The following is a 62238-nucleotide window of genomic DNA, read 5'->3' as shown; positions in this document are numbered from 1 at the left end:
AGCATCCCCTGTCGAAACTCACCTCGGCGCTCCACCACTCGTAAACCTTCTATCAGTCGATCAATCTCATTCATTCATTCAGTCAGTCAGTCAACCAGTTTGTCTGTCAGGCAATCGGTCAGTCTGTCAGACAGTCAATCCATCATTCATTCAGTCAGTCAGTTAACCAGTTTGTCTGTCAGGCAATCGGTCAGTCTGTCAGACAGTCAATCCATCATTCATTCAGTCAGTCAGTTAACCAGCTATATAGTCAGTCAGTATATCATGCGGTCAGGCAGTCAGTCAGTTAGTCAGTCAGTCAATTAGTCAACCAGTCAGTCAGTCAGTTAATCAAGCAGTCAGTCAGTCAGTCATTAGAGGAAACAAGAACAGTTTGGTGGTGAGGAAGGTGCTTGAAAAATAGTGTCAGTGGAATGCAGCACTTATATTTACCGGGATGATGTCAGCAAGGAGAGTCAATTAACAGTTTAACTGGAGCACACAAGTTTAGCAACTAGACGAATACAAATGAATAATAGATAAATTTACACATCATAGATAGACAACTATAATATAAGGGAAGTGCAATGTTCCAAGTACGACAATTTCGTATCGCTGGCGAGTCACACGAGCGTGAAGTTGCCAGCTCGTTACACTCAGCCTGTTATATTTGCCGATCTCCCACCCAAAACCTGTCTCTGGCGCCCAATAACGAGACTCAGATATAGTTATCACTAAAACCGTTGATTCCTGATGTGTTTTGGCAATGGTTAAGCGTCGAAAACCGGTACATGCACGAGGGCGAGATGATGAAGGCAAGTTATCCCAGCATCGTTTCCAGATTGTCGTACTCGGAGCATTACTTTTACCAGCTTCTCCCGCATAAATATCACCAGGAAACATGAATAATAAACCATTTCAACAATAACTACAAATAAATATCGTTATTGTGACCCAGGAAACAGTTTTGGGGATGGAAATTGGGAAACATGAGAAACTGAGTACGACAATCTGGCAACGTTGTACAATAATCCCAGCCATCAGCTGTTCAGTGTTTGTTTACCTCGCGCGGGGAGAGAGGAAGGGTTAGAAAATAATGTAGGAGTCAGACAAGGCTGTGTGATGTCCCCGACGCTTTTCAACATGTACCTCGAGGAGCTGATAGTGAGAATTAGGAAAGCCGGGAAAGGGGTAGAGATAGGAGGAGAGAAGTTAGGGTGCCTGGCTTACGCTGATGATGTAGTGTTGATGACGGAGAGGAAAGAGGAGATGGAGGAGATCCTGCACATAGCTCAGGCATATGGGAGGGAGTGGGACCTGAAATTTAGTGAAAGAAAATGTAAGGTTATGGAGTTTGGTAGTGGAGGCAGTAACCAATGGGTACTAGGAAACAACGTGCTGGAGGTAGTCGATAAATATATGTACCTAGGAATGGAGGTTAGCAAGGAAGGCATAGGAGGGGAGAAACAGAGGAAAGTGAATGAAGGGAAGGCAAGGAGGATGTCAGGGATGATAATAAATGGAGGCAATAGAGTAGTAAACAAATATGATGTAGGGCGAAGTCTGTGGAAAGGAGTAGGTGTACCATATTGCCTCTATGGATCAGAGATAACGCACTACAGAGAAGGGGACATCGCACAGCTAGAAAAGGTTCAGAACACAATAGGCCGGTGGGGATTAGGAGCCCCTAGGAGCACAGCGGTAGAGGCCGTCAGAGGAGATATGGGATGGAGTACATTCAAGGAAAGAATTGTAAAGGGCAAGTTAGGCTTCCTTAAGAAAATTGAAAAGAGTAGTCAGGAGAGATGGGCAAAGAAAATACTGCAAGAAAGTGGAAACAAGTCCACCTGGGGGAAAGAGTTAGAGAGGTGGAAAAGGAGAGAACACCTGAGGGAAGAGTGGAATGAAATGGAGATCAGGGATGTGAAGAAGGCAGTAGAAAGGAACGGACAAGTCAAATGGCAGGAAGGAATGAGTGGCAAGTCAACGCTAAAATGGTACAGCAGGAAACAGAAACCAGAGGGAGTACACTGGCATGTAGGAGACTGGGGGAGCAAGCTGTTGTTTAAAGCAAGAACAGGAACCCTGGAGGTAAACGGCAGGAACAGGGACGGGGGAAACCAGGACTGTAGCTGTAGGACGGGGCAGATGGAAACAGTAGAACACCTAATAGTGGAATGCAGCAACTATGAGAGGCAGAGAGGGGAGTTGGTGGCAGGAGTAGTGATGGTAATAGGCGGAGAGGAGTGGGCTAGGAGACTAGAGGAGGAAAACGGGGCGATCTGCACGGTGTTGGGGCTGTATGGAGACAAAAAGGAAACGGAAAGAAGAATGGTAAAGTTGGCAAAAGTGTTCCTCGCGCAGTGCTGGGAAAAAAGGGCACAAATGTCCGTATAAGTGAATATAAGTGGCTTTATTTCAGATTAGAAAATTACATAACGCTGAAAAGAAAGTTGTGTGAATAAGAAGGGAGGAACGAGAGGAGGAGGACCTAAGAAGCGATACAAAGCGTTACAGGTCAAAAGAAGAAGAAGAAGAAGAAGAAGGGACGCTGTGCTCCGTGCTTTCCCTTGTTATCCCTGCTATCCACGTGCCCCCCCTTGTTATCCTCGTGCTCCCGGCCTTGTAGCGGTGCCGTGGCGGGGCGTGTAGGCGTTGACATGTAAGCCCCGGTCGTCTACCCTCCGTGCCCTATGGGGGTCCGTGGACGGGGCAGGTAGTTTGGGTTAGGGTAGGAACGTTAGTATGCGATCACTGTGTTAGAGTCCGATCACTTTCAATTTTGGTTGAAAAAAAACTTCGGTAATAATTCAGGAGATGTGGGCTCTCGAATTTCCAGGCACAAACTATTTTTTTCTAGGTAAAATGTGGTGCTTTTTCAAGTGGAGATAGTCTTTTTTTCCGGAAACTATTAGGAAAGGGGCTATTTCAATTTTCTTGATCAAGTCACAATCCTAATATTTCCGGAAAAAAAACCATCTCCACATGAAAAAAACACCACAAATTACCCAGAAAAAAATAGTTTGTGCCTAACCTAACCTAACCTAACCTATCCTAACCTATCCTAACCTAACCTAACCTAACCTAACCTAACCTAACCTATCCTAACCTAACCTAACCTATCCTAACCTAACCTATCCTAACCTAACCTAACCTAACCTAACCTAACCTATCCTAACCTAACCTAACCTAACCTATCCTAACCTAACCTAACACTACTTACGTACTGCTTAACGGCAAACCAGCCCGAGGCCGTGGCACTGCTTCTGCGACAATCAGTCATGCGCGGTATGTGATAAAGGGAGGGTGTATGTCTCTCGGGGTCCAGGAATAATTTTTTTTTTATGTATTTTTATTTTTTATTTTTTATGGTTTCCGGAAGTGAACAGGGTCTACACTATATACTGATACAGAAATAATGCAGAAAACGTGAGTATTAACGGCGGTAGAGAGAGCCCATACCTCCTGAATATTATCCAAAACTTCTACTGAGAAAACTACAAAAGATATATTATCAGACAGACCACCAATATGTAAAGGAATAAAAGCTAAATATTGTGTGAAAAAATGAAGTAAATGGGATAAATAGTTTAGCTTCTACCATACTCGAAAGGTAAGATACTGTCTGTTTTCTCCCGATTCTTACGGCAACCCGTAAGGAAATAACATTTTTCATAAAATTATAAATGATATATCTTTACGTTTTCTCTTTAATATTATGATGTTATGGTGTTGTGGAATGTTGGAATAACACGAGGAACTTTTGAAATAGTTGTTCAAATAGCACATTGTCCTAGTAAAGAGCAGTGATCGAATACTAAATCAAAAATCCTCTGTGTGTTAGAATCCGATCACGAAATATTATCCTTCCAAAATGCGTCAATCTATGCGACATAACATTATTTTTAAGTTTGCATGTGTTACTGGATTCGTAATTTTCGTAGTTCCTTTATTATATAGTGTTCTGTGTTAGTATCCGATCAGTGATCGACCACAGTGGTCAATCAGTCGACCACAGTGGTCAATCAGTCGACCACAGTGGTCAATCAGTTGACCACAGTGGTCAATCAGTTGACCACAGTGGTCAATCAGTCGACCACAGTGGTCAATCAGTCGACCACAGTGGTCAATCAGTCGACCACAGTGGTCAATCAGTCGACCATAGTGGTCAATCAGTCGACCATAGTGGTCAATCAGTCGACCATAGTGGTCAATCAGTCGACCATAGTGGTCAATCAGTCGACCATAGTGGTCGACTGATCAACCACAGTGATAGATAACTTAATCACTTTGGTAACTGAATGTTATTTACTAAGACCGTGATTTTTTGCACAAATTTAATGTATTATGAACAAGTTACGTGTGTTGGACTACACAGAAGCCATTGGCGGGTCGTCGGTAGCTTATACGTACCGTACACCACTGCCCACCCCCTGCGGGCCCCCCATCACGCGCGCAGCTCAGTAAGCCATCATCAAGGTCACGGAAGGATGTGCGTGTGACTCGCATCCATCAGTCTGAGCAAGATGGCTACAAGAAAGAAAGCATCGTATTCTGGACTGACTTTCATACTCCTGTGCACACTGGTGTGCAAACTGATTCTTCCCAGGAATCTCGATTCCAGCAAGAACTTAAAGAAGCAGAGTGTGTGGAATCTATGTATAATACCATTCAGTCTTCTAAGCACTGCAGAGCAACAGCATGTGATTTTGGCCCTGACTGATAAAGTAAAAAGGTTTCTCTTACAAAAAAAAGCTGAAGTTAACTTCAGACTCCCATCAAAAGAGACATTCCTATCACCAAACATGAAGAACAAGCCCAAACAAGGATCAACTATCAGCGCTGCATTTAAGGGCTACAAGTGGTTCCCATCACCACGTAAAACACAAGGTCCTAAGTACAAAAAAACCATTAGAGACAAGACCTTTGCTCTTTCTTCATCAGCTGCAGTACAGTTACTTGAAAAGGAACGCAATGCTAAACAAGCTTTAGAGCTCAAGAAACGCAGTAAGGATTCAAAACTACCCAAGAAAGGCAAGTCTGCTCAGACATCTGAACCAGTGACTGCTTCAACATCAGTGAACACTCTAACTGAGGAAAATGAAGATTCTTCCAGTGATGAATCGCTAGAAGCCAGCATGGTACCGTTGGAAGACAGTGATGATGACTCAATTGGTTTAGAAACTATTGCCACTGAAAATGCACTGCAGTTCATAGATCTTCAACAGCAACCTGAGCAAGGATCGTGGGTTATGATTAAGTTACATGTCATTCATTCTACTTTCAAAAGTAGAAAGACTGTTACACATAAAGCTTGTCTTGGTAGAATAGAAAGAGTAGCAGAAGAGGGCCTTGAGGTACACTTTCTTAAGGAATTGGAAGCTAAGAAGGATCACTTTGTTTGGGGCAGTTCTGACGATTTTTCTTTCCCAGTGACACCAGATGAAGTTTGTGTTATTCAAAATAAATGTGTAACGGATGTGATTCAGGGTAGAACTGCTACAATTAAGGTTGAAAATGGAGTAGTAGCAGCTGGGAAGAGTTGTCTTGGAATAATATAATTTCATGCTTCAGTGATGTTCAATAGGAATTTTACTTTCATTTTAACTTCCAGAAACTATGTTTGATGAGTAGGCTAACTAATGTGGTTACTTTATTCTTAGGAACATGGTTAGTTCTGCTATTCTTAGGAACATGGTTATTTTAGGTATTCTCAAGAACATGATTCATTTGATTCAAGCTATTTTCAGAAACATGGTTACTGGTACCGGTACTTTAGTTATTCTCAGGAACATGGTTAGCCTACTTAACCTATTCTGAGGAACAAGGTTAAAATTGCTTAGTTTAGCCATATTATGTATTATCATCATTGCAAGCATATTAAAACATTATTTGCATTCTCATTCATCATGTGTTTTCTTTCTCCCAGAAATTTTTTTTTGATGTATTTCGTCACTAGGCCCCTAAGGGCAAAAGATAAATATAAATTTGAAATAAACTGCATTTTATTTTGATGACTCAATTTATATGTTTGGATTTTTAATGGCAAGTGATTGGAATTAGCTGGCAAGTGATTGGACTTAGCAGTAATACCATTATCTCCAATCACGTAGCAAATGTATGCATGTATGTAAAATTATGTTCCACAGAAATTTGGCATTGGTCTTAATATAAACATTAATAACTACTGAAGGATTTGAGAGGTAAACAAAATCAGTTTTGTACTAAGTTTGAGTTTAAATCTGTGATCAAAAGAAATACATGGCACTTCCTGATTGGATACTAACGCTCCTACCCTAACCCGTCCGCTGCGGTTGGCACGGGTTTGGATTTCACTGTTAGCCTAGTATCATTTATATATATAGTTTCATGTCTTTCTCTGTCTCTGTGGTGGATAGTGGAGTGTTTCCCATGTGGTATTGGTGTGCTGGATATCCTCTCCCAAGGTGCAGGACTACATTTTCTTCATTGAATTGTAGCAGCCACTTTTTGTTCCACTCCTGTAGCTTGATGAGGTCTTCTGCTAGGAAATGCACATTCAAGGGGACAAATATACTTTTCCCATTTCATTTCAACAGAGTAAATTTTAATGTAAGTGGAATTTTTCCATGTTGAGAATATGCTAACAGCTCCTCATTTTCATTTTCCATTTCCATCTTGCAGCACTCACGGTCAACGGCACTGCCCATACACTCAGTCCACCCTGGCGGGGACCTCACCAATGACCTCCATGAAAACAGGGTCCCAGACAAGCCAGTTGGTCTGAAGGGTGAGTGTTTCCCTCAGTGTTGTGATTTACATCCTCTGTCCCCTTCAAATTGTCCCTCCTACCTCCTACCTCCTTATCCATCACTTACATTCTTAATTCCCAACAAACAGTATAAACCTAATATATGTGTTGTGCATAGAATTTAGGATAACTTACAGGTACAATACATTTGTATAATTTTGTTTTCATGGTACAAAATATTCATGTTTGGAAGCCATGATAAAACCTACATAGTGATCATGATGGTGGAGTCACTGTGTTATCTGTAGTGTCTTGTGGTCCATTACTGCCGTGGCGCTGACTGACCACATCAGGGTGTGTTGGCAGCCCCCCGCACAGCACAATGTGCTGCTGTGCGGCTACACCATTGCCTGGGACCAAGGCGTGGCGGACATCTACTCCAAGATCGTGGACAGCAAGCAGCGCGGTTACATCATTGATAAGCTGGGTGTGTAAGATGATCATTTGTGACTAATTCTCCATTTTCTGGCCCAGTAGTATGCAGACCTGCAGTGTGATTCTCCACAAGACAGGGATTTTGAATTAGCCACTTCTACATTTGTGTTGAGCCAAGAGAAGGTAAAGATTTTGTTAGCCTGTCAAATGCGATTGGCACGGATTTGCCCTCACTGTTAGTCTGGTAACCTTTCTCTGCCACTCTGGTGGACAGTGGAGTGTTTCCCATGTGGTATTGGTGTGCTGGATATCCCCTCCCAAGGTGCAGGACTTTACATTTTTCTTCACTGAATTTTAGTAGAAACATTTTGATCCATTTCTATAGCTTGGTGAGGTCTTCTGGTAAGAAATCCACAGTCAATGGGTTAAATGATATCATAGTTAACCATTTATTGAGTCTGGAGTTAACATTACATTCACCCCTCCAAAAAAATGATGATGGAGTCCATAACAAGTTTTCATTTAAGCAAAGTAAAGTGAAGGTAGAGATCTTGCTAAGTAGATCATAGTTAAACATTTATTGAGTCTGTTAACATTTCACACACACACACACACACACACACACACACACACACACACACACACACACACAAACACACACAGAAAAGTATTTACACACCATCATAAAGTTAGCTCTCCATATTGTGAAGACCCTGGACCATGAGAGCAATTATTGAGGGAAAGAAGGTGGTATTCTAAGTTGCCATTTTCAGACTCATCATCGTTCAGGCTCATTCCTCTGTCTGCCCTGAACTCTCAGATATTTCCTGGGTGGTCATAATGTTAGTCAGGTTATTCATTGGTTATCCGTGGCCTGTTATCTGTCTTTCTACCTGTTATTCTACCTGTTGTCTGTTAGTCTATCTTATTTGTTATCTGTTCTGCCCAGTTTAGCCCCTTGACTGCGGATTTCCTAGCAGCAGACCTCGCCAAGCTACAGGAATGGAACAAAAAGTGTCCGTGGCTACAGTTCAGTGAAGAAAAGTGTAGTCCTGCACTTTGGGAGGGGATATCCAGCACACCAATACCACATGGGAAACACTCCACTATCCACCACAGACAGCGAGAGAAAGACCTGGGACTATGTTACCAGGCTACCAGTGAAGGCAAAATCCGTGCCAATCGCAGCGGACAGGTTAAGGGTCGTGAAAAAATTGTTGTATTGTTACGATTAGGTCCATAACAAGTTCTCCATCTCCTCAGAACCCAACATGGAGTTTGTGATAAGCCTGCGAGCCTTCAACAACGTGGGTGACGGGCAACCGGTGTACCAGCAAGTCCGCACCCAGCCAGAGGAGGAGGAGGTGGTGGCACCCACGCTGGACCCGGCGGTGTGGGTGAAGGCCGTGGTGCTGACGCCCTTCACCGTGGTGCTGCAGTGGGCGGACACCATGCTGAGCCAGAACCAGGTGATTTATTTATTTATTTATTTATTATTAATATTATTATATTTTTTTTCAAGGGAGGCAACTCAAGGTAAACAAATTAAACAACAATTAAAAGGCCACTAGATGCCGTTCCAAACACAAGCATGAAGAATGGGAGGTCAAAAGAGGTCAGTTTTGGGTAGTGTTGCTGGGCTGCTTCAGGGAGGGCAGTCATCAGCTGGAAAATATATGTTTTATCTCATGTTCTTTGTGCACTGTGTCACAGACTTGCCACTTGCATCAACACAGCAGCGGAAAAGTTAGTCATTCGTCAAGGAACTTATTCACCACTTACACATTCTTGTTTCCCTGCACACACTCCCTTATTCACCTCATATCCACCTCTCCACATCCTTATTCGTAACTTGCATCCTTCTCCCTCCTACAAACAGCCCCTCATTCACCTCATATCCTCCTCTACATATCCTTATCCATTACTTACCCATACTCCCGTCCCAGCAAACTCCCTTATTCACCTCACGTCCACCTCACACATCCTTATCCATAACTCATGCATCCTCTTTTTCCTGCAAACAGTCCCTTATACACCTCATATCCTCCCTCATACATCCTTATCCTTCACTTACACATCCTCTTTTTCCTGCAAGCACTCCCTCACACCCTTCCTATCCTCCTGTCATTCATGTCTCATTTCACAAGCCAGTCCTTCATCCAGTGACCTTTCTTATGTTTTCCCTCCGTCCTTGTACCTGACTCCCTGTTAATACTGACCTTTGACTCCTGCAGTACAACAGCTGCACCACCTTCTCGTCCTCATCCTCCAGCCGCTACGTCAACGCCACGGATGTGACCTGCCTCATTGACAGCCTCAAGCCATCAACAATGTGTGAGTTTGCTGTGAAGACCATCAGGGTGAGACCACAGTGCTGGAAGCCTTCGTTCTTCTTTCAGTAAATATTCACTCAGTCCTGCAACACTTCTCAAGGAAATCCTGCACAGCTGAATCCTTGCTGTGATGAGGCACAGAGAAATTATGACTCATAGGGTGAGCTATTATTAGTGTTTGAGATATTGATTTTTTCATTGACCTTTGCAAATACTTAAAATGAACCTTACATAATGGTATTAGAAACAGCACAGCAGGGTTGGCAATGATTTAATCAAATTGATTATATCAAATGATTAAATCATTGACTTTATTTTTTTCTGAGTAAAAGTATTCCATAGGTTAAATGATGTGCTCCAAAGATGATAAAGTAAAACAACCTATTCATGTGCAAGGATTCATTTATTCTCTTCAAAGTATAAAAAAAAGATTCCTACATTATTATATCCTCCTGCGCTAATGTTGCCAACTTGACATGTTTTTTACTAGGTAAAAAATCAGCCTCCTCTAGTCTTTACTAACTTGGCTGGCAATGTATCATAATAGCAACCAAGGTTTGCAACCAAACCGTAACAGAATAGAAGTAGATATTCTTCTGTATGGTAATAATATAATATTCTGTCATGAAAATGACAACTTCAGGCAACTCTATCTGTCCTAAACCTGCTCCTGTACCAACTACAAACAAGTACTGAACAAGTATGTATCTGGATCCTTGACTGTGCTCAGACTTACAGGCCTAAACTTAAACTTAAAGTAACCTATGGAAACTTTTGAATCACTCACCAGGATATATATATATATATATATATATATATCTATATATATATATATATATATATATATATATATATATATGTATATATATATATATATATATATATATATATATATCCTGGGGAGGCGGTGGCTGAGTCGTCAAAGTAACGGCCTCGTGTTCAGGAGGACGCGAGTTCAATCCCCGCCCGGTGCCACCAAGCTGGGATTTTTCAGCCGCCGCCGAGTGGCTTAAAACTACCCACATGCTGTCCAGAAGACCACCTATCAAACCGGACTCTAGATTCTAGGATCAAAGATGAGCTCTGGGAGGGCCGCATGAGCCAATGCAAGATGGCGCCACTATAAACACTCGCCTGCGCCAGAACGGGCTGGGCCGACCATCAGGACCTACCGGAAAGAAGCCTTGGACCGACCATCAGGATCCACCTGGAAGAAGCCTACCGGCGCAATAGGCTGCAATTTAAAAAAAAATATATATATATATATATATATATATATATATATATATATATATATATATATATATATATATATATATATATATATATATATATATATATATATATATATATATATATATATATATATATATATATATATATATATATATATATATATATATATATATATATATATATATATATATATATATATATATATATATATATATATATATATATATATATATATATATATATATATATATATATATATATATATATATATATATATATATATATATATATATATATATATATATATATATATATATATATATATATATATATATATATATATATATATATTATATATATAAAATGCATGATGGGGGAACTTTAAAGTTTTGGTGTGCCAAAATCACACTTTTTCTCACACTTGTCCCCATCAGGTTTGGTGTGAGTCCCCCTATAGCCTGGTGGCCTCCAACACCCTGCTGGTGGCCCGGCCGTCCTAGCCCTCCCTGGCCAGCCATCCACCACCACCTTCACCCGGCAGCCGTCCACCACCAGGTTCACCCGGCAGCCGCTGCAGCGGAACAATGGGAGGATCACAGGTGAGCTGATGGGTTACCAGGATGGCATCTTCAAATTATAAAAATAAAAAAGAGTCAGTGTGCCAAACCACAGTGATGTACTAGACTACATAGTTAAGGGAACACACCTTCACTGCCGTGGAAAAGACCTGGATATATAGTAAATAAACAGTGACTTAGGTCATGGTGGTGGGCAGCGTGGGCCAGGCAGGAAGCAAGAACCATACATCTTGTCAGCCACTATAAATACAATTTGCCTGAGCCACTACCGGGCTGGGGTCATCCAAGAGGCCCCTCCAAAGAGCCTACTGGAGCTATGGGCAGCACTTAACCCAGTAGCTGCAGGGATCATGTTTCTGAAAGGCCACTCTAAGCACTGCCTTGGGCCGACCATCAGGACCCACCGGGAAGAAGCCTACCGGCGCAATAGGCCGCGACGTAAAAAAAAGAGAGAGAGAGAGAGAGAAAATCATCACTCAGGCAAACCATTTTATAATATATATCAATGCATTTGTGATCAGTTTATGCATCATCTATTTTGGGGGCTTATATCATAACAAAAATTAGGCCCGTCGCTGCTACACGGTAAAGCCACAAATTTTGCCTGTCACTGGTACACGGTTAAAAAAAGATTATTGAGAGAGTAATTTTGTTTGTTCCAGGCTACGCGATATTCCTCACCACGGACCAAACTGTCAGTGACTGGGTGACGGGGAAGTGACGGGAGACTGGCTCCCCAGCAAACCATCCCCGGCGGCCCGCCGCAGGCTTTAGAGAGGCCGAGGGCGGCCAAGTGCGGGCAAGTCTTGCCTCTCAAAGCCCTGCGATGACCCGCTGGGGACTCTGTCTTAAAACTGAGGGGAACATAACGAGTTCGGTCCATTAAAATATTTCGGCTACCAAGACATTTCTGTGTCCTTACATCATAAATATATATCCCATTTCACATGTTATATGCAATTAAACTTTCTTGTGTTTGGTTGTAGATAAAAATGATAACTGTAAATGCGCCGAATGGTTGTTAGACAAACTCAACCGTACATTTTAGCATGGTAAATATTAGCACGCACTTATGTTCTTAAACGAATAAAAATATCGAGTGTTTTATTATACATTCTGGTGATTAACGAAACTATTTTTGATTCAACGATCATGTATTGAGAAAAAAAAAACAAGGTATGCGCTGCTGCCGTACTTTGTTGAGTAGTACCAATAATCTGTGGTATAAATCCTCGTGCCTAGAAAGGTAAAAATGTTTTTGAAGTTACATTTTACGTTTAGAATTATTGTTTGAACGTTTATGCAATGTTAAGTGAGCCAAGTGGAAAGACAAGACACTCTCATATCTGGTGTTTGGCACCACCGCATAGAGAAGCGCGGGAAAACTCACAGCAGCCCGCAGCCTCTCCTGCTTTGTCCTGCACGGTGCTTAGACTGTTCTTCGCTTCACATCATTCTTTTCTCCCTAAAAGGCAAGTATCCTGTAATATAGTTAATGTCGATGTAGCTTAGGCGCACAGTGGTAAATTTGCTGTTCGTGAGGCTTAGCTGGCACGTATATAGTGGTGCCATGGAGGGAGAGTTATCTTACTGGACGAAACGAAGGAGAATTCAGCAGCAGGTGTCAGTTCATTTAGAATCTTTGCGTAAAGCAAGAGAAATCCCAGATATTGAACGACCAGCACATGCAGAGTATAGTGGTTTTGCCCTACAGCACACTGAGAATTCCACAGTTTGTCATGATAGTGAAATAAATCAGAAAACTTGTGGGGCAGTCTGTGAGGAGGAACAGGTTCAGGAACGGGTAAGCTGGTATGAACATCACCCATTTCAACAACCGTGTTCATCGGGAAGTGATTCTGATGTTACAAATTCAGCTTATGAAACTAAAGGTCATGATTATTATCAAATGTCATCTAAGCTTGCTAAATGGGCTGTTGATTTCAAAATCTCACACAATGCCATCAACAGTCTCATGGAAATATTACTGAAGTATCATCCTAGTCTTCCAAAGGATGCAAGAACTCTGCTAAGTACTCCACGGTATTATGACATTAAGCAGGTTGCAGGAGGATCTTATCATTATTTTGGTGTGGAAGCCTTGCTTGTAAAAGTTTTGTCCCATAAGTTAACAACAAGAACACTGAAAGATGGTGAACATATAGTTCTTCAAATTAACATAGATGGTCTGCCTTTATTTAAGAGTTCAAACAGCCAGTTTTGGCCCATATTAGCAAGAGTTAGTCACCCAGTAGAGAGTGAACCATTCATCATTGCATTATATTGTGGCAGCCATAAACCAGGGAATGTTTCAGAATATCTGCTAGATTTTGTTACTGAGATGAATATTATCAATGAAAATGGCATAGTAATTGATGGTAAAAAACTTCAAGTTCAGGTATCATCCTTTGTTTGTGATGCACCTGCAAGATCATTCGTCAAACAAGTTAAAGGACATAATGCATACTATGGTTGTGAAAAATGCACCCAGAGAGGTGTGTGGAAGGGCAAAGTAACATTTCCATCCCTTGATGCCTCACTCCGCACTGATGATGACTTCAAAAGCTTGGCTGATGAAGAACATCATTATGCTAGATCACCTTTAATAGAGCTTGGAATTGGGATGGTTAGTCAGTTTCCTTATGATTATATGCACCTTGTGTGCTTAGGAGTGACAAGAAAACTTATTGGGCTGTGGATTAGAGGACCTGTGGGTAAGAACTGTAGAGTTGGAAGTAATGTAATACAAAGAATATCAGATGACTTACTAAAGTACTGGAAATTTCTGCCTTCAGAATTTCCCAGAAAATGCAGATCACTTGCAGAGGTAGACAGATGGAAAGCAACTGAATACCGGCAGTTTCTGCTATACAGTGGACCAATTGCATTAAAAGACAAATTGGCTGATGATAAATATCAAAACTTTTTAGATCTTTTTGTTGGCATTTACTGTCTTGCAAGTCCATTCTATTACACTACACATTGCCAATATGCCCATGAATTATTGTGTACCTTTGTGCAAGACTTTGGCAGGATATATGGTTCAGATATGTTAGTTTATAATGTTCATGGGCTGTCACATTTAGCTGGTGATGTTGCAAATTTTGGTCCATTGGATAGGTTCTCAGCCTTTCCATTTGAAAATTTCCTTGGAAAGTTGAAAGCCAAGCTGCGGAAACCCAACTTTCCCGTCCAACAAGTGATCTGTAGACTTCATGAGGAAATGAATGCTCTTTTGTCAACAGAACCCAAAAAGCATGTAGATGTAGAGGTACCCAAGCACATGCATAATAATGGACCATTGCCAGGATCTGATGATAATTTTCTCAGTTCAAGAAGGTCACTTACAAGAAACTCCAGTTCTCAATAGATTCTGGAGATAACTGTGTGAAGGTTGGGTCAAATATAGGTCTGATAAAGAACATTTTGGTTAGAAAGGATGGAGGTGAAGTGATGGTACTCTTTGAATCTTTTAGTAATATATCCACCTTCTTTACAAGCCCACTAAGTTCATCAGATTTGGGTGTTTACAAGGTATCACATCTTAGAGGAAGGCTTGATATTATTCCACTGTCAGAAATAATGTGCAAATATGTAATGCTGCCTTATAAGAATGATTTCTTTGTTGTAATTCCAGTGATTCACCAGTTTAATAGACCATGAGTGATGCAGAAGTTGGGGCTATGGTACTGGATGTGTTAGTGTCTGCTTTTTTCTTTATTTACTTAGGGTTGCATTTTGCTTTAAAGACACTTTCGTGGTTTTGTCTTGTTTTTTCCAACAGATGGGTGAAACATTTGTTTTGGTGGAATTCCTTAAGACAAATGATGTGGCTGTAATCCCTTCATCATGGCTAGTTAGCAAAGACAAAGCACTGTGGCCTCCATACCTTTCCTCAACACGAATAAACAATGCTGTCCGCAACAGAGATTCACCATGTACAGAATGGACGAAGTATTCTGTTAAAATCATGTATGAATCAGGTACAGTATATATACATTTTTGTTTCACAAAGGTTTTGCTATATTTTATTCAGAGATTGCTAAGAATAGGAGTAGTTACAGTAACTGGAATTACATAATTCCAGTTATGTACTTCATTTTCTGCTACTCTTACTAGCCATTTCTGGACTCATTTAATATTATCAGTCATACTTCACAGAACACTGCGGCATCCAGTCCACCCACTGTTGGTTCATCACCTGGGACCTGTGTGTGTCCTTGTCTGTTGTGTTCGTCATCTGGGATGTCTGTGGTTGTTTGTGTCTGTTGTGTCTAATTGTGCCTTTGTTGTGAGTACCCTGTTGTGTTGTATTCACTTATTTCAACACGTATCTGTGTCTTTTTCACTTCTTTCATTACATACTTTTTAGGAAAATTAGAAATAAACAAATTACCTATGAATATAGTATGTGCTTAATTCTTTCATTGTGGCAGATTTCTCAAAAACTTCATGAACTAACCTGGTACTAGCATAAGGCAAGTAAAAGGAATGATCCTGTATGGTAACCAATGATAATAAATGAGTAATATTTACTAAATTTATCCACAGATACATATGAGAGCAAGAGCAAGTTGTCAACCGCTATGTATCATTCTGACCTACTGACGGAGGATTCTGAGGATGATATCATTAGCCGTTGTTCAAAAAGGAAGAGGAGGTGGTGTGTTTCCATTCTTTTTTCTTCTATGAAAAAAAAAAAATCCTGTGAAGAGAGAGGGAGGGAGTGTGTATATTTACCTAGTTGGGATATGTGGGGAGGAAAGCTGAGCTCATGCTGTCCTGTCTCTGTATCTACATATGTGTTTGTGTGTGTGTGTGCTTGCATATACCTAGTTTACTTGTGCTCATACATATACATGTGAATGTTCCAGATTGCGTTTATTATATATTTCCATATCTTTTTCCAGATCTCCCAGCAGATACACTGACCATGAAAGTTCTGAAGAGGACTGCTTTAGTTCAAGGGCTAAGACAAAAGCTTCCAGCAGTATTAGGGATGTGGAGGTAAAATCCAAAGACCAGATTGCAAGACCAGTTCCACCTAGGCCATCTGTACCGAGCTGTATTGTGTCACAGCCACAGCTACCACCACCTGAGAGTCTGGATGTAAATGGTAATGCAGTTTCTTCTTTTGAAGTCACTTAACACTGTGATAGGGAAGTTGTTACATTTGACTTGAAATGCAGTTCAAGTATACTCCAGTTTTGGGCCGTAACTACTATTGTGCTGGTATTGTTATATGTTAATATCTTGGTATGACAGGTTATTATGTGCTCATAAGTGATATGTTCTAAAAAATTACAGCCGAGATGCAAGAATCTTTATGGTGTTGGAAGAACTACGTGCTATACTGCATTCCCACTCCACCAAGCTGAATACTCTCCTCAGACACCACAGTGTGCAAGAACAAGATCAAGCAGTACCAGAGGGCATTCACTTCCCTGTGAAGGATATGAATGAAATGGAAGCCCTAGAAAGCAAACTGATGGATCCTGACCTAGAGAAGAAAGTTGTAAGTTATGTGATCATTTACTATTGATGTTGCTGAAACCTTCAAATTTCAGTAGAAACAGGTGTAGGTTTTTGTAAATTAAAGTCAAACTTTTTATTTACTGATCATTTTTGACAAACCTGGCAACACTTGATATTAGAACCACAGTATCATTTTTGGCTAGCCTGAATTCAAAGAGAATGTGGCTGTACTGTTTTTCATGCATCCTTCACTTGTTTACTACTGCAACGTTACTGCTCTTTCAGATTGCAAGTCTGTATGTAATAGGTGGATCAGGTCTTCCAGACACAGTGAGGCGCATTCTGCGATACACTGTGAGCAACTCCTTGGCCATCCACTTCAATTGGTGTGGCAAAGGAATGAAACGGAGCTTTTGCACAATGAAGCTGAAGGATACAATAATTAGTAAGTGGCTTATGATGCAGTCACAGGCTAACAGTTATCTCACCTAGAACAAGTAAACAATGAAAGGGTCCATTGGTATACAAGACTGTAATGTAATGTGTTGTATTGTTTATCTTCATTTGGGTTACTACGTGACCAGACACAAATCCCTAAGGTAAAAGCAATGGCTAGAACTACCCTACATATCCTTGTCTGCCAAGTGTGATGGGAGAAAAAGTGTTTCCATGCAGTTACAAATATGCAGTAATGCTTAGTATACATTCCTATAGTATTTTTTTTCTGTGCTATGCATAGACTTAGTAAATTTGCTTGCTTTGATATTCAGTCATATTCTTAATTAACTCATCCACATAATTTTTTTCTGCATTGTATTTCCAGTCTAAAACAGAATATTAGGCAAAACAGTGTTACACCTAGTATACTCCAGATGTTCAGATTAGTACACATCACTTAACTCATGTGGTGCTTGATTGAATAGTCGAGAATTTAATTGTTTCTATTGGATAATCTGCTTTTGACATCTATTCATGTATTTTAATTTTGACTGTACATTAAAGTTTTGTGACTACAATACTAGCTTACCATGTAGCTATCAACTTTTAACCACTACCCCATATGAATTGAGTTACTCATGTCTAACTACTTACATTTCAGATTTGAGTATATTGAAGTTTACTGAGTTAAAGGCAGATTTCCTATTGACAGAAAGTGTCCACAAGAATGCAGAGCACAAGAGTGCAACAGCTGCCTCAATTGAAAAAGTAATGAAGGAGTGGTTTCGAACAGCCAGAGATCGAGATGGAGGCCGTCGGAGGAGAGATGTAAGAACTTGTGAGAGCAGTGATACTGCCTAGACTTTCTGGCATTGCATATTCAAAGTTCTCTCTCTTGCTCTCTCTTTGTGCATTAATGCATCATAAAATACTCAGTTTACTGGTACCATTCCAGGCTTTCATGCCACAGTGACACCACTCATTCCAGTCTCCCTCCATGTATCCTGAAGCTCTCATCCCACTTCTCCATTCACCTTAACATGCACCTGTGTCCCTTTGATGTGCTTTCACACCTCTTAATGATCTACCTGCTCCATATGCACACCTCCCGTCACATTCCACATAGCCCACAGTCAGTCCTGTTAGATGCATTTTCCTCATTTATAAATGCCTGTACCTTAATTTCATTCTTTTGGCTGTAATGTTTCATCTGTACATTAGTAGTTAATTGAAATGTTGTGGACAGCATTGCTGTAATGGAAGCCACTTTTTTTTTTTTTTTTTTCTGTAGGATGTAGGGATAGGATTATTATGATATTAATTATGTAAATACTCAGTTTAGGAATAGAGCTCAGGATAGCTAATGGTAATTTTGTACTTAACACTGATGCAAAGATTAGGCATTTGTTATTGCTTGTTTCAAGGGTGCTCGCAGTGTTTTCATGTTGCTGACTAATGATTAATACTTGTGGTGCTGAGAATTATATTGGTGCAAGAATACTAATTGTTCAGTTCTTAAAGAAATCTTTTTTTGTAGCTACACACAATGTATTACCAAAGTGTGTGTGTGTGTGTGTGTGTGTTGTAGCTGTTCAGTATTAAATTGTTTTAAGTTCTCTGACAGTTGATTCATAAACTATACTTTAAACAGAGTTAATCATTGGTAAGATTTAAAGTAAAGATGTGAAAGACTATATCCTCAGGCTGAAAATAGTAAATACATAAGTAATATCAGGTGCTATCACTAAGGCATAAAGAGTAAGAATGTGTACCATGATATTGTTGTAGTTGTAAGGAATGATGACAAGGGCCAGGAATCCCTCCCCTTACTATTATTATTTTTATTATTATTATTTTTTTTTTTTAACAAAAAATATTGATTGATTTACTTTTTAGGAGAATTATCTTATTTCATTTTCCACTGTCTTGCTTGGAAATTACCTTGCTGAACAGGATAAATTAAGTTCCTTGAAAAGTCTTAAATGTTGTGATTTTAGATTATTTTTCTTTAGTTTCTAAGGTAAAATTACAGCAATACAACTGTTAAATCTGGTAATGATAAAGTATAAGTGTCTTCTCTTGCTTACTAATGGCATCAACCCAATTGTAAACCCTATTGTGAAAGCTGAAGATCTTGTCAAAATAAACTTAAGTCCACTGAATGTATCTTTCATTTATTCATCAGGTGTATTCATGTAAAATACATTGGATTACTATATATAAATGGGCGGTTAATGGCAGGCATAACTATGTAGGCCCGCTGTTAGCGGGCCGACGTAGAACCTATGAGCATGGGTGACGGCGGCCCCACGTAATCTGCCGCTGTAGGGCCGCCGGTACAACATACGTTTAGCCTACGGAGGGCCGCCGTCTTCTGGTTTGCTGGGTCACCCTTACCGTCCATGGACTGACGCCTTCAAGGAAGTATTTGCACAAGATGCACACTCACAATGTCAAAGGTTTTGGTCCATTCTCCTCCGTGGAAAGCTTCACGACTTCCAGGTAAGGAAGTGTTAGTCTTAGGGAGCCGTCATTGCTGTGGTGCATCAGTCACTGTTCTCCCAGTTATGCACATGTTGTGTCCCACCACACTGTCCCTCATCATGGAGCACTCCCTCCCTGAGGCTGACTTGAGGCCCATTACCTGCATGCTGTGTGTTGTGGTGCATCAGTCACTGTTCTCCCAGTTATGCACATGTTGTGTCCCACCATACTGTCCCTCATCATGGAGCACTCCCTCCCTGAGGCTGACCTGAGGCCCATTACCTGCATGCTCTGTGAATGCCACCTCTGGCTCTGTGGGCATGTGGGTAAACCCTGCTTACCAGGTTGTTTCTGTAAGACACAATCCTTAGTAAAGAGTGTGCCCAGAAAGTTGGGTTAGAGCAGGTTGATGGATCCTGCTGGGAGGTACATGGTATGGGGAAGGTGCCTGCATGGGGACCTGCACAGAGGAACCCCCAAGAATGGTGTCATAGTTTGGGTGAGGCAGGCTGGCAGAGGCCCCCATTGATTGACTGATTGATTAAGCCAATGTTGAAAATATTATACATCTGCTCCTGTGTTCCAGCTGTTGACAAGAGCATCGGTGAGCCCCCTGGCTGGTAGGGCTGGGCACGATACGATTCCGGAATCGATTCCAGCGATTCCGCTTCAAGCTTCCAGGTATCGAGTGGTATGACTGGTATCGATACCTTGGCTTGACGATTCCACTAGCTTAATTTCTCCTGGCAATCTGGCAGACAATGGCATCGTGGAGGGAAAAACGGCATTTGATTGGTCGATACTCTGTGTCTGTGACGTCAGGCAAGTGTTGCCAGATGCGCGTGCCTCCGTCAGGCCCAGTACATAAATAAGGGTGGAGGAGCGACCCACGGCAGTCCAGCTAATGTTCTCAGAGGGGGGGTCCGTGTCGCGCTTCACCATCCATATGAACAAAATTATTTAATTTTTTTTATTACTATTTAACAATTCCTTGCTGTAGTGTAGCCTTTCCTCTCTCGAAAAATATAATTCATTCAACAGAACTCATATACTCGTGTTCACGGGAGAGGAACAAACACGTCACTGTCAACATCATTAGTCATGGCCTCTACTTCAAAGCGATCTAGAAAAGCTCCAGTATGGACATACATGGAGAAAACAGGGCCTGACATCACTGTGTGCCTTATTTGTAAGGATTCCTTGAAATATTGTGGAAATACTTCAAACATGACTAAACATATACGTACCAGACATCCGATTGAATTTGCGCAAATGCAGGAGGACACGACCCCTGTCGCTGCCTCACACATGTCTGATCCTGAAAGTGAGAGATTGCCCGGCACATCAACTGCAACATTGCAACCAACTTTGATGCAAACAATAGACAGGACTCAGTCTTACAGAAATGACTCTATCAAAAAGAATCAACTAGATCTTCTTTTGGTAAAAATGGTAGCTAAAGATCTTCAGCCATTGTCCATCACTGAAGATAAAGGATTTAAGGACTTCGTTCAGGGCCTGAATCCTCGCTATAAGCTACCTAGTCGCCGTGAATTGACGAGAACTCTTTTACCTAATATGTATGAACAAGAAGTAGCAAGAATCAGCAAGGAACTTGAAAATGTTGAGGACATTGCATTAACAACTGACATCTGGACTTCCAGACAAACACAAGGATTTATCACAGTCACGGCACACTTCATTTCTTCAGACTATAATATCAAATCAGCTGTTTTAGAGACTGCAAGGATGACAAAAAATCATACAGCAGAGAATATTGCAGAAGACCTTACAAGTATATGCAATAAATGGAACATTCTAAGTAAAATATGCTGTGTGATTACTGATAATGCTGCTAATATGACCTCAGCAATAAAATCACATATGAAATTGCGCAATATTCCATGCTTTGCGCACACACTCAATTTAGTAGTACAAGATTCACTGAAGAATACAAAAGATTTACAAATAGTAAAAGATAAAGTAAAGCAAATTGTGACCTTTTTCCACCATAGTGTCAAAGCAACTGATAAACTTAGCCAGCTTCAAGTACAACACAATGTTCCAGTTAAGAAGCTTATTCAAGATGTAGAGACAAGGTGGAACTCTACCTATCATATGCTGGAACGCTTCGTGCAGCAAAGTAATCTTGTCACCACTACGCTTTGCTTGCTCGGAAAAAATCATTTGTGCATTAGTAATGATGAGCTTAGCCTCATAAAAAAGGTCATACCTCTACTGGAATACTTTGATGAAGCAACCAAAGAATTATCAGCAGAAAAACTTACTTCACTCTCTAAAGTTATTCCAATTGTAAGAGGTCTGCAAGATTCCCTGCAAATGATTGATGATGACATGGATGGACTGACATTAAGAAATATTCCATTATCTGAAGAACTCAAAAAGCAGATGAGTCGGAGATTTGCTACAGTGGAAGGGATTTTCCTTGTTGGGGCAGCAACCATTCTAGACCCCAGATTTAAGAAGCTACCCTTCGCAGATGCTTCCAACATCAAGGCCATCGAAGAGCGTTTAAAAAACATACTACGCTCTAAGTATACAAATTATGCTTCAGAAAGTTCAACTGCGCCTTCTGTGCCGAGCCTCCCTGGCCCTGAATCAACAATAAAGTCAGGGAAAAAGTCTCTGTGGAATAGCTTTGATGCTAAAGCAGAAAAGACCTCACAAATAGTCTCAAATCCATCTGCTGAGGCAATAATGGAGTTGAGGCGATATTTTGAGGAGCCAAGAGTCATGAGAAGTGAAGATCCTCTCTCATGGTGGAAGAAAAAAGCACCCTTATTTCCAAACCTTTCTAAAATAGCAAAGGGAATCTTATGTGTACCAGCAACATCAGTCCCATCTGAGAGGCTTTTCTCCAAAGCAGGAGAATTAATATCTCAAAGGCGAAGCACTCTAAAAGAAAAAAATGTCAACATGATTCTATTTCTTAACAAGAACTTGAAATAAATCAATAAAAAAATGCTACTCCTGAATAAGGAGAGGACTGCTACTCCTGAATAAGGAGAGGACTGCTACTCCTGAATAAGGAGAGGACTGCTACTCCTGAATAAGGAGAGGACTGCTACTCCTGAATAAGGAGAGGACTGCTACTCCTGAATAAGGAGAGGACTGCTACTCCTGAATAAGGAGAGGACTGCTACTCCTGAATAAGGAGAGGACTGCTACTCCTGAATAAGGAGAGGACTGCTACTCCTGAATAAGGAGAGGACTGCTACTCCTGGATAAGGAGGGGACTGCTACTCCTGTATAAGGAGAGAACTTAAATTCTCATTTCATTAAGGAAATATATTATATGTATTTTTAGTGTATAAACATATTATATGTAGATTATATGTACTTGTATAAGTATATGTATTTTTCTTCGAGAGGATAATGTAAAATAAAGGAATATTTATTTACAAATGTAGCAACAAACATAGTCATACTTTAAGGAAATATATTATATGTATCTTTAATACAGAAGTCTATTATATGTATATTACATATATTTGTATATGTATTTTCTTCGACAGGATAAAATGAAGTAAAGGAATATTTATTTATGAATGTAGCAACAGTCATACTTTAGGGATGAAATATTTTTTTACCATTCCTTTGTTATATATATATATATATATATATATATATATATATATATATATATATATATATATATATATATATATATATATATATATATATATATATATATATATATATATATATATATATATATATATATATATATTTTCTTTAAAAGGAATCTCCTTTTATTCTGTGATACGGAACTGGGATTAGATATTGGCTGTGATTATACACTGAACTATTTTTGTAATATTGTAATTTATTGCAATCTTGCATATGCATTCCCATCTTAATGAATATCGAATACCTCAATCATTTGTTTTTGTTCCTCCTCCTTAAATAAGATCAGTGGTTTTTATATATATATATATATATATATATATATATATATATATATATATATATATATATATATATATATATATATATATATATATATATATATATATATATATATATGAGAGAGAGAGAGAGAGAGAGAGAGAGTGTGTGTGTGTGTGTGTGTGTGTAATTCACCTAGGCCCGATCACGAGTCGTCTCGCTCTCGCCAGCAGGTACCCTCTCGCCACGAGCAATGCTCATTATTGTCGATCTATGGGCACTGCCAAGCCCTCACACACCACACACCCCATCCCCCTTGCTTAAGGGGGGACAGTAACCACTCCTAGTAAGCGGAAAGAATTCGGCCTGAGCAGGACTCGAACCGCCGCCTGCTTGGCCGTGAAGCCTTGCAATGCGGCGCCCTAACCACTTACACCACGGAGTGGTGTGTGTGTGTGTGTGTGTGTGTGTGTGTGTGTGTGTGTGTGTGTGTGTGTAAAAAATAATATGGAATCGCTTCACACACTGCCACAATATCATGGGGAATCGTGATTGCAATGAGTCGATACCATAATCGTGAAACGCATGGAGTGATTCCAGAATCGATGGCGCAAGGAGGCGATACGAGATTCGTCAAGGACGTGAAGCGATACCGGAATCGATGGCGCAAGGAGACGATACCAGAATCGTTTGGCAACTCCCGGCCGCGCGGGAGGCAGAACGATGGAAGCGATTCCGGAATCGATACCAGCGATTCCAACAGCCTCTGGAATCGGAATCGGCGATTCTCAAAAAAGCGATTCTTGCCCACCCCTACTGGCTGGTGTGTGGAGCAAGAGGCCTGATTGTGCTAGTGATCGCTGGCGTGGCAGGAGCCATGACCAGCTGGGGGCCTTCTTGGCCACCACACTGTACTGCCGCGGGTCAAGGCGGAGCCCAGGCCAAGCATTGTGTAAGGTGGCAGGACAGTTTCTTGTTGGTGTGTTTCATCCCATGACTCATTTCAGCAATCCTTTACACTGACTGCAGGAACTTTCTATTCACTTTGTAATATGGAGAACAAGGCTGCAGGGCATAGTCCACAAAGACTTAAGTTTGCCAAGATTAGAGAAAGAAAAAAAAAAGGGTTAACTTGTTCATAGGAAATGTTCAAGATGGACTTTCATTTTGTGCTATACATAGTTGCAGGGTAACAAGTGACCTCTGTTTGTGATATCTGTGTCTCTTGGTGGAGCAGCTAACACGTGTTTCTAACTTGTGATTGCTTGCAGTGTGCTGGCTGGGAGCTATTTCTTTAAATGAATTCAAATATGCTTTGTTGAACTCAAACCTCATGCCTTTAACATCCATCCTGTTTTGAAGATTGCATGTGCCCTTCCATCTCCCTCTGGACAGCCCTGCGAGGTACAGCAGCAGCACTCAGTAGTATTTAGCAGCTAGTAAGATACATCACTTCCTTGCAGTGTTGGCGGCAGCTGCAGTGAGAGCAACAAGCCTGGCGTCCAGCCTCCAGACCTGTGGATCCATCACGGCCACTTGGAGCTGAAGAACTTTGACAAAGGTGAGCGCAGCAACTCCCCCAACCACGCCTCCATCATCCAGCACACAGGTGGGTGTCTTTGTCAGTCATTGAACAGTGTGCAGCTCATGGGAGTCCTGTCATTTGTGTGGTATTTTTTGTAATATTTGGTTGCTGGTGTTTTGTTGCCAGTCACTGCTGCGTTGTAGTGTGCCAGTGACGCCACACACAACCTTACACAACCCACAGACACTCCAGTATGAGAGTCATCACACATTACAGAGTTTCCATCTCTCTCTATCCAGACACTCCCTCCTTGCCTGCTCAAAGTTTCTCAAAGACCTTTCCCCCCTCTCCCTAACGTACTCTTGCACCCTATCCCTCCATTTCACTGGAGGTCGTCCTCTAGCATTCCCTCCCTCTATCTCACTCATATACACCCTTCTGGTCATCTTACTCTCCTTCATTCGCTCCATGTGGCCAAACCACTTTAAAGTCTGTCGCTTCACTTCTTCCACCACTCCACGCTTCTTCCCTTCACCCCTGTGACACATTCCAAAACTCTCGTACACACTTTCATTACTCATTCCATCCATTCTACTCACACCACAAGCACTTCTCAAATAACTCATTTCCACTGCCTGCACTCTAGACCTCTGACTTTCATTCCAGGCCCTCGTTTCACTTGCACATGTGAGGGTTGGTACTATTATTGTATTTCTCAAATCCCTCTTTACCTCCATGCTCACACTTCTGCCATTCATGATTTGTCTCAAAGACCCTACCACCCTTCTTCCTTGCAATGCCCTTTCTCTTGTCACTCTCTCTGCACCACCATGCTTACACATAACTGATCCAAGAGCCGCGGGTCACTCTTCTCAAATGCTCTGAAACCCAGTTCCAGGTTGACCCTGGGCTCATAGAGTCTATACTGTTCTGCACTGTGTCTCAGTGACATGGTGGTGTCCAAATGAAAATCCTGTAGTATATTTCTCAAATATCCAGGTTTACCAAGTGTCATTGCTTGATAAGTCAAGACAAATATTTTGTAGACTATGCGTGCCTTGATATGTAACCAATGCAAGTCTGTGAGTGCAGGTGTTATTCTCTCACCAGACCCTTTGTTAGCCTTGCAGCTCTGTTCATAACAAGTTGTAGTTTCTTCAGCAGATATTTAGGAAGGCCATAATAAAGTGAGTTACAATAATCCAGCTTTCTATTTACATGATTATATATAAGCATCTTCATAGTCTTATCATCCAGGTATTTCTTGACAAATGCAATATTTCTCAGATGGTAGCCTGCCGTTCTCACCACTTGATTGATCTGTTCTTTGAATGATAGAGTGCAGTCAAGTATCACACCTAAATCTTTGACTGACTTTTTTACAGTCCTAGTGTCATCTTTTATCCGAAGAGTGGAAACATCTAGCCTCCTGACATCCTTGTTCTTCCCCACAATCAAGCATTCAGTTTTATCCTCATTCAGCTTCAGTTGCTTAGAATTCATCCATTTCCCGACATCATCCATAATTCTGCTCAGCTTATCTTCAGTGTTTTCCACGTCACTCAGCGACAAATAGAACTGTGTATCATCAGCATACAGTTTAAAGTCAACTTCATGCCTTCTTAGCAAATGTGAAAGACCAATAGTATAAACACAGAATAAAATTGGACCCAGTACACTTCCCTGGGGGACTCCTCTTTGCAAAAGTTTATGAGTGGAGAACGATTTACCTATTTGCACACAGTAAGTTCTGTTCTCAAGGTAACTCCTCAGATAATCCAGCGCGCCACCCTCAATTCCAATAATCTTGCAATCCTGAAGCAATAGACTGTGCTCCACCGTGTCAAACGCAGCACTCAAGTCTAACAAAATCAGAACACCACACTTCCCTTCATCCATAAGCACAAGCAAGTTGTTTACCACCAAACAGAGAGTAGTTTCAGTTGAGTAAAGCCTCTTGTAGGCAGATTCATTATCCGGTAAAGCCTGCACCACTAGCAAATGCTCCATTAGCTGATTTAAGATCACATTTTCAAGTATCTTAGATAGAAACGTCAAGTTGGATACTGGTCTAAAGGAACTAAACACTGTGGGTCCAGTTTACCTTTAACGATAGGTTTCACGATCGCCGCTTTCTCACTCTCAGGGAAAGTCTTGTTTTCAATACTAGTGTTAACCATCACAGTCATAATATTTAAGAAATCACTAAAGTTTCCACTCTTAATGATGTCACTTATCGGCAAGGAATCACCATCACAGTACGTCAGGTTCACCTGTGTATGATAGTTTTCACCACAGCCACATCCACTTGTTGAAAGCTTGTTAACTTAATTTCAGGGACTGGAGTTTCCAAAGCGGGTCCACAGTAACCGTCGGCTTTGAAGTTCCGGATAGCTTCCTCACTTTCCTTATTAAAAAGTCAACAAACATGTTAGCCTAGGTAACTAATTTCCTAACCTAACCTAAACTAGCTAAACTAACCTAATCTAACCAAACTAACCTAGGCTAACCAAACTAACTTAACCTAATCTTTATATATCGCTGTCAGCATTATGAATACTTTTTGGAGTGTATATATGGGGTTAAAATTAATCTAAATAAGAAGCTCCTTCTGGTGAGAAGGGTAAGGCCTCTCACACTTGCGGGCGAGACCCGTGTCCGCGCTTATAATGCGTACGCGAGCCTTCCCGTGTATCCATTCAGACGGCGCGGGTGAAAACTGGCCGCCACCCGCATGGAGGTGGAAGGAGGCAGGAGAAAGACAGGAAAATGTCATGAAAGCCAGGGAAGGCACGGCCATCTGGAGGAAAGGAGAGACAAAAATACAGCTGGAGGAGGAAGGGAGATAAAGGAATAAAATTGATAAAATGAAAGACCAAAAATTAAGATAGCTGGCAGAGTAAAAAGAGAAAATGGGATAAAGGAGAGAAGGGAGCGGGAAGATGAGGAAGTAAACACAAGGGAGAAGAGCATCAAAATTCTTCCTACAAATAAAGTTAAAAATAAAAGTGAAACAGGAAAATGAACGCCGACTACCAAACTTTCCAACTTGCTATCAAGGCATAACACACAGGTCAGGTTAGATTAGTTAATATTTAGTGTTTTAGGTTGTTAGGTAAGGGCAGGCTATTTATTTGTATATTTTTGTTTGGTCCATAGTGCTGGTGGGCTTTCATGATGGGGCCTGTTGGCTGGCCCCAGCCTGTTAGTGGTGCTGGCAAGTGTTTTATAGTGGTGCCATCTTGCCTGGCCCATACTGTCCCCCTGGAGGAGCTCCACTTGATCCTCTTGGGAGAGTGTCCCCATAGTCTGGGTTGACAGGCGGGCACCAGGACAGCATGCGGGTAGTCTTGTGCAATGACTGAACAGTGTCAGCTTGTAGGGGAGGAACTTGATCCCAGGTCATCCAGCACACTGTGCCCACACTCTCCACCCAGCCACCGCCTCCCAGACTGAATTTGGTACAGCCATGCCTTGGTGTACGAGCTTAATTCCTTCCGGAATTTGACTCTTAAATCAAAACAAACGCAGACTGTTCTGCTGAAAACCCAAAGATCACACCCTAGAGCACAAACGTGAGCAGGCCTGAGCATGCAGGTGCCGCCTCTGTGAGCGTACAATGTGGACTGAGACCCCGCTCCCATTGTTTTCCGCTCTGGTCCTGCGGTGAACAAAGGGAACGTGTCCTCCACTCGTACAAACAGGATGCTCCTAAACCAGGTCACCACTCCTAAAGCAAGCCATTGTTTGTGATCTTTTTTTGCTAGTAAATCAAAACACTTATGTGTAGGGCACTTGAAAACCAAGGTGTTACTGTACTTACAGACAAACCTTGGGTATTGAACAGTCTTTTTGAACAAATTGGATCACAAACATAATGAACAATGCTCCAGTTTTCTCTCTCGGCCTGGGTTCAGGAACAAGCTAAACGGTAACAGCCTCAGGAATCTGTGAACGCCCACATTTGTGCTTTTTATCTTTTGGTTCTGTCAGTAAGCCGCCGTGACTTCTCTCTCTTTATTTTTACTCCTTCTTCCTATCCCTTACTTCTCTCCTCTTTCCTCCCTTGCTGCACATCACTTTATACTCTAGCTCATCCCTATACAGTCCAAACCCCTTATGCAAGAGTTAACCAGCATCTTCATTCTTTCATCCTTGTGTTGTCCAAACCCCTTATGCAAGAGTTAACCAGGATCTTTATTCTTTCATCCTTGTGCTGGTGAATTCCTGAACATCTTTCCTTGGCCTCTTTCACAAGGAGAGTACCAGGACACCTCTCCTCCCGAGATTGATATTTCTTTTGGCCTCTCTTTTGTTGGAGCAGCGTCTAGCGGGCTTGTTGTTGTTGTTTTTGTCCCTTGCTGTAAAAAAGATGAAAGCAGTTTGCCAGTGGCAGTGTTTCTGAGGCTATGACAAGCCAGACATTGGCATGAGGATTTGGCCAAGAAAATCCCAGACACTGGTAGAGAAGCCTTCATTTGGGGTCAGGCTTGTATCACATTGTGTGTCATGGGAAAGTTGGCTTCACTTTACAAACAGTTCACTTTAAGAACAACATTTAGGAGCCAATTGGGTAAAGGTTCCACTGAAGTATTTCTTTTCTGCCCACTTCACACTCTGTGGTGTTTTCTTCTTAAGTTCATATGAGTGTTTGTTTTGAGGCCTCATTGAGTTGTGCCAATGAACAATAACCATAGCACTGCACGGCTTCCTGTACATCAGGTGACCGGGGGGGGGGTGGGGGGTGACAGTGAGAGAAGAGGAGATGAGGAGGAGGAAAAGAGAGCAGCATGGAAGAGAGGAACGATTAAGAGAATAAAAATAAAAGTAAAATAATGACGGAAAAATGGAAGAAAAATTAATAGGAAAAAGAGAGAGAGAGAGAGAGAGAGAGAGAGAGAGAGAGAGAGAGACCAACTTTCTATACAACAAAGTGAGGTCATTCCTTGTTGATTTATACCATAGGGTGCTGGCCATCATGTGTTGAAAGATATCCTGAATTTAACCTAACTTAACAAAACCCAGTCACTATATAGGTCTTGACTCAGAAAACTCATCTATGCTTCCTTACTAATGAGACTTTCTATAAAACAAAGTGGGATCATTCTTTGTTGATTTATACCACAAGGTGCTGGCTATCATGTGTTTGAAGATACCCTGAATTTAACCTAACATAATTTAACAAAACCCAATCGCTACGCATCTTGACTCAGAAAACTCATCTATGCTTCCTTACTAATGAGACTTTCTACACAACAAAGTGGGGTTATTCCTGGTGGCAGTTTAACCCTTCTCCTCAACCATGGACTAAAAATACCACTCCTAAATACCTGACTGATCTCCTTCTTTGGCCCAACCATAAATTACCTTACCTTACCCTACCTTACCTTACCATACCCTACCTTACCTTACCTTACCCTACCTTACCCTACTTCTAATTTTATATTGATTTACATTACAGGAATTAGTAGTGATGTTAGTAAATTTGCAGATGATACCAAGATCGGTAGAGTAATTGAGTCGGATCAGGACGCTAGTATTCTCCAAGGTGAACTCAACAGATTATATGACTGGGCGGATAAATGGCAGATGGAGTTCAATGTAGGGAAGTGCAGTATTCTGAGTGTAGGTAGGAACAACCCCTCACACAACTATTGCTTAAATGACACTCTCATAAGTAGGTCTGGGTGCGAGAGGGATTTAGGGGTCTTAGTGAGCTCTGATCTCCGTCCAAGGGCACAATGCATTCAAGCTAGAAATCGAGCTAATAGGGTACTGGGATTTATTTCAAGGAGCGTAAGCAACAGAAGCCCCGAAGTCTTCCTCAAACTATATTTAGCATTAGTTAGACCTCATCTTGACTATGCGGTTCAGTTCTGGTCACCCTACTATAGAATGGATATCAAAATGTTAGAATCAGTGCAGAGGAGGATGACTAAGATGATTCAGGGGTTGAGAAACTTGGCATACGAGGAAAGACTCAAACAGTTAAACTTGCATTCTCTAGAAAGGCGAAGGGTGCGTGGAGACATGATCGAGGTTTATAAATGGATGAAGGGCTTTAATAAGGGAGACATTCATAAGGTTTTGTTGGTAAGAGAACCGGGTAGGACACGAAGTAACGGGTTTAAACTGGATAAATTCAGATTCAACAGGGACATAGGCAAAAATTGGTTTACTAACAGGGTGGTGGATGAGTGGAATAGGCTTAGCAGTCATGTGGTGAGTGCCAATACAATTGTCACATTCAAAAATAGACTAGATAAATTCATGGACAGCGATATTAGGTGGGGTTAGATACACGGGAGCTTAGGGTCAAAGGAGCTGCCTCGTACAGGCCTACCGGCCTCTTGCAGACTCCTGCGTTCTTATGTTCTTATGTTCTTATTATCTAACTTTGCCTTGCCACACCTTAACTTTCCTTAGTTTTTCCATACCTTACCTTACCTGACCTGACCCTGCCTTGCTTTACCTTACCTTACCCTACCTTACCTTACCTTACCTTACCTTGCCCTACCTTACCCTACTTCTAATTTTATATTGGTTTACATTATCTAACTTTGCCTTACCACACCTTAACTTTCCTTAGTTTTCCATACCTTACCTGACCTGACCCTGCCTTGCTTTACCTTACCTTACCCTACTTCTAATTTTATATTGGTTTACATTATCTAACTTTGCCTTACCACACCTTAACTTTCCTTAGTTTTTCCATACCTTACCTTACCTGACCTGACCCTGCTTTCCCTTACCTTACCTTACCTTACCTTACCTTACCTTACCCTACTTCTAATTTTATATTGGTTTACATTATCTAACTTTGCCTTACCACACCTTAACTTTCCTTAGTTTTTCCATACCTTACCTTACCTGACCTGACCCTGCCTTGCTTTACCTTACCTTACCTTACCTTACCTTACCTTACCCTACTTCTAATTTTATATTGGTTTACATTATCTAACTTTGCCTTACCACACCTTAACTTTCCTTAGTTTTTCCATACCTTACCTTACCTGACCTGACCCTGCCTTGCTTTACCTTACCTTACCTTACCCTACCTTACCTTACCCTACCTTACCTTACCTTACCTTACCTTACCTTACCTTACCCTACCTTACCTTACCTTACCTTACCCTACCTTACCTTACCCTACCTTACCTTACCTTACCCTACCTTACCTTACCTTGCCCTACCTTACCCTACCTTACCCTACCTTACCTTACCCTACCTTACCTTACCTTACCTTACCTTACCTTACCCTACCTTACCTTACCTTACCTTACCTTACCTTACCTTACCTTACCTTACCTTACCTTACCTTACCTTACCCTACCTTACCTTACCTTACCTTACCTTACCCTACCTTACCTTACCTTACCTTACCTTACCCTACCTTACCTTACCTTACCCTACCTTACCTTACCTTACCCTACCTTACCTTACCTTACCTTACCTTACCTTACCCTACCTTACCTTACCTTACCTTACCTTACCTTGCCCTACCTTACCTTACCTTACCTTACCTTACCCTACTTCTAATTTTATATTGGTTTACATTATCTAACTTTGCCTTACCACACCTTAACTTTCCTTAGTTTTTCCATACCTTACCTTACCTGACCTGACCCTGCCTTGCCTTACCTTACCTTACCTTACCTTACCTTGCCCTACCTTACCTTACCTTACCATACCTTCCTGTATGTCACATTACCTTACTTTCCCTTACCTTACCCTACCCTGCAATACCATACCATACCTTACCTTACCTCACCTAAATCAACCCTTCCTTACCTTACTCTACCTTATCAAGCATTCTCAACCTCCATTCCTTACCTTAACTAACCTTACCTTACCTTACCTTACCGTACCCTACCCTGCAATACCATACCATACCTTACCTTACCTCACCTAAATCAACCCTTCCTCACCTTACTCTACCTTATCAAGCATTCTCAACCTCCATTCCTTAACTAACCTTACCTTGCCTTACCTTACCTTACCTTACCTCCTGAAGTTGATCTCCCCTGTGGCCATAAATAAGAAGTATGAGTGTAGCAATCTGTTTATGAAGGTGATTTTTTTTAAGTAAGGGCAAGTTCTGTACAAACCCAGAGCACCAAAACTCTCTCAGTAAGGGGCCAGGGACTATCTGGAGCACTCTGGGTAAGCACAGCAGTGTCCTGGACAGCAGCAGCCGGCCACTCCACCTGCAGGGAAAGGTGTGGCCTGTGGGTTATAAAGTCACCCCTAGAGTACCTGTGTGCTGGGGGAGTACTCCAAGATGGCACGTCACTTTCTTCACAGCCAACACTGACAGCCTACGTCTCATTCCTCCACTCTTATATCATGCTTGCATCAGTGGTTATGACAACTTTAAATATACAGGCTTAAACTCTAATGGCTCTGTGTTTCCGGCAGCTGAAGATCAACAACAAGGAGATGACGGCGCTAGACCAGATGCTTGGGGCACTCCTGGAGGCTCTGCAGGACAAGGCCAAGGAAACAAAGAGTGGCCAGGCTCTGGGACCGAGGCACAGAGAGCCAAGACGGCCGAGGGTTTATCAAGACTGACAACAACGTGACGGTCAAAGTGTTAGAGGTAAGAATCTTACGTGATGAAACATTGTGGAAGCCTTGCCAGAGTATATGGTCCCACAACATGTCCTGTAGCTTCTGAATGAGTGCCTTCAAGCTCTGGTGCTGCTTCCCTTCCTTTGTTATGAGTGTTTCCATACTTACTGCTCAAGATCTTCAACACAAGCTCATCCCGGTGGCCTCCAACTCTCTAATTCAAGAGTTGTAGTGTATCTAATTCTTCCATTTCTTGAACAACTTGATTTCTGGTATTCTAGCACTTAAGTACTGTTACTAAAAGACCTCTTGAACTATTAAAGTTGATACCCTCTTGGCATCTCCTAGTCTGAAAACTCACAGTCCTTTCTTCCTTCCCACGAGTTAAACTTCTTCAGAATGGGAGTGCCAAAAGTCTTCCAGTCTCCCCTGTGGTACATTCCCTCCTCCCAGTCTTCATCACAGTCCTTTCCTCCTTCCCATGACTTAAACTTCTTCAGAATGGGAGTGCCAAAAGTCTTCCAGTCTCCCCTGTGGTACATTCCCTCCTCCCAGTCTTCATCACAGTCCTTTCTTCCTTCCCATGAGTTAAACTTCTTCAGAATGGGAGTGCCAAAAGTCTTCCAGTCTCCCCTGTGGTACATTCCCTCCTCCCAGTCTTCATCACAGTCCTTTCTTCCTTCCCATGAGTTAAACTTCTTCAGAATGGGAGTGCCAAAAGTCTTCCAGTCTCCCCTGTGGTAAATTCTCTCCTCCCAGTCTTCATCACAGTCCTTTCCTCCTTCCCATGACTTAAACTTCTTCAGAATGGGAGTGCCAAAAGTCTTCCAGTCTCCCCTGTGGTACATTCCCTCCTCCCAGTCTTCATCACAGTCCTTTCTTCCTTCCCATGAGTTAAACTTCTTCAGAATGGGAGTGCCAAAAGTCTTCCAGTCTCCCCTGTGGTACATTATCTCCTCCCAGTCTTCATCACAGTCCTTTCTTCCTTCCCATGACCTAAACTTCTTCAGAATGGGAGTGCCAAAAGTCTTCCAGTCTCCCCTGTGGTACATTATCTCCTCCCAGTCTTCATCACAGTCCTTTCTTCCTTCCCATGAGTTAAACTTCTTCAGAATGGGAGTGCCAAAAGTCTTCCAGTCTCCCCTGTGGTACATTCCCTCCTCCCAGTCTTCATCACAGTCCTTTCTTCCTTCCCATGAGTTAAACTTCTTCAGAATGGGAGTGCCAAAAGTCTTCCAGTCTCCCCTGTGGTACATTCCCTCCTCCCAGTCTTCATCACAGTCCTTTCTTCCTTCCCATGAGTTAAACTTCTTCAGAATGGGAGTGCCAAAAGTCTTCCAGTCTCCCCTGTGGTACATTCCCTCCTCCCAGTCTTCATGAGTGTCACCTTCTGTATAACGTCATGTTTTCCCACAGTACTCACCTCCTGCCATGAAGTGTCAAGGTGCTCGAGAAGGCATCAGTTTTCTTCCTTTTCCTCTTCTTCTTCTTCTTCCTTCCTCTTACTTCTTCCTTCTTCCTTCCTCTTACTTCTTCCTTCCTCTTCCTTCTTCCTTCTTCTGTCTGTTGTCACTTCCCAGGAACACCTTTGGCCAGGGTCTCGCTTCCGGGTACAAGCACAGGAAGTTTTTTCCTGATTTTTCCCTAGTTTTTTTTCATTTATTTCTTTTTTTTTATCATTTCTTCTTTTCTCTTCATGTTTTTTCTTCATTTTTTTCTGCTTTTGTCTTTTTTTCTTCATGTTTTCTTCTTCATTTTTTTCTGCTTTTGTCTTCTTTTTTTCTTCATGTTTTCTTCTTCATTTTTCTTCTTATTCTGCTTTTCCTTTCTATTTTTTCTTCTTACTATTATTCGTGGTCTTTTTTTTATAGTTTTTGTTTCTTCTTCCTTTTCTTCTTCCTTCCTCCTTTTCTTCTTTTTCCAGGAACAACTTTGGCTACACTTGGAAAAGACTGTCACTCCCTACACTTGAACATCCCTAACGCTAAGTAACCCCTCAAGCCTCTCTCCTTCCCACCCCAGCAGCCAGATGGCCCCAGTGGTCTCATTACTGCTGTAAAAGACTCTACTTACACATTCACATCCACAATGACTTAAGTAGTGCCTGAAATCATCCTTTTTTTTTTTCTACAGTGCTTAAGTACTCCTAAAATCCCTCTTCCCCTTCCTGCCTCTTACCTTTCTCTTCTCTTCCCATCCCTTTCCTTTCCCATCCCTTCCCTTCCCTTCCCTTCCCTTCCCTTCCCTTCCATATCCTTCCCTTCTCTTCCCATTCCCTTTCTGTTACCCTTCCCTTCCATTTCCTCTCCTTCCCTTCCCATCCTTTCCCTTCCCTTCCCTTCCATATCCTTCCCTTCTCTTCCCATTCCCTTTCTGTTACCCTTCCCTTCCATTTCCTCTCCTTCCCTTCCCATCCTTTCCCTTCCCTTCCCTTCCATATCCTTCCCTTCTCTTCCCATTCCCTTTCTGTTACCCTTCCCTTCCATTTCCTCTCCTTCCCTTCCCTTCCCTTCCCTTCCCTTCCCTTCCCTTCCCTTCCCTTCCATATCCTTCCCTTCTCTTCCCATTCCCTTTCTGTTACCCTTCCCTTCCATGTCCTCTCCTTCCCTTCCCATCCTTTCCCTTCCCTTCCCTTCCATATCCTTCCCTTCTCTTCCCATTCCCTTTCTGTTACCCTTCCCTTCCATTTCCTCTCCTTCCCTTCCCATCCTTTCACTTCCCTTCCCTTCCATTTTCTTCCCATTCCCTATGTGTTACCCTTCCATTTCCTTTCCTTTCCTTCCCTTCCCATCCTTTCACTTCCCTTCCCTTCGCTTCTCTTCCCTTTTCTGTCCCTTTCCTTTTCCTTCCCTTCCCTTCTTTTTCCATCCCCTCCTTTCCCTTTGATTTCCTTTCCTTTCCCATCATTTCCCTTCCCTTTCCTTACATTCTATTTTCTTTCCCTACCTTTCTCTTCCCATCACTTTCCCTCCCCTCCCTTCTGTTCCCTTCCCTTCGTTACCCTTCCTTTCCCTTACCCATCTTTTTCCCTTCTCTTCCCTTTCCTTTCCTTACATTCTATTTTCTTTCCCTACCTTTCTCTTCCCATCACTTCCCCTCCCCTCCCTTCTGTTCCCTTCCCTTCCTTACCCTTCCTTTCCCTTACCCATCCCTTACCCTTCCCAGCCCTTCCCTTCCCTTCCCTTCCCTTCCTTACCCCAGTACCCACAGTTACCTAACACCTCAGAGCAAAATAGTATTAACTCCATTTCCACATGCTATTTAGATCTCAATACATATTCATGGATAACCTAACACTGACTGGCCTGGAGGACTGGACTGTGATAGTAATGAATTTATTTAGGTCTCACAAGCTTGTACAAGTAATAGTGATTTAGTCCAGCAGTTACAAGGCTTAGTGGTAGTTAAAACAGTCCTGCCATATGCTTTTTAAGGGCTGGAAGCTTATTTGTTGCTTGTGTGTGAGGGAGTTGTCAATGTATTTCTAACAAGCCTATACAAGTAGTAGTGATTGTAGCCCAGCTATCACAAGGCTTAATGGTAGTTAAAACAGTCTTGCTATATGGATTTCAAGGGCTGAGAGGGAGCTTGTTCCTTGCTTGTGGTGTGAGAGAAAGGCTTGTCATTATATTATTTTTCAGGTTATTGACATAGGAGTGAGCTAGTTCAGTGAATACAAGGCTTGGAAATAGTTAATAGGTGTTGCCATAGGGTTTACAAGGGCTGGGAGCTTGTTCCTTGCTTGTGGTGAGAGAAAAAGAAGTCTAGTGAGTTGTGTAAGAAAGGTCAGATGTTTATAAGATATGTTAAGCAAAAAAAGAACACATGAAATATGATGAAATTAATTTATAGTTATTATATCGTTTACTCTAAATATATATATATATATATATATATATATATATATATATATATATATATATATATATATATATATATATATATATATATATATATATATATATATATATATATATATATATATATATATATATATATATATATATATATATATATATATATATATATATATATAGATATATATATATATATATATATATATAGATATTTTTTTTTACGTTGATTGCCTATTGCGCTGGTAGGCATCTTGGTGGAGCCTGATGGTCGGCCCAAGGCTTCTTCCAGGTGGGTCCTGATGGTCGGCCCAGCCTGTTCTGGCGCAGGCGAGTGTTTATAGTGGCGCCATCTTGCATTGGCTCATGCTGCCCCCCGGAACTCGGTCTTGATTCGCTTGGACGGCTTCCTCTAGAGTCCGGATTGATGGGTGGTCTTTAGGACAGCATGTGGGTAGTTTTAAGCCACTCGGCGGTGACTGAAAATCCGAGTGGTAGCGTATATATATATATATATATATATATATATATATATATATATATATATATATATATATATATATATATATATATATATATATATATATATATATATATATATATATATATATATATATATATATATATATATATATATATATATATATATATATATATATATATATATATATATATATATATATATATATATATATATATATATATATATATATATATATATATATATATATATATATGTGTGTGTGTGTGTGTATGTGTGTGTGTGTGTGTGTGTGTGTGTGTGTGTGTGTGTGTGTGTGTGTGTGTGTGTGTGTGTGTGTGTGTGTGTGTGTGTGTGTGTGTGTGTGTGTGTAATTCACCACGGCTTGATCACAAGTTGGACTCACTCTCGCCAGCAGGTACCCTGCCGACATGAGCAAGTGCTCATTATCGTTGATCTCTGGGTACTGCCAAGACCTCACACACCACACACCCCATCCCCCTTGCTCAAGGGGGGACAGTAACCACTCCTAGTCAATGGAAAGAATTCGGCCTAAGCGGGGCTCGAACCGCCGCCTGTTTGGCCGTGAAGCCTTGCAGTGCAGCGCTCTAACCGATTGAGCTACCAAAGTGGTGTGTGTGTGTGTGTGTGTGTGTGTGTGTGTGTGTGTAGTGGTGGTGTTTTCTAGCTTATTATTTCTATATTTGTTTATTTTTGTTTTTGTAATTATTATTGTTATTAATATTTTTGTTATTGTTTTTGTTGAGGTTACTATTCCTTTTTCCTTGTTGTGTTTTCTTTCTGCCTGGGCTGGGATGTGAACCCTGGCCTGTGTGTGGACTCAGCCCGGCACGCTGGCCACTGCACGGCATGGCATTTGATGTACCATTGAGGGGCCTTAACCATGTAGCTTAAGGGCCATTTTCCTACTTATACTGGCCTCATGACTTGCTTTGCCTGAATTATAACTGCTGAACAAGCCATTGTCATTGTGGGACCATAACTTAGGAGGCCAATTTGCCTCTTACATTATTTTTTGAGCTGTTCTAACTCTGTCTAGCCACACAGTATTACCAGAACAATAAATACTTGACTACCTTCTGGGCACGACATTGTTGGGCATAACTAAGCTTCTTTTTTTCTCCCCTTCACTGGCAAGTTTTGAAACAGCCTCCTCCTGCCTGTGACTTGACCTACTTCAGGAGCAAGACACCTCCAGGGGAAAGAAATTGAGCCTCTGTCCTGTTTTCTTTTGCTACAGCAGTGCACAGCAGGCTGATTTGTCATCTGTCCTTTTTCTTCCCCATCAACTGCTTGTGTAAACATATCTTACAGGCTTGTGTATCCCTTGTTCCACCATGGAGTGGCTTGTAACACCTTTCCCTTCCCTACAGGACTGCCAGAACCATAACAGTACTGCCAGGCTTGTGTATCCCTTGTTCTACCATGGAGTGGCTTGTAACACCTTTCCCTTCCCTACAGGACTGCCAGAACCATGACAGTACTGCCAGGCTTGTGTATCCCTTGTTCCTTTTTTTTTTTTTTTCTTCTTTTTTTTTTCTTACAACAAAGGAGACAGCTCAAGGGCACACAAAAAAAAACAATAATAAAAAAAAGCCCGCCACTCGCTGCTCCCAAAAAAGAATCAAAAGAGATGGCCGAAAGAAGTCAATTTCGGGAGGAGAGGTGTCCTGATACCCTCCTCTTGAAAGAGTTCAAGTCGTAGGCAGGAGGAAATACAGATGAAGGAAGATTGTTCCAGAGTTTACCAGCATGAGGGATGAAAGAGTGAAGATGCTGGTTAACTCTTGCATAAGGGGTTCGGACAGTATAGGGATGAGCATCAGTAGAAAGTCATGTGCAGCGGGGCCGCGGGAGGGGGGGAGGCATGCAGTTAGCAAGTTCAGAAGAGCAGTCAGCGTGGAAATATCGATAGAAAGAGAGGCAACATCGCAACGGAATTTAAGAGGTAGAAGACTTTCAGTAGGAGGAGGAGAGCTGATGAGACGAAGAGCCTTAGACTCCACTCTGTCCAGAAGAGCTGTGTGAGTGGAGCCTCCCCACACGTGAGATGCATACTCTATATGAGGGCGGATAAGGCCCCTGTAAATGGATAGCAACTGCGCAGGGGAGAAGAACTGGCAGAGACGATACAGAACGCCCAACCTCGAGGAGGCTGATTTAGTGAGAGATGAGATATGAAGTTTCCAGTTGAAATTTTGAAATAAGGATAGACCGAGGATGTTTAGTGTAGAAGACGGTGACAGCTGAGTGTTGTCGAAGAATAGGGGATAGGTGTTTGGAAGATTGTGTCGAGTTGATAGGTGGAGAAATTGAGTTTTTGAGGCATTGAAGGACACAAGGTTCCTTCTGCCCCAATCGGAAATGATAGCAAGGTCTGAGGTTAAGCGTTCTGCAGCCTCCAGCCTGGAGTTGTGTACTTCTTGTTGAGAGGGTCTTCTATCTACCATGGAGTGGCTTGTAACACCTTTCCCATCCCTACAGGACTGCCAGAACCATAACAGTACTGCCAGGCTTGTGTATCCCTTGTTCTACCATGGAGTGGCTTTTAACACCTTTCCCTTCCCTACAGGACTGCCAGAACCATAACGGTACTGCCGGGAGTGTCATCGGGAAGGCGTGTTCACCTGCCCCACCCCAAGTGTGGCGACATGAAGGAGGAGCCGGAGGAGGAGGGGAGTGCCACGCCGTCATGCAGGCAGAGAACACGGAGAACAGGTGAGTGCCAGAGAGAGAGAGAGAGAGAGAGAGAGAGAGAGAGAGAGAGAGAATTTGCAACCTTGTTTCTGTTCTGTATCATTATTAGAACATACATGCATACATACATGAATCCATATAACAGTAAGACATTAGTCCCAGGTCATGCCATAGTGGTCAGCAATAAGACTATTTAGGTGTATCATAGAATGGAAGCAACACTATCAGACCCAGTGCATAGTCAGGCCAGAGCAAGACTTTACCATTAAAGTCCTCACCAATTGGCTCACACATTCCTTAACGTTAAGTAGTTTATGTGCCGGAGAGGTGCACTAGAGGGAGTGTTTATGGAAGGGAAACACTGCATACCAGACATAGCCAGGCCTCCTTGCTGACTAAAATGATGTAAACCTTCTCTAATTTGTCTCGAGTCTAAAAGGTTAATCAAAGCAAGCCGTTGCCAGACAAGGCACAGAGTCAACCAAGATTGCCGTGGCTGACTTGTCCTCTAAGATGTTGTTCGGGGACTTGCTGCCTCGAGGAACTGTGGGGGAGCAAGATTTTTTTGTGAACTGAAAACGGGGATATACAACACTAATTACTGGTGGAGAAAATTACCTACAAATGTCATGGCGAGCTTGTTAATGTTGTTGTATTAGCTACTGGCTGAAGGAACTGTGGGAGAGCAAGATTTGTACGTGATTTATACGTGAACTAAACACTGGGGAGTATAGGTCACAAACGATGCAGTTAGAGAGTATAATGAAGTCAGAAGTAAATGGGCAGCTTGTTAACTAATGAACCTACTGTGCTGTGACGAGATAAAGGAACTGTTTTTTTTTTATTTATTTTTTATTTAGTAATTTATTTTTTAATTGCGTGTTCGCTTATAGCTCCCATGGGCTTTCTTCAGGAGCCTGGTGGTTGGCCCAAGCCCACCATGACACAGGCAATTTTCATAGTGGCGCCATTTATTCTTGGCTCATGTTGCCCCCCTGGAACTCATTCTTGATTCACTTGAACGATTTATTGTAGAGTCTGGGTTGATGGGTGGTCTTCAGGACAGCACGTGGGTAGTCTTAGGCCACTCGCCGGTGACTAAAAAATCCCAGGTGGTAGCGTGGGGATTCACTTTGCCTCAGACCTTACTATTATTTCCGATTGGGGCAAGAGGAACCTGGTGTCCTTCAACGCCTCAGAAACACAGTTTCTCCACCTATCCACTTGACACAATCTTCCAAACAACTATCCCCTATTCTTTGACAACACCCAGCTATCACCTTCCTCAACACTAAACATCCTCGGTCTATCCTTAACTCAAAATCTTAACTGGAAACTTCATATCTCATCTCTTACTAAATCAGCTTCCTCGAGGCTGGGCGTTCTGTACCGTCTCCGCCAGTTCTTCTCCCCTGCACAGTTGCTATCCATATACAGGGGCCTTGTCCGCCCTCGTATGGAGTATGCATCTCATGTGTGGGGGGGCTCCACTCACACAGCTCTCCTTGACAGAGTGGAATCAAAGGCTCATTGTCTCAACAGCTCTCCTCCTCCTAGTGATAGTCTTCTACCTCTCAAATTCCGCCGCCATGTTGCCTCTCTTTCTATCTTCTATCGATATTTCCACGCTGACTGCTCTTCTGAACTTGCTAACTGCATGCCTCCCCCCTCCTGCGGCCCCGCTGCACACGACTTTCTACTCATGCTCATCCCTATACTGTCCAAACCCCTTATGCAAGAATCAACCAGCATCTTCACTCTTTCATCCCTCACGCTGGTAAACTCTGGAACAATCTTCCTTCATCTGTATTTCCTCCTGCCTACGACTTGAACTCTTTCAAGAGGAGGGTATCAGGACACCTCTCCTCCCGAGATTGACCTCTCTTTTTGGACACTCCTTTGACCTCTATTCAGGAGCAGTAGGTAGTGGCCTTTTTTTTTAATATTTTTCTTTGTGCCCTTGAACTATCTCCTAAGCTGTAAAAAAAAAAAAAAAAAAAAAGCTTTGTCCAGCATGCAGTGAATGCTGGGCCCGCGCACTAACCACTCAGCCACCGCCTACCTTTGTGAGAGTAATATAAGAAGGAGTTGGGTTAGTTTACATAGGAGAGAATAGTGAGGAGGTCAGATTACTTTGAGAACTGTCTGGCTGGCTTGTTAGTGGATCTGCTATGCTCTGACTAGCTAACATTCTAAGGGTTACTACATTTAATTACAAACTGAACACTGAGGCATAGATGTATACTGAGTAAACCTGAGCTATGTAAACAAAGGGGAAGGAAACGCCAAGACCTTGTTTGTGTGGGAAGGAGAAGGAGGGACCCTCACACTGTAAGTGGGGGCGGGGCGTGGTGGGTGTGTCCGGGGCGGGGTGGGGCTGGAGTGTTGATTCCCTGCGGGGCATCACTCTTCATGGAGGAGGAGGTTGGGGACTTTTATGAGGTTGGAGATCTTGATGTAGGACTCCCCTCGGGGCTGGCGGGCGGGGATCCGGGGGCTCCTTTTTGGGGGAAGGGCAGGGGCTTGCGGGGAAAGTTGATCCATCCTGCCGGGGGACTTGGGAGGGGAGGGGCAGCTCGGGGCGGACTGTCAGGAGTGGAGGAAAGGAAGGGAAGGGACAGAAAAGGAAAGAAAGGAAGGTAATGGAAAGGAAAGGAAAGGAAAGGCAAGGAAAGGAAGGGAAGGAAAGGAAATAAAGGAAATAAAGGAAAGGAAGGTAAAAGAAAGGAATGTAAAAGAAAGGAATGTAAAAGAAGGGAAAGGAAAGGAAGGGAAGGGAAGGGAAAGGAAGGGAAAGGAAAGGAAAGAAAAGGAAAGGAAGGGAAGGGAAGGGAAGGAAAGGAGAGGGAAGGAAAGGAAAGGAAGGGAAGGGAAGGAAAAGGAAGGGAAAGGAAAGGAAAGGAAAGGAGAGGGAAGGAAAGGAAGATAAAGGAAAGGAAAGGAAGGTAAAGGAAAGGGAAGGGAAGGGAAATTAAAAAAAAGAAAAATAACAGAATAGGAAAGGAAATATAGGAAGGAAGGAGGAGAGAGAAATTAAGATAAAGAGAGGAACAAGAAGGAAGAAAAGAGAATAAGAAAGAATAATGATAATAAAATAATAATAATAATAATAATAATGAGAACACTAGGTATATTAATGAACGTCTTTGTCCACAGCTCTGAAAAATGAAGAAAGGAAGGAAGGAAGATAATCTCAGAAGACTCATACAGTCCATTACACGTCCTTCATGTTATGTTATTACATTCCTGTACTCCCAACGCCCGGCCCGGGGGTCCAGCCGCAACACTCACAAGGTCCAGATGCAGACTGCGGCCACCACTTGAGCAGCCCGGCTGCTGTACACCAATCCTTATTTAGTTGTGTTCTTGTAGAGTTAAATCCAGACATCCCATATCCTTAGGCCAGGTCAAAAGTAAAGTTTGGTGTGCATGGCCTTAGTGTTCATCTCTGTTACACTGCCCCTGGAGGCTGTGGGGGCAGGAATCCAGCACCCCGGGACACAGGGAGACACTCAGACTACCACAGGTGCCTCCCCAGGGGTCTCCAGGTACACATGATCACCCAGACACAAAGGATGACCTGCGTACTGACTGCCCAGGCCGGGATTCAAACCCTGGCCAGCGGATTGGTAGGTAGGCATGCCAGCCACAGCACCATGGAGCCATGCATTATACTAGTACTTGGCACTGGTATCCTATGCTATTTATTCCTGGCTAGTTGGACACCAGAGATTTCCTGTATTAATTTCATGGGTTTTCTGTTATATATTTGTTTATTTGGTGTATCTTTTTATTTAGCTTCATCATGATTTTTATTGTTATTTAGTGAAGCAGCTCAAGGGAAACTGTTGTTGTTCTGGATGCTTTCTTCCTCTCTCTCTTGTCACCTTTTTACCTCCCGTCCTCTCTCATCTCTTCTTCCTTCTCTCTCTCTCTTTCTCGAAACCCATTTGAATGTAATACAAAACACAATTTGCAAATTGATATTTTTATTGCTAGAACACAAACACATACACATAGTGACATAAGGAAGGTCATGTGGCTATGTAGGGGGGCGGGTCAGGATAGGGTCCATTATGTGTCTGGGGGAGGGCATGTGTCTGTGGGATGTTATCAACTTCCTGTGGGTGACATCCTGTGTGGCCTGTGAGCTGAGAGAGAGAGAGAGAGAGAGAGAGAGAGAGAGAGACTGACTGACTGACTGACTGGTAGCCCAAGGAAGGAGTAGACAGGTAAACAGATGAAGAAAGATGCATGAAAGGGAGGGAGAAAGAGCTTGAGTGATAAATAAGGAAGTTAAACAGAGCTGAGAAAAAGGAAATATATACAAGGTTAATGTGTAAAGTACAGTTATCTGTAACTGTGTATTTGAGGCTTTCAGAGGAGGTGGGACCTAAGGAACAGTCCTATTTTTTTCTAGTTTGTACTGGGAAGGGAAAGTCTGGCTATCCTACACATCCCAGGAGGAACAAAACACAAGTTACAAGGGGAAAGCAACTCTTGGTACGCCCAACACAAGGTCGCTTTTCCCTTGCAACTTGTTTCTCAGAATGCATAGAATAGTCGGACCTTCCTTTCCCAGTGCAGACTAGAACACAATGGGCCTTTCCCTTACGTCCCCTCCCCTCCAAATGCCTCAAATATGTGTGTGTGTGTAATGAAAGAAAAATGGATAAAACCCTAATGAAGAGATAGAAATATGGAATGGAAAGGAAGCAGATATGAGGAAGGAATGGAGAGGGAGAGAGGGAAGAGACAGAGAGGGAAGAAATAGAACAGGAAAGAAAGAATACAATGAACTGAGCACAAGAAGAAGGAACCTAACTGGAGTATAAAAAGATAGGGAGGAGAAAACACTTGTGTATGTATGTATATGTTCGTGTTGTATGTACTATTGAGACTGACTTGGATATTGATGTAAGAATATAAATTAATAAACATTAGAAATAAGGAATTTTCAAGTGTTTTCTCTGTGTGTGTGTGTGTGTGTGTGTGTGTGTGAGAGAGAGAGAGAGAGAGAGAGAGAGAGAGAGAATGTGTAGAGTCAAATACTATTACTACTGTTCAAATTCTTGTTCTTCTTTTGGTATTCCTCTTATTATCAATTCCTCCTCCTCCTTCTTCTTCTTCCTCTTGTTGACTCAAATCTGCAAAATAAATACAAATTTTATCAATATAAGGAAATGGAAGATAGGAAATGCTAATAATGACCAACTAGACTCCCTTAATAATAATAATAATAGCCATGATAATGAACGGCCCCTCCCCCCTCTCTCTCCCTTTTTTTTCATTTTCGTTTAATGTTTATTTGATTCTCTCTCTCTCTCTCTCTCTCTCTCTCTCTCTCTCTCTCTCTCTCTCTCTCTCTCTCTCTCTCTCTCTCGTGTAATAACATGTAACACAACTGACTCCTTTAAAAACAAGCTCGACCGTCACTTCCTTGAACTTAATATTAACTAGAATAGAAAAGCAACGTTTTGGAGCCATCTGATTAATGTAGAATCACTTTTGTTTAAGGACAGACCACCTAGTCTGGACCATGGGGTCTGTGTGGTCTGCTTTTCTATGTATGTAGTCTCTCTCTCTCTCTCTCTCTCTCTCTCTCTCTCTCTCTCTCTCTCTCTCTCTCTCTCTCTCTCTCTCTCTCTCTCTCTCTCTCACCAACCTTCCCATGAGCTAGGAAGGGAAGGGACAGAAAGGGTCACTTTGGCACTGTAAGCAGGCACTCACTGGCACTAAAATAACATGAACAAGACTTTGGGGACTTAACTGCTAAGACTGGACTCTGGAGCCATCCTTAAGAGCTGAAGGACTGGGTGTAATGAAAGACTATGTTCCCTATTGTACATCTTGCAGAATAAGAGTGGGATAGATAGATTAAGCTATTTTTATCCTCTCTTGTCTCTCTCTTTCTTCATTCCTTTCCATCACCTTGAGCATTCTAATTTACTGTTGAAGTAATAAAAATAAATAAAAATAAAAATGAACTGCAATAGATATACATGAAATTTTGGAATGGACAAAAATGGTGTTAAGTCTTGCATGTGGAGTTGATGCATGTTTCACCACCACACAACACCACTGGACACCAATTTTTCATCACCACTGCCTTCAACACTGCCACACCACTAAAGATGCATATTTACAACACCATTAGGTATAGAGATCATCACCACCAGGGCTATAACACCAATTTTCATCACCACCAACACAAGTACCTCCACCATCAACACCAGAACCTCTAAACATGCCTATATTTCATCACCACTGCCATCAACACCTCCACAAAGGCCATCAACACCAATTTGCATCACCACCAGTACAGTAAACACCGTTCACCACCACTCATCACCGTTTAAAAGAGGCTAGTTTTCAACACCACCACAGACTGACATCACCACCACTTCATCACTACACACCAGCACCCCTAACAATGCTTCTCATCACTGTCATTAACATTTTCAACACCACCACCACCACCACTCAGGACTAATTTTGGCAGATATTTTTGGGGTCTAGAAGGCATCCTCAGGTGGGGAAAATTTTGAAAACCCAGCACTCTTCGGGGCATTTTTAGGCCGATGCAGAAGATATTTGGGAATCTCTATCCAGCCCCAGGAATTACAACCCTGCCACTGAAAACACCGCGGGCCCACCGCCAGGCCACTGACCAAAGCCTGCCGCTGCTATAGGCTACGACATAAAAAAGATAATAATAATAATAATAATAATAATAATAATAATAATAATAATAATAATAATAATAATAATAATAGTAATAATAAATAATTGACACAAAAAGTGACCACCAGTGCAGGATGAGGGTTTGGGTCCCTCCCACCACCACAGACAGTATTTTTCAGTCACTGCCGAGTGGCACAACACTACCCACATGCTGTCATGGTGGACGCCTGTCAACCCAGACTCTAGATTCTCTCTCTAAAAGAGGGGATCAGAAGTGATCCAGGCAAGGTGGCGCCACTATAAACACTTCCCTGCACTATAGAGGGCTGGGGCTGGCCGACGGGACCCACCACCAAGAAAGACTACCACACCTAGAGGCAGAAAAAAAATATTGCTGACACATTACTATAGCCGCCACCGCCACTGCAGCCCTCCGCCCTCCATTCCCTAAGGCTGGAGACGGGTCTGAAGATCCCCGGCACTGGCAGTGTGCTGGGCAGCCTGGGGTCTTGTGGCCTGGTGTTGGCACTGGGCTGCTGCTCCCAAGGTCTGGTGATGCTGAGGCCTGGAGAGCGAGGAAGGACTTGGTAAGTTATGAAAGAAACAAGATGGATGGCTGGATATAAGCAAAGTGATGATACGCATTTCCAAAAGCCAAGAAATGCAAGTAAATAATTACTAAATGATGGAATTTGTAAACACATAAACAGACAGACATATATCAGAGTTGCTTTGATTTAAATTATGTGATTTAATCTATTACAGGACAAATATTAAAAAGCATAAAAAAGATTATCATTATAAGGGAAATCGTGATCTTTTCCTACCCTGATTTCTCATATATATATATATATATATATATATATATATATATATATATATATATATATATATATATATATATATATATATATATATATATATATATATATATATATATATATATATATATATATATATATATAGATAGATAAATACTATTACAGAGATGAAAGGCTATAGGTTGAAGGGCTTAACACACACACACACTTTTTTTTTGAAAATGCAAATTGGAGTGGGCTGTACAAAGCCAAAAGTACCCAAGACAAGTGGGAGGAGTTTTTAAAGCTGTACAAAGAAGCCGATAATAGTTATGTCCCTGAGGTAACCAAAAAGGATGTTGGTAAAAAGAAGTGGTTTAACAAAAGATGCGAGGCAGCTAGAAAAAGAAAGGAGGAAGCCTGGAAGGGATGGAGGAGACGAGGAAGAATCAACGCATGGAACAATTTCAAACAAGGAAGGAATGAATATACAAAGATTAGAAGAGAAGAAAAACGGAAATATGAAAAAGATATAATCGACAAATGCAAAGACCAACCTAAATTATTTCATAGACATGTGAACGGCAAATTAAAGAATAGAGAAACAATCGATAAACTGAAAATGGGTGGAACTGCATATGAAGACCCAGCAGAGATGGCAGAAGTGATGAACAACAGCTTTCATAGAGTTTTCACAAAGGAAGACGAATTCGTACAACCACCGGGCCAGGAAAGAGGAAGGGTTATGCAGGAGATACAGTTAACGGTGCAGGAGGTCAAGGAAAGCTTGAACAAGCTGGATGTAAGAAAGGCGACAGGGCCGGATGAAGTGTCAGGCTGGATCCTGAAAGAATGTAGTGAGCAACTTGCAGAGAAACTGCACTCCATAATGAGTGCCTCCCTGCGTGAAGGAAGGGTACCACAAGATTGGAAGAGAGCAAACATAGTACCAATTTATAAAGGAGGAGAGAGAGAGGACCCATTAAATTACAGACCGGTATCACTCACTAGTGTGGTTGCGAAGATATGTGAGAGGATGGTTAAAAACAGGTGGTCGGATTTTTTGGAAAGTGAGAGTTATCTCGGATTGCCAGTTTGGATTCAGGAGGGAGATCGTGTGTCACCAACTTGTTATGTTACTACTCAAGGGTGACAGATTTAATACAAGAGAGAGAAGGCTGGGGGGATGGAGTGTATCTGGATTTGAAAAAGGCATTTGACAAAGTACTGCACAGAAGACTAATTTGGAAAAAAAAAATAGGGGTGGAGTGGGTGATGGACTGATTAAGTGGCTGGAGGACTTCCTAACTAACAGGGAAATGAGGACAATAATTAGGGACAAGGCTTCCAACTGGTGTCCAGTGAGGAGTGGGGTCGCACAAGGTTCGGTGCTGGCGCCAATAATGTTTGTTGTTTATATAAATGATATGGTGGAAGGAGTGACCAGCTATGTGAGTTTGTTTGCAGATGATGCAAAGCTATTGAGACGAATCAATGATGTGAAGGACTGTGAGGCATTGCAGAGGGACCTGGACAAAATATGGGAGTGGAGTGGTACATGGCAGATGGAATTCAACCTTGGGAAATGTAAAAAAATAGTGTTTGGTAGGAGTGGTAGAAGATGTGAATATGATTATTAGATGGGAAGTGAGATAATATGCAGAGGAATGGAAGAAAAAGATCTGGGAGTGACTATCTCAGAGAACATGTCACCGGAGAAACACATCAACAGGATAACGGGACAAACTATGAATTTGCTGAGGAACATAAGGACGGCATTTGTGTATTTGGACGACGAGATGAAGAATAAAATAATAGTTACAATGATAAGGCAAGATTGGAGTATGCAGCAGTGGTCTGGTCTCCTCATGAAAAGAAGAATATAAGAAAGCTGGAAAGAGTACAGAGAATGGCAACTAAGATAACATAAGAACATAGGAGTCTACAAGAGGCCGGTAGGCCTGTATGAGGCAGCTCCTCTGAACCTAAGCTCCCGTGTATCTAACCCCACCTAATAATCGCTGTTCATGAATTTATCCAATCTATTTTTGAATGTGACAATTGTATTGGCACTCACCACATGACTGCTAAGCCTATTTCACTCATCCACCACCCTGTTTGTCAACCAATTTTTGCCTATGTCCCTGTTGAATCTTAATTTATCCAGTTTAAACCCGTTACTTCGTGTCCTACCCGGTTCTCTTACCAACAAAACCTTATGAATGTCTCCCTTATTAAAGCCCTTCATCCATTTATAAACCTCGATCATGTCTCCACGCACCCTTCGCCTTTCTAGAGAATGCAAGTTTAACTGTTTGAGTCTTTCCTCGTATGGCAAGTTTCTCAACCCCTGAATCATCTTAGTCATCCTCCTCTTCACCGATTCTAACATTTTGATATCCATTCTATAGTAAGGTGACCAGAACTGAACTGCATAGTCAAGATGAGGTCTAACTAATGTTATATATAATTTGAGGAAGACTTTGGCGCTTCTGTTGCTTACGCTCCTTGAAATAAATCCCAGTACCCTATTTGCTCGATTTCAAGCTTGAATGTATTGTGCCCTTGGATAGAGATTAGAGATAGTACCGGAACTTAGGGATCGGACTTACGAGGAAAGACTCAATAGCATGGGGCTCACAACCCTGGAGAGAAGAAGAGGAAGAGAAGACCTGATAGTGGTGTACAGGGTGGCGAGCTGGGTGGAGAATCTGGACAGGGAGGACCTGTGTGTGTGGAGTGAGAGAGAAACGAGAGGACATGGAAAGAAGTTGAGGGCGACCACGTGTAGGCGAGATGTGAAAAAGTTTAGCTTCCTAAACAGAAGCATTGAGCTGTGGAATGGACTGGAGGAGGAGGTGGTTTGTGCAAGAAACATTCATGATTTTAAGGAAAAGTTGGATAGGAGCGGATATGGAGACGGGACAGCGCGAGCGTAGCTCTTTTCCCGTATGTCACAACTAGGTGAATACAACTAGGTGGATACACACACACACACACACACACACACACACACACACACACACACACACACACACACACACCGCTCCGGTAGCTCAATTGGTAGAGCGCTGCACTGCAAGTCTTCACGGCCAAACAGGCGGCAGTTCGAGCCCCGCTCAGGCCAGATTCTTTCCGTTGACTAGAAGTGGTTACTGTCCCCCCTTGAGCAAGAGGGATGGGGTGTGTGGTGTGTGAGGTCTTGGCAGTACCCAGAGATCGACAATAATGAGCACTTACTCACGTCGGGAGGGTACCTGCTGGCGAAAGCCAGTCCAACTCATGATCAGGCCGTGGTGAATTACACACACACACACACACACACACACACACACACACACACTTTAAGGCACTCTGAATAGGGGCCCCAAAACCCCTTCCAGGCTGCCGGCACTTCCCTTGAGGCTCTGGAACAAGCACTGCAGACAGACAGACACACACACCTCACCCTTGGGACCTAAGATGACCTCCACAAACACGTGACATGACTATTTGCTTTATATACTTGATACTTATATTTTACCTGAAATGACACACAAACACTAATAACGTTCATAATATATATAAATGATATGCCAAAGGGTATAAAAAGTTATATGAGCTTTTTTGCAGACGATGCAAAGTTAATAAGGAAAGTGAAGATGGAGGAAGAATGTGAAGAACTGCAAAAAGACCTGGACAGAGTGTATAGATGGAGCCAGTTATGGGAGATGGAATTCAATGCAAACAAATGCCATGTTATGGATATGGGGAAAAGTATAAAAAGACCGAGGAAAACATACAGGATGGGAGGAGAAAACGTAGGTAGTACATGAAGAAAAAAGATTTGGGAGTAACAATGCAAGACACACTCCCCAGAAAAGCACATAAACAAGTTATTTGGAGAAACCTACAGGATGATGCAAAATATAAGGGTTGGATTATAGACTTTTTAACGGAGAGAGAAATGAGAACAGTAATCAGAAACAATAAATCAAGCTGGACGGAAGTGACTAGTGGAGTCCCCCAAGGATCGGTGCTGGCTCCGATTGTTTTTTTTTTTTTTTTTTTTTACAACAAAGGAGGCAGCTCAAGGGCACACAAAAAGGAAAACAATAATAAAAAAAGCCCGCTACTCGCTGCTCCTAAAAAAAAAAAAAAAAAAAAGAGGTGGCCGAAAGGAAGATCAAATACGGGAGGAGAGGTGTCCTGATACCCTCCTCTTGAAAGAGTTCAAGTCGTAGGCAGGAGGAAATACAGATGAAGGAAGATTGTTCCAGAGTTTACCAGCGTGAGGGATGAAAGAGTGAAGATGCTGGCTAACTCTTGCATAAGGGGTTTGGACAGTGTAGGGATGAGCATGAGTAGAAAGTCGAGTGCAGCGGGGCCGCGGGAGGGGGGGAGGCATGCAGTTAGCAAGTTCAGAAGAGCAGTCAGCGTGGAAATATCGATAGAAGATAGAGAGGCAACATTGCGGCGGAATTGAAGAGGTAGAAGACTATCAGTATGAGGAGGAGAGCTGATGAGACGAAGAGCCTTAGCCTCCACTCTGTCCAGAAGAGCTGTGTGAGTGGAGCCCCCCCTGAGATGCATACTCCATACGAGGGCGGACAAGGCCCCTGTATATGGACAGCAACTGTGCAGGGGAGAAGAACTGGCGGAGATGGTACAGAACGCCCAGCCTCGAGGAAGCTGATTTAGTAAGAGATGAGATATGAAGTTTCCAGTTGAGATTTTGAGTTAAGGATAGACCGAGGATGTTTAGTGTTGAGGAAGGTGATAGCTGGGTGTTGTCAAAGAATAGGGGATAGTTGTTTGGAAGATTGTGTCGAGTGGAGAGGTGGAGAAACTGTGTTTTTGAGGCGTTGAAGGACACCAGGTTCTTCTTGCCCCAATCGGAAATAATAGTAAGGTCTGAGGCTAAGCGTTCTGCAGCCTCCAGCCTTGAGTCGTTAAGTTCCTGAAGGGTGGGTCTTCTATTAAAAGAAGTTGAGTAATGCAGAGTGGAATCATCGGCGTAGGAATGGATAGGACAGTTCATTTTGGAAAGAAGATCATCAATGAACAACAGAAAAAGAGTGGGAGATAGGACAGAACCCTGTGGGACACCACTGTTAATAGATTTAGGGGAAGAACAGTGACCGTCTACCATGGCAGAAATAGAACGGTCAGAAAGGAAACTGGAGATAAAGGTACAGAGAGAAGGATAGCAATATATATAATTGACATGACAGAAGGGTGTACAAGCTATATGAATATGTTTGCTGATGATGCTAAACTAATGAGGAGGGTGGCTAATGAAGATGACTGTGTAGCCCCAAGCCAAGATCTCGACAGAATAAGCGAATGGTCACGCAAATGGGAAATGACATTCAATACAGAGAAGTGTAGCGTGATGGAGTTTGGTAAGAGCAGTAGACGAATATTGGGGAACTACTCTCTGAGTAATGAAAGAATCATGAAAAAAACAGAACAAAAGATCTCGAGTGACAATAACAGACAAGTTATCCTTTGGAAAGCGTATAAATCGGATAACTGAAACATACAATCTTCTTAGAAACTTAAAAGCAGTATTAACATATTAAGATGAAGAAATGGTGAAGAAACTAATAACATGGATGATACGTCCAAGGCTGGAATATGCAGCGTTAGTGTGGTCACCTAGATTGAAGAAAGAAATTAGAAAGTTGGAAAGAATACAAAGAGCAGCGACCAAACTACTGGAAGCTCTGAGAGAACACACTTATGAAGAAAGACTGGAGAAATTGCGACGGACAACACTGGAGAGCAGAAGAGAGAGTGGGGACCTAATAGCATTATACAAGATACAATAGAGATTGGAGAAATTGGACAGGGGGCACGTGCCCCCTCCCATTCAGTAACTCCTTTTTGTGGGTTTGTTGGAAGTACCCGAGAAGGACCTGCCATGCATGGCGGTGACCGACCACAGAGTTTAGATCAGCGGTTCTTAACCTGGGGGTCGTGACCCCCTAGGGGGTCGTTTGGGGTTTCTTGAGGGGTCGCGGAGGGTTTGGGAGAAAATAATTTATTTCATGTATGTGAAGGCGCAGCACCATTTTGAATCATGAAAATATGAGGCCAAGCAAACTGATGGTTCATTTTGAGTCTTACCATAGCCAACTGGTGGACAAAAGCTTGGACTACTTCAAGCGAAAAGAAGCTGCTCTGAAGGCCAGTGCATCGATTCCACTGGTCAGTTCCCTCGTCAGAACAAAGCAGCGCGATGGAGGCTTCATACAGAATTGCTCTAAAAATCGTGCACACCAAGAAGCCTCATACAGAGTCATGCCATTGGTGAAAATCTGATTAAGCCTTGCATTTTGGAAACAACGATCAAAGGTGATTTATGTATAACAGCAGGCACACAAGTTGAGGGCAATTTCCCTTTTGAATGATACAGTCAAAAGTAGGATCTCAGACATGAGTGAGGACATTCTCCTGCAAGTGGTGAGTGCTGTGAAGAGTAGTCCTGTTTATTCCTTGCAACTGGATGAGTCAACAGATGTTGCCTCATGTTCCCAACTTGTTTATGTTCGCTACTTTGACAAGGAAGGTATGAAGGATGAGTACTTGTCCTCTGAGCCAATAGCCACAACAACTCGTGGGGAAAATATTTTCAAAATCCTAGAAGCCTTTCTCCTTATTAAACATGGCTGAGTTGGGAAGCACTTGTCGGTCTGTGTGCATATGAGGTTCCTTCCATGATGCGTGAAGAATGTCGCTCCGCATGTCTCCTTCACTCATTGCATGATTCATCTTTATGCTTTGGCAATGAAGACTATCCCACCTGGACTTCAAGAAGTGCTCACAGACGTTGTGAAGATTGTGAAGCACATCTGAGGGAGTGCAACAACTTCAAGGATTTTTAAAATACTTTGTGAAGAACTGGGCTCTGACTTCTCTGTTTTCCTGTTTCACACGGAGGTACGTTGGCTCTCACGTGGCAAAGTTCTGAATCGCTTGCTGCAACTTCGAGAAGAAATAACGATGCTGTTGCAAGAAGGTCGTACCTCAAAAGAAAATCTTCACGAAATGATGCAAGATGACTGTTTCGTAACAAAGGTTGCCTACTTGGCAGATTTTCTCTCTGAAGTGAATTCCTTGAATATTTCACTCCAAGGAAACCTTGCAATGTTCGTGACAAAGTGGCAGTATTCAAGTGTAAGATTCAACTTTACGTGAAAAGAGTTCAGGTCAGTGACAACTTTCTACCCTCATATGACAACTATCCTAGATTCTATGGCAGAAGCTGAATGCAGTTTCCGTGAGGAGATCTCGGCTCATCTTCTGGCAGTGAATGACGCCATCGAAAGTTACTTTCCAGGACTGGATGACCGCTGTACTGATGCGTGGATCTCCAGACCCTTCTCAGTGAAGGACAGTGCCATCTGTGATACTGATGTTGCTGCAAAGGTAGAATTTCTTCAAATTTGTGAGGATACTCAGTTGAAAGTCGAATTTTCTGAACAAGAGCTTCTGACATTTTGGGCGACACTGAATGACGACTATGTAATGTGTATATTATAATGTACATGTGTATGTATGACTGTACGTGTGGCGACACCCGGTCGGTGTCGCACAACAGGATGTCTAACAACACGTCGTGCTTTTGGCCGTGGGAAGCTGTGATGAACTGACACTAGGATCAGCAAATGATGACTTTCATCAACAGTCATCAACCGGAAGCCCCACCCTTCCGGACGAACTACAAGCAAATAAAACAGGCGAACAACGCAGAGAAGAGGAGAGAAGACGGGTGACGGGCAGGCGAGCGGTGCTCCGCCGCTCCGCGCCCTGCAGCGGTGTGGCTGTCTCTGATTTCGTGCATCTCGCTCACGTAAACTGTAAACCTTATGTAGTACAACTGTTAATATAGTTAAAATACATTTGGTATTTGTATCAACCTGAGAGAGAACAAAAGTGAACTAAAGTGAACTTATAACGGCTACCGCTCGGCCACACATCACTTAACTAAAAGGCTATTGTGTTGTCTCACCTACTACAATCAACTTGTGAAAGCAGGCAACGGTACACCGGACCTGACGTGAGATAACAGTTCGCGCCTTAATCAAAAACAACAAAAAAACACTTAAAAATCGCTAACAAAAATGGTGAACAGCGGTTTACGGACCTCTCCGAAGTGTTCTATCGGTGTTATCTCTAATCTAACATAACATAAAATGCATGGTGGCTGGTGGCCGCCTCGTTGTTAACCACGTTAAAAAAGTAACGCTCAAAAGTTATTAACATAAATGATGTGCAGCGTGGTTACGAACTACTCCGAATTGTTATATCTCTCTCAAACGTAGCTTCAGTGACAGTGTGTGGGGGCAGTGAACGGTATCGGACACAGCAAGCATACGCTGACATCAGCGCGCGGCTTTTCCTGCCCCAGTGAGTCGAGTCAGCACACAGCCGCACCCGAGAGCACATCCCGCCCCGCCTCACACCTCCACACAGCCCGCGCGCCCCGCCTCGCACCTCCACACAACCAAGTTTCCTTGGAGGTGTCCAGGCATTTGTTTCTTCCTACGACACAACTCGTCGTAGGTGCGCACTTATCTTCGCCAGGCAACTCGGACCTTTGAGGGTGACTGGTGGGCGTATATTGTCTGCCCGCCGCCTCTCCCACCACCGCTACCAGACGGGGGACGGCAGACCCTGCCACCCCTGCAGCCCTGCCCTTGCCACCGGCGAGGCGAAGGACGCGAGCGTGCTGAGTAGTGGGGCATCGAGTTGCTGTCTTCGAGGTTTTTAACACATTATAGCTGACACTCATTGATACGGTTTCAGTAATTACACCACTTGTAACATTATTTCAGGTGAATTACTATTATTATGTTCACGTGTTTAGGCGTGTGGGGCCGTATCTAATCTATTAGATTTTTCAGCTGTTGATTTTTCTGGCGTGTGGATGTTTAATATTTTTCTTGAGTAACATGGTTACGCATTTTATGTATAATCATTCATTTTCTTTTCTCCTTTCTTTTGTGTGTTTTATTGCACTGTGGAGAAGTTATGTCTTGCTAAGCCTCACTCATTATTCTTTTTCCTCTTTTATTATGCATTTTAAAAGCATAGGGGAGGAGTGAGCATATACTTAGCGGTGAATGATTATTACTTTACTTATTTTTGCAGCAATATTTTTTTTCTTTTACCATTTTACTCCTCATTTTACTAGTAACTCTTTTTAATGGCAGATAAACCTGACCAGAGGACTATGAGGGGTGGGTAGAGATAAAGAACAGTGCCGTCAAGGATAACGGTAACTGTTCTCATGTAAGAAGTGTAGCAGTCTTCAAAGGGTGCTTGCTCCTCCTACGCTGCATGTGCAACCAAGAGGTATTTACTTACCTTACTAATCCCACAATGGCTTCTGCCTCTAATCACCCACTAACAGCAACAGCAGTTAGGCCTTTCGCAGGGTAGCAAGGGAGGCAGATTATTCGGCCAGGGACTTCTTGTTTCAAAGTGAGATTGTCATGGACATTTCATTCGTGTCAAATCCGGGAGATTAAATATATCTCAGCCGCTCGAAGGTCAATCCATTGAAATGGAGCACGGCACTCATCAACAAGAGAGCGTTCACTGGAATGAAGGATTATGATGCTTTTCGGTCACTTTTCTTGAAACATTTGGGGAAGATGGGCAACACAGCCTCGTAAAGGGTATAAATTTTGCTGTGGACACTGTGCAAACCAGGCCTTTTAATAGGCAAGTGGACGCCTATAGGCTATCTACTGATTTGATCTCGTGTTTAAACAGGGAAACTAGACAGATGGAGAAACCATTTCTGTAGCTAATGCTAGATTATTACTAGAGTTCCTTGTGTACATGATTGTCCTTAAAGTTCCTCTTCGAAGGAGTGCAGTATCCCTTGACTACAGCCCCACTGGCAACCTACACGGTTTTATCAGCCAACTTGTATGGCATTTAAAATAATTTTGGGTCCTTTTTGAAGCTTCGTTTGCCGTCGACACGTTCGTCGGGGAGGGGGCCTTCGCGACCCTCTGACCTAAACCTTTTTGGGTGTCACCAGCGGTAATCAAAAATTCCTTGGTGTGTTCTTTTACCCGTGGTTTAGGCAGAAATAGTCAGATAAATTGGTGGTTGGAAATTTGAGCTTTACGATTTTTTTTGCACAGAATGGTGCATAGTGATCGTATACAAAGACTAGCGCCGGCTTGAGGTTCAGCCTGACGCTGCTTTGTGTATCTTTCCACCACACGACTATAACCTGCATCCTCGCATCTACTAATTTATGTTTGGTTCCTAAGCTTTTGCCTGCATCTTTTTCATGCGAGAAGGGGAGTGTTTGAGTAATACTTTTCACTCTAACCCACTATTTTCTTTTATTGCTGAGTTGATGCAAGGCAGTCAGTCTTCTTAATTCAATTGGAGCCGTAATAACCGAGGGTGTAGACTAACATTGGGATAGGTACAATTTATCCTTGAACCTCATGTGCTTCTGCTTAAAACAGACTTTTTCTCTGCACTGACAGACTTAACTGGAGCAGATGCTGTCCCTAACTTTTATCGTAACCAGCATGTGAATATCTGTAAGCTTTGGAAGTAAGCAGACAAGTCTTACTTACCCTTACTTGACATACCACTGTTACCCGTTACGGGAATTATTTTTGGCGTCAAAGATGTCAGTCATCCACGTTCGTTACGATCGAGGGATAGGTGGAAATTTGTCTTTGTCATTTGATGTTTATTAATGCTGGAATTACTTTAATCAATTATGCTGGAATTATATATTTCTGTGAGATTTGTTATAACAGTGACTTCACAACTTGGTGACAGGATTTTCTTTTATAGTACTGTAGACCTGTAAAACGGAGTATTAGGAGTTAGTGGTGCTGACTGCCGATGCTTCTAAGGTTCTCCAGACTTGTCCTTGTTATCACATTGTAATTAATAGGAGACTCTACGGATAACATTACCTCTTTTCACACAACCTTATCTATTGTTGTAAACCCCACCCGTCTCGAAGGCGTGCCGAGGGTAACGACACTGGCAATTAATTGTCACTCAACGGATGAGCGTTTCTCTGCGACAGTTTTGTGTCCAGGTGTAACTCGAAGGTTCAGTGTGTAGCAGATCTTCTTCAAGGATTGTTCCTTTTTATTTTTACTATTCCAAATAGCTCCATTACCATGTATCCTAATGACAGTTTAGTCAATTTAATTTTACTAGGATGTATCATGTAAATAATTTTTCGAGCTATTATTTTGTTTTCTCGGAATAGTACTGAGCTTCCATGTCCACGACTCTAGCCCTGTTTACCTCGCCCTGTATGTACTTTGCCCATTTCTTGTTACTTCCATGATTATTTTTATTATCATTGGCATTTCCCGATGTTGTATCGTTAGGCGGGCTCTGACTTGTATATATATATATTTTTTAATGCAATAACAGGACCTCGTTTAACTAGTACACATTGTGCGACTGTAACATGAGTAGGTACACTGCTTTTAAAGGTCGGGTGAGTCGCGAGGTCGCGACTTTTAGAGAACCGAGCGATGTAATGTGTATATTATAATGTACATGTGTATGTATGACTGTACGTGTGGCGACACCCGGTCGGTGTCGCACAACAGGATGTCTAACAACACGTCGTGCTTTTGGCCGTGGGAAGCTGTGATGAACTGACACTAGGATCAGCAAATGATGACTTTCATCAACAGTCATCAACCGGAAGCCCCACCCTTCCGGACGAACTACAAGCAAATAAAACAGGCGAACAACGCAGAGAAGAGGAGAGAAGACGGGTGACGGGCAGGCGAGCGGTGCTCCGCCGCTCCGCGCCCTGCAGCGGTGTGGCTGTCTCTGATTTCGTGCATCTCGCTCACGTAAACTGTAAACCTTATGTAGTACAACTGTTAATATAGTTAAAATACATTTGGTATTTGTATCAACCTGAGAGAGAGAACAAAAGTGAACTAAAGTGAACTTATAACGGCTACCGCTCGGCCACACATCACTTAACGAAAAAGGCTATTGTGTTATCTCACCTTACTACAATCAACTTGTGAAAGCAGGCAACGGTACACCGGACCTCAAGTGAGATAACAGTTCGCGCCTTAAACAAAAACACACAAAAAAAACAGCTAACAAAAAGGCTAACAACTATCCTCTTCTCTCGGTGCGTGCACTGACCATACTGGACCTCGACCCATCGCTGCGAGGCTGGATTCTCATCAATGATGGCACTGAAAACGAGGGCACGCAGTGACTTGTGACTGACAGCGACATGAGGTGTTGCCTGCTGAGCACTGCTCCTCGCTCTGATGTACTTGTGGCTGCAAAACAATGACGTCAGTCCTCCCACTGATTGAATAAGTAGGTTTTATTTTATGTGCGTTAATTCCAATAGCACTTGTAGGGGATCTGTGGCTTTTTCAAGGTCTTTTATTTGTAATATTTTCAATAAATCAGGATCTTCATATAGTTTTGTTTTACCTTACACAAAGGTCACCATTACAAAATGTATTATAGGGGTCACGGCAATACCCTGGAAGGTCTCAAAGGGTCATACGATGAAAAAGGTTAAGAACCACTGGTAAAGATTGTGCCCCCCCTATCTGAAATACTGGCTATGCCCCTGGGAGTGTGACAAGAGGGAATAGTAAGAAATTGAAGAAGAGGGACTGTAGGAGAGACGTCAAGAAATACAGTTTTCCATACAGAAGCACAACAACATGGAACGGACTTGACGAGGAGACTGTATGTGCAAAAACGATTCATGAATTTAAAGCCAAACTGGATAATAAGCATTACAGAGACGGGACAGCACAAGCCTAGTACAGCTCTTTTCCTGTATTTCACAACTAGGTAAATAAAACTAGGTAAGTACACTGGATCTCAAAAGTATCGGTGCAGAGGGTGCCCGATGCCGTCCAAAAATGTTCACACAGGTGCTGGTGTTGTGGGTGGGAAGGGTTGGTATGTCTGGCTGTGGCTAGTTCGGAAGGTCAGAATCACTGGGCTCATGGTTCGGAACAGTGTTCACGAAAGCCTAACATAGTCATTGTCGGCCAACAACGTCTGTCAGTTCCGATGGAGACCTCAGAGTCAACACGTGGAGTTATCGTTGCCCTACATGAAGCGGGCCACACCAATTCTGATACTGCGCGGCAGCTTCGTATCCACCGCAACACAGTAGCAAGGTGGATACGGCGACATGAAGACACTGGTGAAACAGAAGACATGCCACGGGTCGGCCGACCACGCTGCACCCCCAGAACGATCAGATAAATTATGTGATTGACATGATACTGATAGTATAATACTAATTACAGTTATATGAGGCATGATGATGACATGCTAGTGTGTAAACGATGTTGACAATGTTACGTACTACCGCTAACCCTCAGCCGTCTGTATCTTTATCTGTGTATTCCTTTATTGTTTACTAGGCCATAGTAAATGCCAGTGCCGCTGCTTCAAAAACGTCGACGTGCTCCTGGACAAACCTTCACAGCTGAACTGGTGGCATCCATGCCCAGACGGCTGAATGCTGTGTTAGGAGCGGGTGGAGGATATACTCAATATTGATAATTAATAAAGTTGTGAAAACATGTTACTTTCGTTTCCCTGAACATATGACACATTATACTATAAATATAGTCTTATTAGAGCATATCGTAATATAGTAAATTAATGTGCCTAATGGATCATATTATGATAGCGAGCCAACTACCAATTCATCAACAATGCATAGGTATTGCACAGTGCATTTCGTAGGTGATGTGTTAGCGTGACACATGACGCGTTAGGCATAGGTATTGCACAGTGCATTTCGTAGGTGATGTGTTAGCGTGACACATGACGCGTTAGGCATAGGTATTGCACAGTGCATTTCGTAGGTGATGTGTTAGCGTGACACATGACGCGTTAGGCATAGGTATTGCACAGTGCATTTCGTAGGTGATGTGTTAGCGTGACACATGACGCGTTAGGCATAGGTATTGCACAGTGCATTTCGTAGGTGATGTGTTAGCGT

General features: G+C 42.3%; 4 protein-coding genes and 3 long non-coding RNA genes across 8 annotated transcripts in view; 5 read left to right on the top strand and 2 right to left on the bottom strand.

Moving 5' to 3' along the window:
• The first annotated feature begins 1765 nt into the window (after nucleotides 1–1765).
• LOC126992270 (netrin receptor DCC-like) lies at nucleotides 1766–11288 on the top strand. 2 transcript variants are annotated; one of them, XM_050850925.1, is made up of 6 exons: nucleotides 1766–2641; nucleotides 6643–6748; nucleotides 7018–7196; nucleotides 8408–8613; nucleotides 9379–9478; nucleotides 11148–11288. In XM_050850925.1, the coding sequence occupies exons 4-6, from the start codon at nucleotides 8416–8418 to the stop codon at nucleotides 11156–11158; spliced, it is 309 nt and encodes a 102-aa protein (XP_050706882.1). In that variant the 5' UTR covers nucleotides 1766–2641; nucleotides 6643–6748; nucleotides 7018–7196; nucleotides 8408–8415; the 3' UTR covers nucleotides 11159–11288. The 2 variants fall into 2 exon arrangements, 1 of the variants encoding a protein (XP_050706882.1); XR_007746451.1 differs by lacking the exons at nucleotides 1766–2641; nucleotides 6643–6748; nucleotides 7018–7196 and adding an exon at nucleotides 7204–7327 and having other exon boundaries at nucleotides 9379–9637; nucleotides 11148–11285.
• A 744-nt stretch (nucleotides 11289–12032) lies between these two features.
• LOC126992284 (uncharacterized) lies at nucleotides 12033–15847 on the top strand. The gene is made up of 2 exons (XM_050850940.1): nucleotides 12033–15274; nucleotides 15453–15847. Exon 1 carries the CDS (start codon nucleotides 12862–12864, stop codon nucleotides 14659–14661), a length of 1800 nt encoding a protein of 599 aa, XP_050706897.1. The 5' UTR covers nucleotides 12033–12861; the 3' UTR covers nucleotides 14662–15274; nucleotides 15453–15847.
• A 130-nt stretch (nucleotides 15848–15977) lies between these two features.
• Nucleotides 15978–19025, top strand: LOC126992273 (uncharacterized). The gene is made up of 3 exons (XR_007746455.1): nucleotides 15978–16806; nucleotides 17052–17211; nucleotides 17866–19025. It is a non-coding gene; the product is annotated as an uncharacterized LOC126992273 (long non-coding RNA).
• Nucleotides 19026–20307: 1282 nt separating this feature from the next.
• LOC126992275 (E3 SUMO-protein ligase ZBED1-like) lies at nucleotides 20308–23274 on the top strand. Its single transcript, XM_050850933.1, has one exon. It carries the CDS (start codon nucleotides 20790–20792, stop codon nucleotides 22656–22658), a length of 1869 nt encoding a protein of 622 aa, XP_050706890.1. The 5' UTR covers nucleotides 20308–20789; the 3' UTR covers nucleotides 22659–23274.
• A 1139-nt stretch (nucleotides 23275–24413) lies between these two features.
• On the top strand, nucleotides 24414–45700 carry LOC126992280 (uncharacterized). The gene is made up of 5 exons (XR_007746458.1): nucleotides 24414–24549; nucleotides 25061–25206; nucleotides 33541–33721; nucleotides 40622–40767; nucleotides 43903–45700. It is a non-coding gene; the product is annotated as an uncharacterized LOC126992280 (long non-coding RNA).
• A 27-nt stretch (nucleotides 45701–45727) lies between these two features.
• LOC126992281 (uncharacterized) lies at nucleotides 45728–48239 on the bottom strand. The gene is made up of 2 exons (XR_007746459.1): nucleotides 47830–48239; nucleotides 45728–45893 (listed from the first exon to the last, which is right to left on the bottom strand). It is a non-coding gene; the product is annotated as an uncharacterized LOC126992281 (long non-coding RNA).
• Nucleotides 48240–60696: 12457 nt separating this feature from the next.
• The window catches only part of LOC126992283 (uncharacterized), a 27193-nt gene continuing 25651 nt past the window's right edge, over nucleotides 60697–62238 (bottom strand). Inside the window, exons 9-10 of the mRNA XM_050850938.1 lie at nucleotides 61709–61752; nucleotides 60697–60747 (exon numbers count right to left, since the gene is read on the bottom strand). Of these exons, the coding sequence (XP_050706895.1) occupies nucleotides 60697–60747; nucleotides 61709–61752 (95 nt within the window). The remainder of the gene's footprint in view (nucleotides 60748–61708; nucleotides 61753–62238) is intronic.

Source organism: Eriocheir sinensis, unplaced genomic scaffold (genome assembly GCF_024679095.1).
Source record: "Eriocheir sinensis breed Jianghai 21 unplaced genomic scaffold, ASM2467909v1 Scaffold433, whole genome shotgun sequence".
Classification (NCBI taxonomy): Eukaryota; Metazoa; Arthropoda; class Malacostraca; order Decapoda; family Varunidae; genus Eriocheir; species Eriocheir sinensis.
The sequence above is the reverse complement of the archived record's forward strand: the minus strand, read 5'-3'. Positions and strand labels throughout refer to the sequence as shown.

Excerpts from the sequence above, each read along its gene's own strand:
- LOC126992270 (XM_050850925.1), top strand. The coding sequence starts at position 8,416 with ATGGAGTTTGTGATAAGCCTGCGAGCCTTCAACAACGTGGGTGACGGG. Across the intron at positions 8,614-9,378 it reads CCATGCTGAGCCAGAACCAG|TACAACAGCTGCACCACCTT; the intron begins GTGATTTATTTA and ends TGACTCCTGCAG.
- LOC126992284 (XM_050850940.1), top strand. The coding sequence starts at position 12,862 with ATGGAGGGAGAGTTATCTTACTGGACGAAACGAAGGAGAATTCAGCAG.
- LOC126992275 (XM_050850933.1), top strand. The coding sequence starts at position 20,790 with ATGGCCTCTACTTCAAAGCGATCTAGAAAAGCTCCAGTATGGACATAC.